Here is a 72089-nt window from a genome sequence, read left to right on the forward strand (position 1 = left end):
GCGTAAATTGGAACTAAGGTTTCAGCGTACAGTTTTTGCGTTTTCTTAGGACGGTAGCGCCACGATTGACTGTATTTGTAAATTTGCAAGAAAAGTTCTGGAAGGTTGAAAGTTTATTTCCTAAAAAAAACTTGCCATTGCATTCATATATCACGATATCCAAATCTGACAATTTAATAAAAAAAACGCAGATATGGTGTCTTTTTTATTGTACTTAACATCAGCCAAATAAGTGGTCTATCAATTTTTAAAGATATTTGTTTCTGTGTTACGAAATATAATAATACGACACAGAAATTAATACTGAAGTCTTTACTCATTTGACTATTGATTCCACATTTACATTGCAATTATAATTTTAGGCGCAATCCCGAATCTCTAATGTCACAATAACAACTCGCTAGACATTCATCTACCACAGATATGCAAAGGAACTATGGCAGTGTTCCGAAACATCTTCTTCTTTTTTTAAACTAGTCCTACTGGTAAAGTAAATAGTCTTGCAATCTTCTGGGCTGTACACGCAGTCGCTGACCTCTGCGCGGAGCTTCATGTACTTGCACTGGTGACTGTAGTACCCGGGGGTTGTGTACTACCTCAAAGCTTGGGACTGGAAAGCCTGAACAATCTGAAAAGGAAGACTCAGGTTGTGGCTCATCTGGCGCCACTCTTCTATTATGCACAGGAGTTGCCTGTGCTATATCACCTGGGAATGGTTTAATGTGTACTCTGTTACGTCTGTACAGCTTACCGTTCACCTTGACTGTAAACGAGCGCTCATTGTGTACATGTACAACTTTTCCAAAACTCCATTTCTTATTTAGTTCTGGTTGCAATTGTACTACTATATTTTCACCTTGTGTAAGTTTAGGCAGACCCTTGCTTCTATTATCATAGCATTTCTTAACTTTCTCCTTCCTTTTCTTGATTAAAGCTGGAACTTCCTGTACAACTCTTGGTTGCAAATGATCTAATACACAAGGCAGACCTGTTCGTGTTCGTCTGGAAAAAAACTTTTGCACTGGGCTGACCTTGTCTGCTTCTATAGGTATATTTCTATGATGCAGTAAGCTATACCAAAGATCTTGTTTGGTCTCCATGCTAGCAACCACAAGCCTCCTTGCCACTTTTACTGCTGCCTCTGCTTTTCCATTAGAGCTGGGAAAATGTGGAGAGGAAGTGACATGTTCAAAGTTCCAATCTTCCGCAAACTTCTTAAATTCTTCATTAATAAAATTAGTCGCGTTGTCTGAGCACACCTTCTGTGGTGCTCCATGGCGCGAAAAATTTTTTTTACATATCTGAATTACTTCTCTAGAAGTCAAGGAACTCAGCGGGTCTAATTCGAAAAATCCGAGTAATGATCAATTGTGACTAAAAATTTTAAATTGCCAACTGAAAATACATCCATAGATACATATTGGAATGGGTAGATAGGTATTTCATGGCTTATTAAAGATTGTCTTTCTTGGGACACTGCATTCTGGGCGCAAAATGTACATTTTCCTACATACTCTTTAATATCTATAGTCATACCAGGCCAAAAGATATTTTCTCTGGCTAGACGGAGTGTAGCAGATATTCCATTGTGACTGACATGAACCTTTTCTGTCATTATTTTTCTTAGTCTTGTTGGAATGAGTACCTGATCATTTCTGAATATCAGACCATCCTTTGTTGACAGCTCTTGGCTGAATTTATACAAAGCTCTAAGCTCAATAGGCCAGTCAGATATGTACCTTGGAAATCCGTTTATAATGTAGTCAATAATACTCTGCATGTTTTGATCTTTTTCAGTCTCTTCTTTAATTTTCATTATAAGTTTGTCTGATATTTTGAGAAATGTAACCACTGAGTGCTCGCTGATTAGCTTAAATATCTGTTTGTGACTTAACTCGTTTTCTAAGTCATATACAGCATCTGACTGCTCTACTATAGGTGCTCGAGAAAGAGTGTCCGCTACATGATTGTCCTTTCCTTGTATGAACTGTAGTTCAACATTATATTTTTGGAGAGTCATTAACATCATCTGCAAGCGTTTTGGGGCATCCGTAAGTGGTTTCTTCATTATATTAACAAGAGGCTTATGATCGGTATTAATAGTCACTTTACCTTTGCCTGCAATATATTGGTTGAACTTTGTGCATGCAAAAACAACTGCCAACATTTCCTTCTCTATCTGAGCGTATCTTTTTTCTGTAGGCGTCAAGCAGCGAGAAGCAAAGCAAATCACTTGACCGTCTTGATACAGAGCTGCCCCTAATCCAAACTCACTTGCATCACATTCTATACTAACATTTTTATTTACATCAAAGAATTTCAATGTGGGCAGTTCTGTTATAATTTTCTTGATATTTTTAAATTCCATTTCTTCTATTTGGGACCAATGAAACTCAGTGTCTTTTCTAGTAAGTTTTCTGAGATTATTAGCTTGGAAACTAAGATTTTTTATAAATTTACCCAGATATCCTACCATACCTAAGAACCTTAGGACGTCCTTAGCTGATTCTGGAGTAGGCATATTTTTTATAGCAACCACTTTGGACTCATCCACCTTTACTCCTTCATTTGTCAAAACATGTCCATAAAATTTAACAGAAGATTGCAAGAGATGTACCTTATCTTTGTTCAGCTTGCAGTTAATCTTTCGCAGCCTTTTAAATAATTCTTCCAATTTTATATTATGATCAACTATGGCTTCTTCTGTAGAATCACCCACTCCATAAATTAGGATATCATCTGCTATAATCTCAACTCCTTTAAGCCCACTGAGCAGACTGGATAACTTCTGCTGGAATATCTCCGGTGATGAGCAGAGTCCGAAGGGCAGCCGAAGCCATCTGAAACGGCCAAAAGGCGTCCAAAAAGTGGTTAATCTGCTACTCTCTTCTGTCAGACCCAGCTGCCAAAATCCCTTTTTAGTGTCTACTGTTGTAAAAACTTTTGCTTTAGCGAGTTCCGGGAGCATCTCGTCTAATGTTGTGAATTGATAGTTGGGTCTTTTTAAAGCTTTATTTAAAGGAATAGGATCCAGGCAAATACGGAATTTGGAATCTTTATTTACAATCAGAATATTATTTACCCAATCAGTGTGCTGCATCTCTTGTACTATTATACCATCCTTTTCTAGCTGCTCTAACTCCTCTTTAAGCTTCTCTCGTACTGCCATAGGAACTCTTCGTGCTGACTGTATGCGTGGTGGCACTGATGCATCTATCTCCAGTGAAACTTCACCTGGAAGCTTGCCATAGCCTTCAAATATATCACTGTATTCTTTAAATAATTCAACAGCCTTAGCCCTGTCCTTAATGTTGCCAGAATTAACAGAGTTGCAGTACTTTATTAGACCCAAGGACAAACAAGCATTTTCAGAAAGAAGAGGCTCATGGCTTGCCTCTACAATATGGAACTCAATTTTGTAAAGTTTATTATTTCTTAAACACTCAAATTGTGCCACTCCAAATTCAACCAGCTCTGACCCATTGTAGCACTTTAACTTATGTGATGGCATAGTGAGATTTGACACGTCTTCTGACCCCGTAAGCTTCTTGTAGTCTTTTATACTCATTACACACACCTGTGCTCCTGTATCCAGAGTACAGAAAAGAGGAACCCACCTTCCTCTTATTTTAAATAATAATTCAGCCTCTGTATGTCCTGACCTTTCATTAGCTCGTATAGCTTTTATGATTGTTTCTTCTTCTGAGGAGCTATACTCTTCTCTCACCTCTTTAATTGTACGAGGATGACGAAATTTCTTGCAGACCAGCTTGAAATGGTTTCGGCCTTTGCATGCCTCACACCTTTTTCCATAAGCAGGACATCTGTCTCGTCCAAAAATATGTTTCTGTCCACAAAATTTACACAACTGAGCTTCTTTATTATACTTTTTAACTTTACTTATCTCATTTACTTCACATTCAGAGCTCTGAAGTGTTGTCAGCTGTTCTGCCGCTGTTTCCGCTGACCGGCAGATACTAATGGTCAACTCTAGCTTCAAATCTGCCTCCCTAAGCAGCTCCTTCTTAACCTCGTTATCCTTTATGCCCACTACTATACGATCTCGTAGTATTTCATCCTCAATGTCACCATAATCACAGGGTTTTATTAACTTTCGAAGTGTTAAGAGATAATCTTCAAACCTTTCTTCTAGTAATTGGTTCCGGGCATTAAAAATATACCTGCAATAAATAATATTGGTCTTTTTCTTAATCGTTTCATCCATTTTGCGTAAAATTGACCCCTCTGATCGCTTTTCCTCGTCTGTTAAACCAAATTCCATATATTTCTTCATGGCCGCACTCCCAATCGCACTAATGAGAAGTCCTGCTTTCAACTCCATTTTATCTTCACCCCATTTATTCATACCCGTAGCTAGGCAATAGTTTGTCCATCCATTTTTAAAAAAACTTAGGTTTTCATTCGGCTCGCCCGAGTTAACCTCCAAAGGTTGCGGCCAGGGAACATTGACACGACTCTTAGTATCGCTTTCATTACTGCCCGGCTTATTTGTCATCTGTTGCTGTAGCATTTTCATTTGGCTTTGCATAGTAGCCATTATTTCAGTTTGTTGCTTAAGAATTAGCTTCAGTTCCTCACTCTCCATCTTGCATCGGCAATGTTATATAGATAATTATTATATTTGCTTTTACTTGACTTGATTCACTCTGACACCATGTTTCTGTGTTACGAAATATAATAATACGACACAGAAATTAATACTGAAGTCTTTACTCATTTGACTATCGATTACACATTTACATTGCAATTATAATTTTAGGCGCAATCCCGAATCTCTAATGTCACAATAACAACTCGCTAGACATTCATCTACCACAGATAGGCAAAGGAACTATGGCAGTGTTCCGAAACAATATTCCTATCAAATGAATACGTCGCTAAAGTCGAACTTTCAAGTTGAAGTGGTTAGAGAACCTGACTACGAAGCTTGAGGTCCCCGGTTCGATTCCCGGCCGGGGCAGATATTTGTATGAATAATAATGTATTTATTCTCGGGTCTTGGATGTTTAATATGTATTTAAGTATGTATTTATCTATATAATTATGTTTAATCGTTGCTGCCTAGTACAAGCTTTAGTTTGGGACTAGGTCAATGGGGGCTATCACGTATGAATTCGCCGCTAGAGGCGCTAGTGTAGCGTGAGGTCTCCGAAATGTCAAATCTCATAGTTTTTGGGTGAGCTACACGGGTTTATTTATAATTAGAATAATTTTGTGAATATTTTGCAATATCTGAAATTAATTATGGCAAATATGCGTTCCGGGGCAATGAATGTCGGTGTTTCGAGACAGTTTTGTATTTCAGAAACCTTTGTCCTCCCTTTTTTCCGAACAAAACGGGGACTATGCAACACTGCGGCATGCTCGATATTTTTATGGTACGGTTTTAAGGTGTATTAAATATGATTTTATTCTAAACTTTGTTTTCGCACCCGTAATAACAGACTTTGAAAGCCATACTTAAAAACCTCACGCAACAGTGCGCCATCTAGTGAGACAAAAAACGATAGCCCTCATTGGTGTCAAATGTCCCATGATATTTATTTATATTTATTGATTTTATGACATGTAAACGATTATCAACTTTAGGGTAGTAGACCACAATATTTGGCTGATATAGGTACAACAATGACGTAATGCAATGTCACCATGATTTCAAACGAGGTGATCATGTCGCAACATTTATGTATGTAATATCGTTTTAAAAGTATGATCAAGCAAAACTGCACTGCAAAAGCACAGAGTACATATATAACAGAGACACCACCTAGTACAAGCAAATGGTATCACCCTAATACTGGCTATTCAACTGGCTATTTTTCTTTCCTTCGATTTTATGTTAATAGTAGTGCCATCTATTGCTGTTTTTTTGTATTAAATATAGCCTGTAGGGATTGGTAGGCCATGGCAAAAGTAAGTTTGTGTGTAATTTTATTTGCCTTAAAACTTGAATTTAACAACAGACTGGATATTACTATTAATGATCTGTAATTTTTAGGGTTCCGTAGTCAACTAGGAACCCTTATAGTTTCGCCATGTCTGTCCGTCTGTCTGTCTGGGGGGTTGCTAAGGCGATTTTTTCTATTTAATGTGTGATGTGAACCCCCCCCCCTCTAAAATCTAACCTGTTGGGTGGAAAAAAAATTAAAAATTCAGAATTGTAATTAAATATATCAAATTTACAAGGAAAATTATAGCGACTAAGATTGCTTGAGATATATTAGTAGTTTAAGAGTAAATAGCAGCCTAAGGTATGAATTATAACTAAACTTGGAAGATTTCTTACACAATTGTAATTTTTTTCATCAACATTTTCTCGCAGTGCTTTTTTACCCGCCTGCTCGACGGAGGGTTATTATGCTGTAACATTTATTGATATAAATTTATTGTTAATTAAATAATTGCATACGTAATCATAACATGTACTTTGTATAAATGTGGACGTTATGAGTCACAACTTCACAAGGCAATCATAATATTATCTGCATATTCTGAACTTTATCTATATACATACATGATAAGTAATATATGTTACATTCTAATCTATACCTATGATTATCATTCAGCTGATATGATATATGATAGGTAATAAGCTCAATCATCATCATCATCATCCCAGCCTATATACGTCCCACTGCTGGGCACAGGCCTCCTCTCAGAACAAGAGGGCTTGGGCCATAGTTCCCACGCGGGCCCAGTGCGGATTGGGAACTTCGCACGCACCATTGAAACGCTTCGCAGGTTTGTGCAGGTTTCCTCACGATGTTTTCCATCACCGCAAAGCTCGTGGTAAATTTCAAATGTAATTCCGCACATGAATTTACGAACTGAAAAACTCACGAGGTGCGAGCCGGGGTTTGAACCCACGACCCTCTGTTTGAGAGGCGATAGGTCAAACCACTAGGCCACCACGGCTCAATGCGAAAGTAACTCTGTCTGTGTGTCTGTCTGTTACGCTTTCACGTCGAAACTCTTGATAAAATTTCGCATAGAGACAGTTTGAACCCCAAGGATTAACATAGGTATGGATACCTTTTATTTGGCCAGGCTTCTACTTAGTAGTACAATAAGTGTCTACAACAATTAATGTACTCGATGATTACCTTATTAATTACAATTGTAATGCCAAATTAATACGCAATAACGGTTCGAAAGCGAGAGTACACGTGGCCACGTGCGGAGGGTATAAATAGACGCTGTAAACATGATGGCTGCTTCGATCAGCGTATGTTCATTTGTAGATGTAAACTAGACTGGCCGCAAAAACGTCCACGAAACGGCGGCAAATTAAAAAAAAAATGAGGCTGACAACACTTGCTGAACTGTACACTGAACTAAAAGTTTCCATGCTCACCTGCGACCTTACGATAGCTAAGCTTATGCAAAATATGCGTGTTCATGCAGTTCCTCCACCTCCACACTGTAAGAACACACACAAATCACACAAACCCATCTATCACCACCACCACACTACACTGACGCGTTTCGAACTCAACCAGAGCTCATCTTCAGAGTGACACAACCGTACACCATGCTACCAGTTGTTAGACTAACGAACCACACCCACCATTTTAACTTGTCACTGTAACTCCCCAAGTACCCACATAAGTTTTATAAAACAAAACAAAACTACCCACAAATTATTAATATTTTTTAACCGTCCTTCAAAACTACCTTGATTTTTATTTATTTACTGTCAAGGCATGTTTTATTAACTACCATTGCTGAAATTAGATCCAAGCCGTAGCAAGGGAGAATTCTTTTAGTTCATTGATATGGACCTCCGCAAAGTAACGCCTGATTCAATAAATTATTTGAACTGTACACTGATTAAACGTTGTTGATACTTGGATATTATTTAAATTTTCCAGATATAATTATACTCGGGACTCTTCAAGCTGCATCAAAATTCATGTAGTAAGTGTGAAAGTTGATGATGCACTTTAGGAGTCCTTTGGTAAATTTTATGACCTTTGTCAGTGCCCATTTACGTACAGTCCAGATGCATAAATTTTTGGACCATTTTGACCAGATTGGCATTGAATATATCTTCTAAAATTTTGGGCAGGAGGATAGTTTTTTAAGCCTGAAAAATTGCATATGTAGTTCCCGCAGGATACCGATAAACGAATACTTTGCATAACAAGTCACGGGAGCTAGTCAAGAAATTCGACAACAGCGTCCAGCAACTCTGCATTTCCAACTGTACATTATCACAAAAAAAAAAATATACGACTGGATGGCAAACGAGCTGGTGGGTCTCCTGATGGTAAGAGATCACCACCGCACATAAACATTTGCAACACCAGGGGTATTGCAGACGCGTTGCCAACCTAGAGGCCTAAGATGGGATACCTCACGTGCCAGTAATTTCACCGGCTGTCTTACTCTCCACGCCGAAACACAACAGTGCATGCACTGCTGCTCCACGGCAGGATTAGCGAGCAAGATGGTGGTAGCAATCCGGGCGGACCTTGCACAAGGTCCTACCACCTGCAAAATTATCTTAGATTTGCATTTTAAGGATGGTATGAGGTTGAATTAAATAAAAAAATAATTTATTTATTTCTTATAGCAGAAGTATCAAAATTATCTAAGCCGGGCTAGAATGAGAAATGTCAATTTTGACAGTTTCAAAAATTATACCAGATTAAAGTTTCGTATAAAATGCGTGGACAGCTTTAGCTGGCCAGTCTGAAAGTTAAGGGGCTCCTAGACGGGCCATATTTTCACCGCAATTTGTGACTCTGACTGATTGTTGCTCTTACTCACATGTTAGACAGGGACACCAATAGTTGCCGGCCACATATTGCAGTGAAATATGGCCCGTCTAGGAGCCCCCTTACATTGTACGCAAATATTTGCCCAACAAAGGGTATTCCTCGTCCTTCGAGTCACGAATCTGCCTGTTTCCACCAGACCAGACGCGAACCGAAGCCTCTTGCATATTGTAATATTATAAATGCAAAAGTATGTTTGTCCGTCTTTCACGTCGAAACGGAGCGACGGCCGCACCGCTCCGCCTCCGCCGTCAGTGTGTTTCTAGCTGTAAGGTTACAGAGGATAGGAGCTCCGCAAAGTGGAGCACGGTCGACTCAGCATCATTCACTGTTTTTAACCATCAACCTGACGCAATAACCAATTTAAAAAGTTGATACACCCCGACTGTAATTTCAAAGTTTAATACATAGCTCAAAAATGGCTGAAACGATTTCAACGAAACTAAAGTAAAACCCACCGCAAGGAAACTAGCTTTCACGTGAAATAACCGCATTGAAATCGGTCCATCCGTTTGGGAGCTATAATATATATGCCATAAACAGACACGCATAAAACCATTTTTAATACAAGGAATGTTTTAATGAAATTATTTGTTGATATTTGCGTTTCAACAATGAAACGTGGCCCTTACTTTTATTTGACTAGTATACACATATTAGAATCTAGACTAAAGACCTGTCATTTGAAAACCGATCGATATTTCATAGACCCGAACAGCGCGGCAATGAGGAAACAAAGAGAGTGCATCGTTCGCGCCGTCTGGCCAAAACGAGCGTTCACCCCCGTAGCTGGAACAACCCCGCGTGTACGTTATACACGAAGTTTAAAATTCGAACTTCGTATTAGGCATTGACATCTATGTACCAACCATCAAAAATAAGTGGTCTAACAATTTTTAAACAAGTTCCTATCAAAATGAATATGTCGCTAAAGTCGAACTTTCAAGTTGACAGACGGGCAAATCAACTTTTTTACCCACACTAATCTGTCCGCGACTTTTCAAACAATTGCAGATTTTTGTAAGTAAGTCATAAGTCATTTATTTGCAGAAAATAGTGTACAATAAGATAGTAAACATGTTTTTTTTTCTGTAATTTAATAGATGGTGTTCATGAATACATGCCATCCTACGTAAGTTCCTTCCTACTATTAAACCGTGAAATATCTTGTTGGAAGTACGATTTTTTGGTAACGCCAGAGACAATTTTGGTAACGCAGGAAACACCCAAAGTGTGGGTAAAATAGTTGATTGGCCCAGACACGTCTATTGTGGCATTATTGTTTTATGACATGCAAACGGTTAAATCAACTTTAGGATGGTCGACGACCACATATTTGGCTGATGGTACCTTACGGCACTAGACTGGCTGTTTGGAACAAAACGCGCGGCGCATCAATCATCAATATTATTTGACTCAACCCCTGTCAAGGACGTCAACAAACTATAGTGAAAGGTTCACAAATCCGCGCTGTGAGTGAACATAATTTTGTGCGCCGTTTTGGTGTGAGAAACATGCAGTTTATACATAGATGTCGATGGTACTAGGGTTGTATTAGCGAATTAGGTCGTTGAAGTGGCAATGGGCAGGCCATATAGCATGGAGAACGGATGGCCGTTGGGGCAGAAGAGTTCTCGAGTGGATACCGTGGATTGGCAAGCGCAGCGTGCATGGGACGTCAACCAAGGAAGTGGATGGATGACCTGGCTAAAGTCGCGGGTTCACGGTGGATGCAAGCCACTTCCAACCGAAGCAACTGGAGGTCCATGGGGAAGGCCTATGTCCAACAGTGGACGTCCTACGGCTGATAAAAAAATAGTAGATTGTACAACAAGAGCATAAAATGAGCCATTTTACCCAAGACGTTCATATAGCCACCCGACCCGGTACGGCGAGGGTGGATAGACTAGACACGTCGAGGGGAAAATGAGTTTAATGCTCAAGTTTTACACTGCTTTTCACTTCGATTGCGAGGAAATGAAATAGCAACAGTGAAAACAATTGTTCACTTACTATGTACCTTTTATTTTTCATGAATTACTGTACAATAATATATTTTTTAGTTTTATTGATTTATTTTGATTGATTTTAACTGATTTTTATTATTTTAAATAAAAAAATATGTAGAAACTTTTCGTTTTTTTGGCTGTTGACACCTGATTACCTTGGTCTTAAATAAAGATTTTACTTTATGCACTAGAGCATAAAAAGTAATTTTATGTCGCCTAGATAATGATTAGGGTTGTAACGGAATTTCGCCTCCGCCTCGAACTTCGGGATCAAGGGGATCCCCCCCTGGACCCTGGGTAGGGTCTAGGACAACAATAGGCATTTTTCTAAGCCCATTAATCATCATCATCATGTCAGCCGTCAAAATCGTCATCAACTACTTTTGACGTAGGAGTGCGTTATGCACCCCCTAAGCTACCCCTACGAAAACGTTCGGAAGGTGGTGGTTTACAATTTTCTATTACTTTAATAAATCGTGAATTTATATTTTTCTAACTTACACAGACTTGCACTTTAACCTCCGCTCCGCCTCCGCTAACCCCTGCCTCCGCTAAACCCTCCGCTACGACCCTAATCTAAACTAAACATGCCAAAACATGTCATCGACTACCAAAAACAAAAAAAAAAAACGAAACCACTTTGGCGAAGCCTCTTCAAGTACGCTCATAAGCCTACTATTAGCGAATTCGTTACGAGGCCGTTCACCCCGGGTTCGACGACATGCGCCGACGCAGCCTCCCAAAAAATATGCGCACTAGCCTCCGCCATTTTTTGAATAAACTAGCATTTGCAAAATTAAGTACAAACGTTTAACGAACTCTCGAACTTGACGCGCTTCATCTATGTAATTTTTCGTTTGTGACAAAAGAAAAAAAAACGTGTCCAATATTTTCTACTAATCTAACCGAAGGACTAAATAAAATATTATTTTCACTTCACGTGCTCGTAAAGTTCGTGTTTACGCTGGATCTAGGCGACTTAAAATTACTTTTTATGCTCCAGTGCATAAAGTAAAATCTTCGTCTAAGACCAGGTTAATCAGGTGTCAACAGCCACAAACGAAAAAGTTTCTACATATTTTTTTAAATAAATATTAACTCAAATTATAAAAATCAATTAGAATCAATCAAAATAAATCAATAGAACTAAAAAATATAGAATTAAATAGTAATTCATGAAAAATAAAAGGTACAAAGTAAGTGAACAATTCTTTTCACCGTTGCTATTTCATTTCCTCGCAATCAAAGTGAAAAGCAGTGTGTAAAACTTGAGCATTAAACCCATTTTCCCTTCGATGTGTCTATCCACCCTCGCCGTACCGGGTCGGGTGGCTATATGAACGTCTTGGGTAAAATGGCTCTTGTTGTACAATCTACTATTTTTTACCAGGGAAACTACTCAATTCACTAAAATCCAATTTCTGTCTTCATTCCATTTGACTTCATTTGACGACCGAATGGTCAAGTGGTTAGATTAGAGAACCTGACTACGGAGCTTAAGGTACCGGGTTCGATCCCCGGCCGGGCAGATATTTGTATGAATACGAATGTTTGTTCTCGGGTATTGGATTTTTCATATGAATTTAAGCATGTATTTACCTATATAACTAAGTATGTTTATCCATTGCCCAGTGTCCATAGTACAAGCTTAGTTTTTGGGACTAGGTCAATTGGTGTCAAGCGTCCCATGATATTTATTATTATTTATTTATTTACTTTTCACAAAGAACACGTGCCAAATCTCATGTTTTTATATTTAGCGGTTAAGATTTGACAAGTATTAAACAAACATAAGTTAATAAAATTGCGGTAGAGTAATGGCAACCCTCAGTTTGACCTAGATGCCACCCACCATAGCCTTGCGTGGCTTGACCTTACGCTACCTATCTACAGACGACCAACATATATATCACCGTCAATAAAATACGCCTTATATTTCTACCTTACGAGTATATATATCCTTTTTTAGTACCAGTCATAAGATCATAAAAGAAATTCCTTTATTTTTGAAAATACAAACTGAAATATAGATGCACAGAAAAACCAGAAAAATAAGACCATCACTGGGAATCGAATCCAGGTCCTCGGTATTCCGTACCGCGTGCTATACCGCTACACCACTGATGGTCAACAGTACAGACACGAATTTCCCCTATGCACCTCATATCTCAGCTTGTTTGTTTCTTATGTTAGCCACTTAAGCAGTGACGCTAGCGACATCTATACCGCCCTCATCGAGAAACTTTTTTCGGCACTCCATTGGAACTAACCGATCACCCGGACAAGAGATGTCGTTACTAAGCAATCAAATTAAGATTGGTTTTTTGGAATCTTTTTGTATTTTATATTTCAATTCCAAATTTTTACTTTACGGGATGACCGTAAAAATAAAAATTTGGAATTGAAATAAAAAATACAAAAAGATTCCAAAAAACCAATCTCCTTTTTTTTTCATAGAAATAGTCTTGCAAATATTTGACCACAACCACGCCTGCTGGGCTACTAAGAAACTCGAAGTTCGTGTCGTGCGATCCCTCTGACACTTTTACTATTTAATACGAGAGCGAGAGGGACGGTGCGATACGAACTTCAAGTTTCGAGTTTCGTAGTAGCCCAGCTGATGGTAAGTGTGGACTGAGACGGAGGCGATGGAGCACGCTTGTCTAAAATTTCGACAAGTCTGTTTGTGGCGTCATAGGGCCTGAATGGCTGGCCCGATTTTAATACCGTTTGCTATGTTTCAAAGCTGATATTTCGAGTGTTGTTTAAAACGCAAATCACGAAAATCAAAGTTTAAAAGTTATCCACGTTTTTGTAAATCGCTAGAGAGCGTATTACAAAACTGTACACACTAAAACCTGAAATTGCTAAAAGTGGCTCCGAAGCGGTAACGTTTCGTGTGCTCTGCCTACCCTATTTGGGAATACAGGCGTGATGTTTGTGTGTGTAAAACTGTAGCTGTCAAAAATCAACTGAACCAAGCACGACGATTCGAGGGTAACCTTTCTGAATATACATTAGTTGTTTCTGATCATACGATACACAAAATCAAAGGCACCTGATCTGATGGCCTTGGTGCACACCCAAGGAAATTTTATTAGATGTACTGAAATGCCGTCTTAGTAAAAACTATTTCATTTGATACTGATTTCTCTCATGCAAATCATGATCTCTTTTTATTTATAGCAAACGGTACCCTAAAAGTGGTTCATACAATGTTAATTATTCAACCACGCACGCATCGCATTCATGTCAGAAGTTAAAAGTTCATATTTTACAATTATAATTCGTCGTCGTCCGATACGACAGCAAACGGGAAAAAATATAGACGCAAACAAAATACACTTTGAAGTTAAACGATACGACCATCCTGTAGAAAATAATTAGGATGAAGTGAGTAGCTGAAGACAATCATACTAACATTCAAGAAATTAAAATAATGTCACTATTGTACCATTTTTGTCAAACTTTAAACCTAAAATTGCTAAAAGTGGTCCCGAAGCGGTAACGTTTCGTGTGCTCTGCCTACCCCATTTGGGAATACAGAATGTTTATGTGTGTGCCACCTAAAGCACCTAGAACATAAGCATTAGTGTAACTTGCATATATTTCTAGAATTGTAAGAATTAAATCTTACCTCTTGCGTCAGTTCGTCGCCGCTGTGATGGCCTTCATCAGGCTCTATCTTCACATCAGGTTCGCCGAAAGAAGCAGCATCCATCTCACTGACTCCACTCGAACTAGTAGATGTAAAGCTAGTGCTAGCTCGCTCCCTCTTAACATCAAGCACCAACTCATCATCATCAAACATTGGCAGTTGAAACACTTCAGATTCCAAAGGTGTATTCTCCATCAGATACTGTTCTAAATTATCCTGCTGTTGTTTCATATCCAGACAATCCAAGTTCCTTATTTCTTTTACATCTTCGAAAATATCACCATAGTCTTGAAGATCGGCCAAGTTTTGATCAAATACAGAATTCGTTTCTCCAAATTGGATTTTTTCCGCTTTTGCTGTGAAATACGGAACGAATTCGTCCATAGCATTATCGCTGTATAGATCGTCCTCCTGTTCTTTCTTCACTCGAACTTCTAGGACCTCTTCTTCTGGCTCTTTCTTGATCTGCATTTCGTCAGTTTGGAAAAAGTCGTTAACATCAAATGTGTGGGTGGCTATTTCATTAAAAATATCTCTTTCGCCTTGACTAGCGTCATCCAAAGCGTTAGCCTCGCGACGCGCAGCGATCTCTTCAAAGATGTCGCTCTCCGTTCGATTTTCAAGGAAGCCTGTTGACAGCGTGACCACGACATCAGGAGTCGGTTCAGGTTCTTCGGGTTCTTCGGGTTCTTCTTTCACCTCTTCTACTTCCTCGACCTTGACTTCCTGTGCGACATTGTCGTCGGCCGACACGCCGTCGTCACCGTCGTCGGCCGCCGGCGGGGCTAGCTCGGGCACGACTGTGTCCGTCGCCACATTATTAACCAAATACGTATGCAAAACAGGGCCACGATTATTCCATATCCGGGCATTGTTATCGGTAAAGGAGCTTCCATATCGCCCCAAGGAGTTCAGTTCCTCGAACAACTCCCTTTCATAATTGATCAGGATGTTGTCCAGGGATTTTGGGTGCACAAACCTCGGTCGTATTAAAGTTCTAGCTTCCTGTTCTGATGACCAATCCGAGCCATTAGAGATATGGAGACCAGCTATGAGCTGCTGCGTCTCCCTTTCCAAGTAGTCGTTCGGATCCACTTTAAGCAGACTCAGCACCAGCGCTAGCCTTAAGAGCTCGTCTCCGTACAACTTCTTCAACGCAATCATGATGATTTATATTTTTTGAAGTTTGAATCGAATAGTTTTGAAAGTATTTATTAATCAGTCTTTGTTAATTATATTGAGCACTAAAAATACTGTGAGATCATGGTAACTTAAATAAACTTTTAAACTAAGGGCAAGTCCTTCTTTTTCTATCTTCTTTCCTCCTCTTGCGTTTGTCTGGAGACATCTTGCGTCCCTGTCACTTGACGTCGCCACTGTTCACTTTTGCCGACATTATTGCGGTTTTGGTGCACATCACTGAATCACTTATAAAAGTTTATGTGTGTTCTGGGACTACGCCAGAAACTGTTTTTCGGGAATTCCTGGATTGGACAAAAAGAACCTTGAGTCTCTTTGCGAGGGAATAAATTATATTTAAATTTACATTTGACGTCATTGGAAGACCTTAGAAGGTTATTTACAAAAGAACAAGTAGGTCATATTCTGTTTTTACAACTCCAGTCGTTTCGGCCGGCATTCCGAAAGCATGAAGAGTCGGTTAGATTTCATTTGGCTTTGCGAAATGCCATTTAAAATTCGAATCTATCTACATCTATCTTCGTTCCAATTTTATTGCTATTTCTTGGAATAAAGATTAAATCAGAAAACGCGTACGCGTCTGTAACTCAAGCGACTAATAATACCTGCTCTCAATGATAATTGTTTTAATTTGTAAATGCGACTCACTCTTAAAAGGGATTTGGACGAAATTCATTAACCTTTCCGCTATTTCAACAGGATCCGGATACAATCCCTAAACCTCATATGCGGATTCATTTCTACGCGTAGATTATAATGCGGTTTCTGTTTTAGTCTATATTCTTAAGGGTTTTCTGTCAACTGGAATGTTGCTAGATGGCGTTAGTATCATAAGGCCTGTTTGACAGTTATAAACCAATCCCAAACGTGTCACAAATGTCAAAGTTCTCAAACGGACCTCATTACACTGGCATCAACCAGTCTCCCACAGAAAATGTCATTTGTAATTTTAACATATTGCTTTAGTCACCTTTTGGATATCTATAAATCTAATGATATACTAAACGATAAATAAACCCACTGTTAGTGAAATTGGAATCAGTCTAAACCTAATGTACACTGTGTAAGTTCTTTAAAGTGTTTAAATTTACACCTACATATCAATAGATGGCGTTAGTGGCATCTGATTTTACAAGTGTTAGAATAAGTGAAATTTTAAGCCAATGCTAAAGTGACAGACTATGTCATGATCAAACACTTGAAATTAACGCCATCTAGCGAATTTAGGTCAAGAATAGGGTACTTTGCTGTCAAAAGAATTAAAAGTAATTTTTGGTTGCAAGATAAAAAATAGGTATTATAGTAAAGTAAGTTTAAATTGAAATTAATAAGTGAAAATTGGGAGTAAATAGGTAGGCAAGTAAACATTGTAGAGATTTTCATGTTAACGAATAATGAATTAATAAACAACATGTATCATATTATGTTGAATTGCTTTATATAATAATACCTAGTTATTTGCAAATATGTCATTTAATTAAAAAAGTTAGTTTTAACTCGAAATTAGTTTTTTTTTAATATTCACTTGAATAAAAATACCTAATAAGCTGTTTTTATCAACCATAAAACGAGTAGTGAAATTAATGAATTCAAAGGACTAACAGCCTTATTCATAAAAATTTAGAGCCTCCGTGAAGGCTTCTTGAAGGCCCAATGCTAAAAAACGTGATTCATAAACGTCTGTTAGCGCTAATCAGTCGATCAAGGCTCTGCTAAAGTTAGAGGACCGTAGACCCTCCTTTATCTCCCTGCTAAGTCACAAAATGGCCGCCACAAGTTTGAACAGCTGACTTTGACAAGAGCAAAAAACCATACCGAAGATATTTTTAGTGAAGGGTGAAGTTACGCAAAGATAAAAAAAAAACAGAAAAAATTATTTTCAGGAATTTGTATTTAAAAATACTCTAAATTAGGTATTTAATACTGCTACTTTACTACTTTACTAACAATAAATATGAAAAAAAAAAATTAGGATGATTAACATAATTACGGCTTTTTGCACTTAAACATAAACATGCGGATCGGAAATGGCGGGAAAACAAACATCTTTTTTTTTCCTGCTAATTTGCTGTCACTGCTGACTTTTTTTTTTAATTATCGATGAGGCCATTTTTTGTCTTTGATTTGTCAAGATTGCCAACATAACGCATCTAATCCGTCTATCAGCAGCTCAACAACTAGCAGACTGCTAGCAAGCGTTTATGAATCATACTTCTTGACAACCGTCTAACAAGCTTCATCAGTCTGCTAAGTAACAGACCGATCAAACCTCAATTAAGGATTTTTTTATGAATAAGGCTGTAAGTATGCACTAAATGAAAATATCATTCATTCTGTACTTAAATATTTTGTTGAACGAAAAAAAAAGAATAAAAATAGGGGGAAAATATTAAATTCACAAAAGATCATAAATTAACGGCAACCTACTCTTTTAATGTTTGATTAAGTCAATGATCTGTAACACAATCGATTGTTGCCATGTGCGTCACAATTAATTTTAACTTATTTGAATTTTAAAATTTCGAAACACGCACCGAACAACAGGGGTATTTATTTCAATGACCTGTACACAACACACTAATATAATAATTAAATAGCTAATTTCAAACTTCAAGTTTTACATGTTATCATTATCACAGATAATTCCATCATCAAAACAAAACAAAAACAATAACATCAGATTAACTAAACAAAGCAAAACGAAGTCGACACAAAAAAAAACCCTCTTTCATCTAACAATCTCTAGAAACACCACCTGTCAGATTTCCCGCGCGTTCGCAATTAGAAAAAAAATTGCGAGTGTTTTTTTTTCACGCGAAACAATACTCTTTGTTTACGTTTAGAAACGCGACGTACGGTCGCACGCACGGCCGGCCAGCAACTGCGCGGTTCGAGTGCCTAGGATAAACGTCAGAGTACGGTACGGAGCGTTCGTTGACCATCACGAATTTATTTTTCAGTGAAGACAGTGCATGCTTTTCAAGGTTAGCTGCAGTTGCCAAAACCGACTTAACGAGCCTAATAAAGTTTTGATCACAGGGTAGCTAGGTCGCTCTGTTGCTAACGTAATTGTAACAAGGTTTAAGGATCCATTTGATCAGTGACATAGTAATATTCATAAGTAGAAAACAGGTAGTTCTTATTGTAAAAGCTAACGGATTCATTAAAACAGCTTCAAGCTATAGCAGAATATTTTAGTTCCTACAAAAGTAAATCATCTTCGTTTCAAGGTCTTTTTACACGAATGCGAGGTATTGTTTTACTTTTTCTCTATATCTATGGTGCATTGCGATTTTTTTTTATTGCCTAAGGCATCTTTTAAGGCGTAGGTATTTATTAGTCTGTACTGTGTTTAAAAATACACGAAAATTTTGGAACTCATTACAAATTACAATCATCTTAAGTTCATAACCCGACTACCTACCTATTTACTCGTACATTCAATGAATACTTAAGTATAGAGTTTGTAACTATATATAAACACATTTAAATATGTTTAAAATGACATCCAGTGAAGTTGAACTTTAGAATCGTTTAAAAACCTTTCAATCTGTCAATTGATAAAAAACATATTTAACTTCTTGATATCGACATATCAAGCACATCCCAATCTATCTGCTAAACAACTATTATTTCAGTACCATACCAACTGCGTAATATCAATTCATTTGACAACATGTTTATCAAAAATCATTTCGTAAAAAGGTTCGTATAAATGACAAGAAGAAACTTTTCCGAAGCTTTCCCTGAAAAACACTTTTAATCTGACGTTATTATGTTTTTAAATTGTCATTGAAGTGACATAAGGCCGTTACCCAGAATGGCGCCGTTCCAAATTCAAATTCAAGTGGAACCAGTCAACTGTTTTGCGTTTTGAAACAATAAAACGCATTGATTGGCTAATTAAATTCAAATAAAGAAGCGTTTAAGAACTACTAACTCTTGAAAATCAGCGGGAAAGTACATAATATACTTAGAGCATTTTGTTTTTTTAGCGGCTGTATATTAAGGTTTGTGATGTGTTTATTTCAGGATCACGTTTTCTTGTAATAAATTATTTCTGTGGACTTACGGAAAGTTTAAAATAACTCAAAAACAGGCACACAAAGAATTGTTTTCAAAGACTTTTTTTCAAGTATCGAGAAATTCCATAGCACCTTCAGAAATAACAAATAGGTCAAACGAGTATAGAAAGTACGGGAACAAAGTAAAGTTGTATGAAGCACGTCCTTTCAGAGTTCTTTGTCTAAATTAAACCCTTATAAATCCAGTTTGACAATAACAAAAAATACTGTTTTATAAAGTTCTTGTTCTGAACGATTCCCAACGCAATTACGCAATGCGTTTCATAATTTAAAAAAACCGGCCAAGAGCGTGTCGGACACACCCAAAAATAAGGTTCCGTAGCCATTACGAAAAAGTCAAGTAATATTTTTCTAAGGATTTCGTATTTTATACGGAATCTTCCAAGTTTAGGTATATTTTATACCTTAGGCTGCTATTTACTCATAAACTACTAATAATTCTCAAGCAAACTTAGCCGTTATAGTTTTCCTTGAAAGTTTGATATACTTACTACCATCCTGATTTTTAAAATTTTTTCCACCTACCGGTTTAAATTTTAGAGGGGGAGGGGGGACGCCCGATTTTAATGAAAATTTGCACTTTAAAGTTGAATATTTCGCATCACTGAATCGAAAAATCGTCTTAGCAAACCCCTAATGGTTTTAAAAGACCTATCCAACGATACCCCACACTATAGGGTTAGATGAGAAAAAAAAATCACCTCCACTACGTCTACGGGAGGAGTCTAAAAAAAATTTTTTTTTTTGTTTTTTATTCTACCATTTGGTCGGCATAGTTTACATATATATTTGTGCAAAATTACAGCTTTCTATCATTGATAGTCCCTGAGCAAAGTCGCGGACGGACGGACAGACAGACAGACAGAGACAGACAGACATGGCGAAACTATAAGGGTTCCGTTTTTGCCATTTTGGCTCCGGAACCCTAAAAAAGAGAATTTGAAAATTACTTCATCGAAGCAGAATCAATAAACTAAAAATAATTTAATTTTAGACTGGCTGAACACATCATGATTCAGATTTCCAGTTTATGAATAAAATGTGACTCCGTTGTCTCTGACACGTGCTGAAAGTAACGGCATCAGGGCATCACTCATTGCTTTGAAATTCGAACGTTTTAAACTTGAAATTAGAATAAGATGAATGATTCAACGGTATTAAATGAGATAAGATAACGCAGTAGACAGTCCTGTGGCAAAGCCACATGTTTTGTTTTATTGATATGGCTATATTGATGTATTACAACCATTATAAAAGTAAGCAGAAAAGACTGAAAACAAGCGTATTTTGATTTGAATGGGGACCCTTTTAATATTGAACTGCATATCATTTTTATTGGCTGTTTTTATGTAGCGGAAATGTTTTTAACCAGGGTGTGTATTACTAAAAAAAACAGTTGCGTGGGACCCTGTTTCCGAAATCCTATTATTTTAAACTAATTTTGGAAAAAATTATGCTGATTCCACATCAAGACTATGTGATATTAAAGAAATTTCTTGTAGCTATTAAATAACGTCTGATATGAAAAAACAAATCGGCAAATCAAATAAAAAACAAAACACAGAGGTAATTCGTGAACTAAAAAAATTAAATCCAAACGACACTTGTCAGAGAAACTACATTGAATCATGTAAGTACAATGAATCTGTACGACTTGTAACGTGGATCGTGGATCGTGGCGTGCGAAAGAAACATTAATTTGCGGACATGCCATCTCGCTCTTACCACGTGCGATTCATTGCGCTGCGCATGCGACGCCAAACTACTTGTTTACTTAGATTCTTAGCTACCTTTGTTCTTGATGAATTGTAATGTGGTAAGAATATCTACAAATTATATTACAACTATTTACAAGTAAGTAGCTTGTTTGTAGCTTTGAATAATTTCCCTGGTAGTGGCAGTTTTATGGGATAAATAAATAAATATCACGGGACAATTCACACCAATTTACCTATTCCCAAAGTAAGCTTAGCAAAGCTTGTGTTGTGGGTACTAAGCAACGGAGAAATATAATTATATAGATAAATACATACTTAAATACATATTAAACACCCAAGACCCGAGAACAAACATTCGTATTTTTATAACAAATATCTGCCCCGACACGGGAATCGAACCCGGGACCTCAAGCTTCGTAGTCAGGTTCTCTAACCACTAGGCCATTTGGTCGTCCAAAAATAATAAATTATATCACGCATGTACGCAAAATTTAAGATCGCTAATGAGGATTTTCGACAGGCGAATAATCGCTAGATGGCGGTAGTATCGTGAGCGTGACGTCCGTTTGTCATTACGGTCACGCTTGTGATTGAATATAATATATCTATGTAAATGAGGCAATCGCAAGCAAGACTGAAACGTTAACCGGACCTCACGATACGATACTACCGCCATCTACCGATATTTACCCTCATTGCTAGTTCTGATTTTTTAAATGTTGGCACCGCTACCAGAAATGTGTATCAAGTTCAATGGGACATGAAACTACCGTGAGACTCACTCATATTAAATGATATTGTAACGGATAAGTCACGTCTTAAACAGAGTTTAGCTCGACATGTTTCGGGCTATTTCGTAGCCCTTCTTCTCAGGAGCAACACGCACACGGTTTAAGACGTGAGTTATCCGTTACAATATAATTTAATATAAGTTCAATGGGCTTCTATTACTCCTCCTGGCTCGTGCTGAGGCACCGACTTCAAACTGGTACCTAGATTAAGGTTAAATAAAAAATGGTTTATTATTTTTTGCTTTTTAGTTTTTCGCGGTTTAATTTTTTGATCAAAAGTTTTTATTTAATATTTTTTCCCACCCTTAGGGTACGATTTATTTTCCAAATTTATATGGGACCATCCTTTCTAATAAAAAAAAAAGAATTATCAAAATCGGACTACTCTGTAAAAAGTTACGCGTGGTCAAACACAAAAAAATATATATACTTACGCGTCGACATGAGAACCTGTTTTTTCGTCGGTTAAAAATATCATTGAAATCTAAAAATTCAAAAACGTGCTGAGCTTGCTCCACCCTAAATAAAGTAAAATTTAGAGGGGGACGTTCGATTTTAATGAAAATTTGCACTTTAAAGTTGAATATTTGCAAACAAATCACTGATCGAAAAATCGTTTTAGCAACCCCCTAATGATTTTAAAAGACCTATCCAACGATACCCCACACTACAAGATTGGATGAGAAAAAAAATCACCCCACTACGTGTATGGGCTACTATAAAAAAAAAATTTTTTATTTTTTTATTATACAATTTTGTCGGCATAGCTTTCTAGGATTGATAGTCCCTGATCAAAGCCGTGGACGGACAGACAGACAGACAATGGCGAAACTAGAAGGGTTTCGTTTTTGCCCTTGTGGCCACGGAACTCTAAAAAGGTTATTATATCCGATAAACGAAGAAAAACAGCGCCCGCGCACTCAGTATTTTCGCCAACTCCAAAACGCGAGCCGCTTTCTAACAATACCTCACTTTCACTGGATTCGCACTTTCTACGTTGAATTATATATTCAAAACTAACCCAGAACTATGCAATAAACATGTAATCTGACGTTTCATAAATTGCTTGGCTTAACTTTTTTTTTAAAGCAAAGGGACTGAAGCCTACACATATGAAAGTTACGTGATCTTAAATCTCTCAGCTCGCGTCGCTGGAGATAGCGGTAACCGTCTTTTAATATATTTATAATTTAGCAGACCTAGTGACAGTCTATTGACAAATTTTTAAACCATAAACTGTAACTATTACATACATAAATCTTGGCCGCACGGACTCAGACAAAGACAACCCTATAAAAATAACATGTTTGAAAAGTAAAATTCATGGAACAGAATAGGATCGATTCGATTTAGTCCTTTTACGTAAATGGCCCGACTTAAAACTGGCCAGTCTTACGTAAACGAATTGAATTTCTGAACGTTTCACTAGGCTGTATGTATCCAACCTTGAACTCGCGGTCGAAAAACATCTCGAACGCGCATTGACGTAAATTATGGCGGGAATCGCCATTTTGTTTCAATTACTACGCGATTGGCAGCTACATTGTTTTTTACATGGGTAAGCAACAGTACGGCAAAACAATCAGAAATATTGTTATAATATCGTCTAAAAAGTTCATTAAAGGTGATGAAAGTAAGGAAATATAAAATTATAACTTGATTAAAACCTCTTCGACACGCAGATGGATTGCTGTTACATTCTTGATTGCCTGTCTATGGTTTTTTTTTATTTAAATTAGAAATATCTGCTATTTCTAATTTAAATAAAAAAACATAGACTGGCAAAAGCGCGCGCAACATGGCAACAATGCTACCAACCTAATAAGCATAATGTCAATTCAATCCAGTACTCTAGATGGTCACAAACCTTGTAACACTGATAAAAGAGGACAACTTGCACTATAAAACATCTGTTACTAGCGAATTTTAATTTGAACCTTACGCACATAATATTTAAGTTAAAAATCGATATTGTGCCTTTGTGCAATTCTAAGCAACTGCAATCGATACCTTTTAGGGAAGATTCAGTGTTTGAGATCGGTAGGTATGACTAAATATAGTAAGGAACCATGGAAATCTTATAAAAAGATTGTTTTCATCATTAAACATACATTACGGACTCCATGTCAGTGATTTTGTTTGGAAATGGTTGTCTGCTCGGTTTTGCTTTGAAAATGAACTCATAAAGGTCGAAGCGCGTTAGTACTCGTAATTCGTTAGCTCTATCGATTTTTTAAATTGGTGGAGGGCGGGTTCTGCATGAAAAAACATGTGTCGCACAGATGTAGCGCTCATACACGTGTGGTAGCGCAAGAGTACGGTAAGAAAGTTGAAATAAAGCTTGAAAGTTTGTGTGTTCGTGTTTGTACCTGTCATAAAAAGCATAAGTGGTCATTTAAAAATGCCTAATTGACCGACAGAAGGACATTCCCTACACGCGCTTCTCTAAGTAACTGAACGTTTCTTAATTCGCTAATTTATGGCAGGTGTCTTTTTTGTTCAGGGCTGCCTACTCAAAAATCTCACCCCTCGCCACAGCTGCACAGCAAACAACGTTTTTATTGAAATAGCAACACTAAAACTGTCGCAGAAGTATAATTTTATTATAATAGACAAAAGGTGAGCCAAGTTTAGGACAGTTTAATTAACACACGAGTTGACATGACATGACACCACGTCCGTGAATAAACCTGAATTAAATGTTATATTAAGTAGGCCATTTTATAAATAACCTTAGGAGCAGCATTAAATATAATTCTAGGAATTGGGGGACCTAGATTGCGTATGTTGTAGTCGACTAAGAAATTAATATACCAGCCTAAGGTCCTATTAAACACAGATTCACAAAAACGCGAAAGCAGACCAACAGATTATTATTAGTATCGTATGTACGTATTTCTGATACACTTTTCTTTTTTAAGTCTTTTGAAGTTTTGAAGTACGTAGACATCGCTTTGTCATATCTCAATTTGTTTTGACTTTCCAAAGCACAACTACTGGTGGTAATTCTACTAAAATTAGACACGAAAAATGTGGCGAAAGATTTATGTATGAGCCACAATTCCTTTGTTCTTTTTCAAAATAAAAACAAAATGCATAATTGTCTCTGTACGTGCTTTCACGCCAATGTTCCTTGACACAAGCCAATTTTGGGCGGGAGATTTAAATTTTAAATATGGAATGCACGTCTTGACAATTTAAACATCGTTGGCTCAGTTTCGGAATCAGAAAATCGGCCAATGACCATGAGTTTAAAACGAGATTTCAGTATTTTCAGTTCCTACGCACCGAATAATTTAATCGTCATCCTTGCACCGGTTTCCTCATTATTAAGGGTCGATATTTTTCCATTAAAAACCGACCAGTTTTTGGTATCTCTCCCACCTCCATCTAATGATAGTAGAAATGAAAAAAATTAAATACCTTACTGGTTCAGTAAAAGATTCACAGGTCTATCTAGCCGTTTGATTGGATAACATTATAGTTAGTATGAAGTGAAGAGGCTTGTTTCCCCTTATACTTAGAGGTGAGACGTACTAGGCAAAACGCGGACCGAGTCTTGCGAGTACGCGTCCACAAAAAGACTAGATCCAAAGACTAGGTCCACGAGTATCTACGAGTACTTAACTCAATTGACCCATTGCGTAAACAAAAAGATTCCCGTAAATGCGCTCCCGTGATTGCGTATACAACGTACTAGTTTTAGTAGTTTTACGAATATTACCGAACAAAATCGAATTGAATTCCACGTCACAGTTCAGTCTCCACACTTCATATTTTTTAAATTTTAACTTATATTAAATACCGACTAAAATCTTCCCTTCATATTTCATACAGGCTTAGGACTGTCAGCAATAAAAGCTTGTTTTCAAGTTGGCGGAACGTTGTCAGCCGCCGTACTCCTAAATACTCGTACGCTAAAAGAATCGCGGGCGGGAACGCGTACTCACGCGTCCAAGCCAAAACCTATTCCAGTAAATACGTCTCACCTCTATATACTTCACTATTTTACATGCTTTGTCGTATGTAGTCACTAGTCTATAATCTATGCAAGGACAAAGACCACAGACAAAGGAGTGTGTCATCCGTCAGTTGTTGCCGAACTCTTTCAAAGATCAATGCTCTCAATGATGTCCTTTGCGCCTACGCAGGCTCAACATCGTTTTAGGATGATGCGAAGCAATAAACAAAAACACCCGGCTTTAAATGATTCACGGTTTATCATCATCTCAGCCTATATACGTCCCACTGCTGGGCACAGGTCTCTTGAAATGGGAGCGCTTGGGCCGTAGTTCCCCCGCAGGCCCATTGCTGATTGGAGGCTTCACGGTTAATGTAGATCGTTACCTTTACAATAAATGGAATATCTGTCTTGCTCCTCTGCCAAGTAGTGAGGCCAAGTCGTGCGAAACAGCTACGTTTGAGTTGGAAATTTTTTTTTTCCATGCATTTTAACCCGCCCGCCCTCCCTCCGCATAAATAACGTAATGTGGTGTTTTCAGTTGCGTTTGCGTTGGTTATTTTTTATAACGCCCCCCCCCCCCCCCCTATCCGTTTCCCGTTTACCGTTTATCCACCAAATATGTCATGGTAACGCTTAATAAATACTTTCAACGTAAATTGGTTTCAACATGATCGGATATACCGTTTTTGAGTTATTGCCGAAAAACTGCGCTTCTCAACAAATGGACGCAAGTGCCGTGAAGGTACGCTCTTTTTCTGGTAAAAGATTTTAAGACTGTAGTAAGTGTTTTAATTGTGTTATAACGCACATAATATTACTTGATTTTTTTCGTAATAGCTACGGAACCCTATCTTGGGCGTGTCCGACATGCTCTTGGCCGGTCTTTTTTTTTTGGTTTGTGTAAATTTTGCTGTACTCCTATATGTGTGTCTTCTGTGTTAGTGAATAAATGTTTTTTTGCAGGAGGATTTATGCAGGAGAGCGTGAAAACTAAAATATCTTCGTATGTAGTATTATACCAGTCGCAAAATCCCATTTTGCTACTTTGTGTAGGTTACATGGTATTAGTATTGTTGGGAACAGGGCATTGCAGTATCATGGACAAAAGCCATACCAATAGACTACTCTGTTGTTTCACAGGCTGAGAAACTAGAAAACCCATCTTTTCATTGCGCGACTAAGCCGATTGCCACATAATGGTCACTCGGCGGACACGCAATGGACAGAAAAATCGCTCGCCGCGTCGCTAATAGCGAGAACTCGTTAGTTTTCGCACCTGAACAACGAATCCAACAATACTTATAAACATTTGATCATAGGGTCAACGATCGAAGATGCGCTTGCGTCATTCTATCTAACAAACAAGTGACAATCGCAAATTAATGACCGAAACTACAGTGCGACAAAGATCTTAACGCATTCATTGCCACCTGCCTGACTTCCACAGGTGCCGCCGACGCACATCATCATCATCCCAGCCTATATACGTCCCACTGCTGGGCACAGGCCTCCTCTCAGAACAAGAGGGCTTGGGCCATAGTACCCACGCGCAGTGCGGATTGGGAACTTCACACGCACCATTGAATTGCTTCGCAGGTTAGTGCAGGTTTCCTCACGATCACCGACGCACATGTGCGTTAAGAATGTATGAATAATTATGACAGCGGCACTGGGCGAACTTCCGAAAACGCATATATGCGTCGGTGGCAGTGAATGCGTTAAAGAACATGGCAAAAAACGGAACTAACAATATCTTGCAAAACTATACTTTTCACAGTTCAAAATCAAAACGTTTATTCTGTAAATACGTTACGAAGGGCGCTTTTACGGGTCACTTTTTTATACTACCAAAGGTTTCGGAAAGCCCATTATTGCCAAGAAAATGGGGCGCAAGAAACTCTGCAGAAAGTCATTTTTAAAAAGAAAATATAATGGTTAATTGCAATAAACTTAACCACGAAAGATAGCAAAGTAAGTTACAAGTATATATGAAAATTTAAAATAAACATTTTATTGACTGAATATTATGAACGTACTTCTAACGCCAAGACCATAGACGATTGAAGAAAAAGCTAAGGAAATAGTACTCGTGCAATTTATTAAATTAGGGTATTAATTTTGTCTACACGCTTGGCTGGTTGTATGTTCTAGGGAAAAATCTGCTCTGCCCTAAAAAATACGGCATCTCATCTTTTTTTACATTTTTACATGCTGAGGTAACGTTTACTTTAGTTACACAAAACAGAAGTAGCAAAACAAACCAAAACGCAATAAAATAGTATCGGCATAACACCTATTTTCCCAGAACTCCCCATACATTGTGAACTCTAAAAAACATGCCAATATTTTTAAAACCAAAGTCTCGGTCAACAGTACGTCGAACTCTCGACAAGGTCGTTCTATTCTGGCTGAATGAGATTTATCTGCGCCTTGATTATTAAAAAGTTACGGCTTGGCGGGAAAATTTGTGGTTTCTTTTGACTTTACCAACCTAAGCATTTAGCCTGCGTTTCCACCAAAGATGTGCGAGGATGTATTGCGTGCGAGGAATGTGTTATTCATGAACCAATAGAACCGCTTCATTTACCTCGCCTCGCTCAGTACATCTCTAGTGGAAACAGCGTTCACAAAACCATAATACGATTGGGAAACAATAATGTACAACTCGGAATGTACGCGCAATAATGTACGACGTGATAATCCGAAGCATTATTGCTTCCGATTATCATGCCGTCTGTACAATATCATGGTCGCGCATTATCAGGGCGTACAAAATATTGCGCGCGCTGTATTGTACGTAGTGACTAGTGATTGAACGACGTGATAATCTGAATCCAATCGATTCGAATGACCATAGATTTGTGTTTGGTTGTGTTAGGTTCAATTGTGACCGCAATGCGCGAGCCGAGCGAGCGTAGCGAGCGTGCCGCGGCAGCGGCCGACGAAGCGCCAGGACCAAATTGTTATTTTCTACTAAATTTATTAATATTCGGTGTACACGAAAAACAAATATCGGATTATCAGGCCGTGCATTATTTGAGCGTACATTAACAAGTCGTACATTAACTACACTCGTGCTAGTACATAAGCACGGATTATCAGGCCGTGCATTAACAAGTCGTAAATTAACTACACCCATACGATTATGTATCTGGTATACACATAAAATACTCACAAAAAAAAATCCTAATCAATAAATGTTTCAAAAGCCTGGATGAGTTCTTTGACGGCGAAAATTAGCCATAAATTATAATGTGGCTCATGAGTGTGCAATGAGGGCTATCGTTTTTTGTCTCACTAGATGGCGCACTGTTGCGTGAGGTTTTTAAGTATGGCTTTCAAAGTCTGTTATTACGGGCGGGAAAACAAAGTTTAGATTAAAATCATATTTAATACACCTTAAAACCGTAACTTAAAAATATCGAGCAACCACAGTGTGACACAGTCCCGTTTTGTTCGGAAAAAAAGGGAGGACAAAAGTTTCAGAAAGACAAAACTGTCTCAAAAAACATACATACATTGCCCCGTAACGCATAATTGCCATAATTAATTTCAGATAATGCAAAATATTCACAAAATTATTCTAATTATAAATAAACCCGCGTAGCTCACCCAAAAACTATGAGATTTGACATTTCGGAGACCTCACGCTACACTAGCGCCTCTAGCGGCGAATTCATACGCGATAGCCCTCATTATACCTACCTGTTTGTTTGTTTTTTCCAAGCATGTTAAATACATTTCAATTAGAATAAGCACCCTCGTTTACTTGTATTGCCGTGCCCCATCAGGGCGTCACATGGCATACCTAGTTTGTAATTTACCATCCCACGCCTGTAATGTGACATGCAATAAACAATTTTGAATTTGAATTTAATGAGAAAATTTCAGGGATGACACAATAACACAGACAAGGCATCATTTCAGAAACAAAAATATTCCAGCAGGGCTACTACGAAACTCGAAGTTCGTATCGTACCGTCCCGCTCGCTCTCGTATTAAATAGTATAAGTGACAGAGGGACCGCACGACACGAACTTCGAGGAGATTCGTAGCAGCCCTGAAGGACTTCCGAAGTGTACCTTTGTTAACGTTATACAATCAGAAGGTATCTGTGTTTTACTTATCTAAAAATACATCCACGGCCGACTAACGACGCCATTTCTATACACGAACCAGCAATCAAGTAATGGACAATGACCGTTACAAAACAATAGACTTGCCGCATTACCAGGGTGTCCACTACAAATCCTAAAAAAAATCCTCCCTGACCACATTTCTAAGTTTCCCTAACCAATCATGTACATTTTAAAGCAGGCTATATGACACTTACTCGTATATGTTTTTGTACTGTCCGAGATACTAAGCTAGACCCGATATAATGAGAATTGGGTTCACCCATTTTAAGAGCTACGGTGCCACAGACAGACACACACAGACACACATAGCGGTCAAACTTCGAACACCCCTTTTTGCGTCGAGGGTTAAAAAAGACAGTAAGTAGTTTCTTTGGGTCAGGCGGCTTACATATTTGCCACGGAAGCGTAAAAGGAAAAAAAACCGGCCAAGAGCGTGTCGGACACACCCAAGATAGGGTTCCGTAGCCATTACGAAAAAAAAACAAGATAATATTTCGTGTGCGTTAGCAATTACAATATGGAAAAGTAACACTTACTAGTCTTAAAATCTATTACCAGAAAAAGAGCGTATCTTCACGGCACTTGCGTCATTTTGTTGACAAGCGGAGTTTTTCGGCAATAACTCAAAAACGGTATATCCGATCATGTTGACACCAATTTTCGTTGAAAATATTTATTAAGCGTTACCTTTCCATATTTTTTGCATATTTTTTTGACAAACGGTTTACAAGATAGAGGGGAGGGGGGGCACAAGTTTTGCTACTTTGGGAGCGATTATTTCCGGAAATCTTCACTAATCAAAAAAGTTTTTGAGAAACCTTACTATCTTTTCAAAAGAGCTGTCGAACTAAGTGCCACACGTTGAAGCGAGTTAAAAAAGTTTTAAATTTTTTTTTCAATTTCTGTTACGTGTATGGAGTGCATAATTTGAATTTGAGTTTGTAATTTAACTACAAAACTAAATAGCGGCTTTGACAAGACATCTGTACTCCAAATTTCATTGATATACATCTTGTAGTTTTCGAGTAAAATGCCTGTGACATATGACGGACGGACAGACAGACAGACTTGACGAAACTATAAGGGTTCCGTTTTTGCCGTTTTGGCTCCGGAACCCTACAAACGGAATTTGAAAACATCAACAGGAAAAAATCAAATGGGTTTATGTAAAATAAGGTAATATGATAATTAAATTAACATACTAAAATTAAAATCAATGTTAAATATTTAACATTGATTTTAGATCCTATAGTGATGCAAAGCCATAAAATCAAAGTTAATAAAAATAAACGTACAACGGATAAAAAGGATGTCACGTGGGTAAGGTAGGTAAGACATTTTATAAAGTACTTTGTCATTTTTATGGGTAAAAAAAGCCCTTGTTCCTCGTTCATAACCCTCTTGGGTAACCAGCTTTGGAAGGGTCCAGATATCAGCGCTGCAGGCGTCTAACGCCTCAGCATTATGCTGAGTCAGCTCAGCAGCCGTTTCACTTTTGCGGAGGCACACAAAATCATGCATTTTTTCATTTTTGTATTTCTTTTTTGTTTTATTTGTGTTCGCTGTTTATTGTTTTGATTTTGTTGTATTTGCGTGTCTTTGTGAATGTAAATAAATGTCTTCTTTCTTTATTTTAAATAGTTCCTACTTCGAAAAGAAGAAATTTCTGTAAAATTGGTCACTTTTACTATCAAGTTCGAAAAAGTTGGTACCTACGTAAAACGAGCGAAGCGAGTGCGCTATGATAGCGGCCGGCGAATTGCAAGGACCTAATCAAGTTAGGAAAAAATTTGGCCCCAACCAGTGCTGGTTATATAATGGTTATGTACAGGGAACAAGGGAAAATAATAGGTATTTTGCAACATCGAAATAAAGAAACATCTAAAGATAAGGTCTAATCAAAAGGTCATGTTGACCATAGTCCAACAGATAAGAAAACTAAGCAATGTTTTCGCGATTTTTAGCACGTAAAAACAATCTTTTCTTAGTTGCTATATTTATCATTGTTTCCATTATAATGATACCCTACCATATATGGTAGCGTTTCTCAAATGGGTCTTTAATTTTTCACCAAAAATATTTTTTCCAAATTATTCATTTTCCCAACTGTCATTAGGTCGAACGTATTTTTTTTTAGCTGTAAGTACATCAGGAATGTTATAAAACTGACCTTGCCTAACCTATAGGGTTCTACAAAATAGTCCTAAAATATATCCTGAATAGTTTAAGTTCAGAAAAAAATCGTTTGTCTACCTACATGAAACAGTTGGGAAATTAATCATTTGAGGAAAACATCTCCGGCGAAAACGATTTCTTCCTAAATAGTGGGTCACAACCCGGTACCAGGCCAAGAAAATGAAAAGAAAAGGATTTCTTCCTAAATAGTGGGTCACGACCCGGTACCAGGCCAAGAAAATGAAAAGAAAAGGATTTCTTCCTAAATAGTGGGTCACGACCCGGTACCAGGCCAAGAAAATGAAAAGAAAAGGATTTCTTCCTAAATAGTGGGTCACGACCCGGTACCAGGCCAAGAAAATGAAAAGAAAAGGATTTCTACGACTCGGTACCAGGCCAAGAAAATGAAAAGAAAAGGATTTCTTCCTAAATAGTGGGTCACGACCCGGTACCAGGCCAAGAAAATGAAAAGAAAAGGATTTCTTCCTAAATAGTGGGTCACGACTCGGTACCAGGCCAAGAAAATGAAAAGAAAAGGATTTCTACGACTCGGTACCAGGCCAAGAAAATGAAAAGAAAGGATTTCTTCCTAAATAGTGTCACGATACCAGGCCAAGAAAATGAAAGAAAAGGATTTCTTCCTAAATAGTGGGTCACGACCCGGTACCAGGCCAAGAAAATGAAATGCCAGATGGCAGCATTCTCATTGTTTGCAATCAATCATACTCATTCATGATCAAAGAGATGTGTAGCTTTTGTGTCAATGTCAAACGCTCGTGTGGTCGGCATGCATATTACGTGGACAGGACATTGGAATGTTTTATGGGCGACATGATTCTATTGATCTTAGGTTGAATATTGCTCTGATACAAAGCTTCTGAACCAAAAACAATTTCTCCATATCCACACAGTTCCCCCATAGAACTATACCATAACGCAATAAGGAATTGATTTAACCGTGATATGCAGGTGAGGCAGCCGGTACAGATACTGTTTGCCTTATTTTTCTAAGGGCATATACAAAACTGTTGACTTTGGAACAGATATGATCTAAATGAGTCTTCCAATTGCAGTTACGGTCAATTATTACTCCTTATAAACTTGTTATAAACGGTTCTGACTGTAGTTATTCTTAAGATAACCAGTGGTAACAGAGAGTTATTATTACAGTCTCCATTTGTTGGCAGGAGCGACTGCTTCTATTCTAGTTACATAGTCGTGATTGTTCTGTTCTGACAATACACATACTGATTAAGTTTTAATTACTTTTGCCAAACAGAGAGTTCAGTAAATTCCTAACATATTATTCTGTCCAGCAGCAAATTAAAGAAGGTTGAAAATACCTGTTGAAGCTTCGAGAAAAATATAGTACTGCAATGTCTCTGTTTTGTCCCCATATAAATTCAGTGCAGTTCTTGTATAAACAGCCAATAAATGGTCTATAAATTTTTAAATAAGTTGCTATTAAATGAATATTTTGCTAAAGTCAAACTCTCAAGTTGACAGAGACGTTTATCAACATTAATGTTTTGTGACATGCAAACGATAATCAACTTTAGGGTAGACCACATATTTGGCTGATGGTACGTACATTCTGTAATGGACAACCCAGAATGTACAACCTCACATTTGCACACTCATGTAATTATTTAGGCATACATTAACAGCACCCTATCCAATTATTAATAAAAAGCAAATTTCAAAGAACTCAACCTAAAGAAAATACCTATACCACTTGTCTTCAAATTTAAATACAATGGGCAATATACTCTCCCAAACAAACACAATTTTCCAAAACAGTTCATAAAAGAGGGAATTCTGAGATAACAAACACCTAACCTAACCTAACCATCGAAAAGTTGGAAAACCCCGACTTTGCCACTTCAAATTTCAATATCTCATTGCTAAAAACCACATCCAAATCGCTCCACCCGTCACAGCATAAGTAATAGTACACGTACGCCCGTTTAAGTACCTTCCCTCTTACTCTCGTATTAAATAATATAAGTGTCAGAGGTACGGAATAACACAAACTTTGATTTTCGAATTTCGAAGTAGCCCCAATGCAAAGAATTCAGTTATTGCTATATATCCCGAGGCTACTATGCAATATTTCACTATAAAAATCATCTTATTTCCCTCGCCGGATTTCAAACCGTATTTATACCAAAATACATCCAAATCAGTTCAGAGTTTTAGGCGTGAAGGGGTTAAAGACACAGTCATACAGAGTTACTTTTGCATTTATAATATCAGTAGAGTACCTTAATAAACATAATAAAATATGATTAAACTGATGTATCCCATTGACTGTATCAATTTCTATTGATTTAAAACTGTTAAAATTTAATATTAGGTATATGTAGGTACTTTAGGAAAAATTGGCTCTTTACTATACTATTCTCAGATATAGCATGCCAGTAACTATAAGTAAGATACTAAATATTAAGAATATATGAAAACAGGCTTAGGTTTATGGGCAGTGGTGATCTCTTACCATCAGGAGACCCACTTGCTTGCTTTCCATCCAGTTGAATAAAAAAAAAAGAAGCAAATAATACCACTTCAGTTCATGAGGAAATGGCACAAGTACATATGAGTTTCCTTAATTTAAATAGTATTGTAAGTATGAATGTTTAAATTAAGTTTATAACTAAAACCTGTTCTAATAATGTATGGTGTTATTTTAAGAGATGCTTAGCAAAAAAAAAAAACAAAAAAAACAAAGTTTGAAGTGGGTGGGTTCTTTATCTTGTAAAACTTCCTTCTGAAGGTGGTTCGGAACCAGATATCACTGTTATTAAAATTGTTTTTAATGTCAGAATCTTCACTTCACCACAAGAAAACACCAATTACGCTCTTATGTCAATACCAGATTCTGATAAGAACCTGATTAGATAAAAAAACATAGCTTTGTTTAAAATGTATTATGGTTATGGAAAGTATGGTAATGAAAAATAACCCATTTTCGTTTTTCTAACCTACATCGCGAAGAAGGAATCATACGTTCTCCTGCTTATTAAAAAAAACAAAGGTGACTAAGGCACTTGCTAATTCGCATATACGTACGGCCACGAATTTAGGTTAAACTAACTAAATTCGTATTACCCTCGCAAAGAGACTACTAAGTATCAAGCACTTGGTAACCGCTCCGTTACCTTCAATATTCGTCCAAACCAACAAAAACAGATACAGTTCGTTGCAAAAAACCAGCTAGAATCACCGTTTTGCTGTGACCCGCAGAAACACTCAAACACAGGGTAAACACTGAAATCCACTCTTCTCTCTTGCCGGTTTACACTTCCAATAGTCTAGAACGCTCTTAAAGTACACGAAGTTTACGTAAAATTATTATTTTCACAATAATTTAACCTTTGGTAAGTTCCCACAATACTAACCACAATACTGTATGATAGCGAAATCGTTTTGCAACTGACTTCCGATCGAAGAACTATGAACACGTCATACTGACAACTAGAGCGAGACAGCGCTATCTACGCAAGCAGGACGAACTAGTATCAAGTACATTATCCGACTAAGTTGAAAAGCTACGTATATAGGAGCATTACGTCATAATTTGACGGGTTTCGGTTATGTACGGCTTATAATGATCTGATAACAAGCAGGTAAGCTATTTTCTAGACGAATTACAGACTTTTCATGTTTAGTCACGCTTCAAAGTAATTTATTGACGATTATTAAAGATAAATATGTATTAATTATATTGAGTATATCATCTTAGTGAAAAAAAGAAAGACCCAGCTAATTTATTTTACAACGCCATCTGTTAATGAATAGCCAAACTAAGTGACAACTTACAAAACTACAATGTTATTGTGTTCTGCCAGTCAACGCTAGATGGCGCTAGTTACTATTGTCGTGATGTAATGAAAAAAAAAAACATTGTGCAACAATATGCTATCATTCGAAACGTAATTGACGGAAATTATTTCTAAATTAAAGGTTAGGTGTCCTTCAAAGCTGAACAAGCTCCCATATTACAATATAACACACATCAGTGGGATAATTACGTGAGGAACACATGAATGAATAAAGCAAAGAATTGTTTGCGGTCATTTTCCTCAATCGTCTACATTGAGCGATGACATAATTTATCATTAACTTGTGGTTTCTGTTTACTGAATATACCTATTTGGAACGTACTGATATCTCGACTGTCATTTTCGATCAAGTTCTCTGCTGCTGTAATTATAAGCGACATACGACCTACTGTACCTAAGTAGGTACAAATTTCACTCGTCACTACATTTACTATTATTACTTATTCTGTGCTATTATTACTTATACTGTTGTAGGTACATTTATCTATTGACCTTTTTTTATTGATTATACTTACCTATATAGATATTAATTGACACCAACAACAAAACAATACTAATAGGTACTTACTAATATAACTAACACAACTGACTTTACGTACCTACGTAAGTACTAGAGCAATCACCCTAAATCACTCATATTAAGTTTGAGCATTATGCATACCTATGCATAATGCTCAAACTTAATATGAGTGATAAGGGTGATTGCTCTAGTAGTTTGAACTAACCACAGACCTCGAAAGAAAGAGTGGGTTCGAACCCGGGCAAACACAAGTTTTTTGCGTTTTAGCTTTGAACTTTTCGGTAAATAGGCAACGCTTGTATTGTTTTATATGGAAGAAGATGAGGGCTGGTTTTGCACGTTAGCGTACGTTCGCACAAACGTAGGTGTGTGACGGTTGTCGAAGTGGACAACGGAGAAGCAAGGTTTGTGTAAAAAAATGGATTTTTCACAATTTATCGCCTGAATTTGTAAACATAATTACTTATATTAAATATAATGACCCGGATAACTCACGTCTTACATCGAGTTTAGCTCGACATGTTTCGGGCTAATCCGTAGCCCTTCCGTAGCCGCTGAGTCGCGTTGCTCCGAAGACGAAGGGCTACGGATTAGCCCGAAACATGTCGAGCTAAACTCGATTTAAGACGTGAGTTATCCGGGTCATTATATTTAATATTAGTGAGTCTCACGGTAGTTTCATGTTCAATAATTACTTATGTTTACAAATTACCTAAGTGCACTCGAAGAAACTGTATCACGTGCCAGGCTGGAACGTTTTCTTTTCGCTATGATTTCTCTGGCAAATGTATGGGATGTCAACGTGACATTAGTAGCACAAAGACATCCTGGTACAGTTATCAGATATTTCGGAGTCAAAAGTCAAGTTACAATTTAATAAATTTCAGTTTTTAAACAGCCACAAAAAATAGTACCTACTTGCATAAATAAAGTTTGGAACTAACCGCACCGCGCCGCAGCTTCACATCCAAAGAGCCTCATGTGGCTCGCGAACCGCAGGTGGCCTACTAAGTATACCTTTGGTTATGCCATTAGCACTATTGACAAGACCACTAAATCACACTAGATCAAAAGTACTTATTTACATCAACTCAAGATAATATCCCATTTTGATTTATATTTCATCATTCAATTTCTGTGTGGTCTAAATTAAAATGGTGGAGCACTTAGCGTCTTTCGAGCGTCGTCGTTAAACGCCCGCGCAGCACCGACGTTAACGTTCACGTTGCGCCGCCGCGACGCCAGTGGCGTCTTTCGGACGCCAGCGTCTCGTTAACGCCCACGCAGCGTCGACGCGGCGTCAATAGGGGAGGGGCGCTGCGCTGGCGCTGGCTAGACGCCGGCATCTGACAGTTCGCCACCTGACGTCGAGGCGACGCTGCGCGGACGCCGCGTCGACGCTGCGCGGGCGTTAACGAGACGCTGGCGTGAACGTTACGTCCTAAGTGGGCCCGAGCCCTAGGAGTGCAACACAAGAAGAAAAATAAAATATTTCATTTAACATCGCAGAAGAATTATATAAAATTTACTAACCTGTATATATTTCCTGTTAACAGCAGCAATGTCTTCAGGATCGGGGCTCAAGCTCCTCATGGTAGGCATCACGTCTTCGAGCATCTTGACAGTTGACAGCTGACTACGGTTTGACAGTCTACAGGACTACTGGTTCACTCTTGACTACCGGTCGGTTACTGTTCAGTTGACAAGGGCACCTGTTGTTCAGTTGACAAGGTCACATGTGGTTATTGTTCAGTTGACAATATGATCTGTTGCTGTTGCTACTGTTTAGTTGACAAAGTCAACTGTGGTTATTAGTTCACAAGTGGTTTGCAATACCACTGCACTGTTAATGATTTGATAAGTTCATACCTGTTTCAGTCATTAAACACTGGGGCTTAACTGAAAAGTTGGTTGACGAATGGTTTTCTTCACAGTTGGCTAGACTGACCACTGTTACAAGTAAATTTGGTGTTTGACTTGACAGTTGGCGGCTTCACAGTTGAAGATCCGAAGTTGAAGGGCTAGAACAAAAAATAAGAATTTTAAAATTTAACTTGCAGATATTCAAACCACCTAAAGGAGATACTAATATTATAAATGCGAAAGTGTGTGTGTTTGTATGTTTGTCCTTCTTTCACGTCGAAAAAGAGCGACGGATCGACGTGATTTTTGGCATAGAGATAGTTTATGGGCCAGAGAGTGACATAGGCTACTTTTAATCCCGGAAAAATGCACAGTTCCCGAGGGTTACAGCGCGCGATAACCGAATTCACGCGGGCGAAGCCGCAGGCAAAAGCTAGTGAACAAAATGTATCTCCGTTTAAAAGTAGTGTGAGTTGAAATACTTATACAGCGTGTATTTTTGATACTACCTCAAACTGTAACCAGACGAAGATTTAAGTGCTGTGAACCGATATCAAAACAAATTGTTAATTTAGAATTAACTACCAGAGCGTAATTAATTTTTGAAATATTTTCGAGCAGCAATGTAATGCGTACAAACCGTTCTGTGACATCTGTCACGTCAACAAGTGCGACGTTTTGAATAAAACAAAGTAGTATCGCGTAGTGATACATTGCGTGCTAAATAATTTTGTACGGAAAAAAATAAGTCTACTTCAATTTTTTACTAAAACATAATAAAATGTGATTATTAGGGCCTCCACTAACTGCCCTTAAAGTTTGAGGTAGTATCAAAAATACACGCTGTATAGTTTTTTTTTTCGATAACTACTTAAGTTCCTGTGTCGCACGTGTCGTTCATTATTTTTTTACACATAAATTTGACAATAATTCTCGCCTTGTATACTTAGTATAGAATTTTTGTATCTACCTATCTATTATTATTTAAGTTCCCAATCCGCACTGGGTCCGCGTGGGAACTACGGCCCAAGCCCTCTCAATGTGAGAGGAGGTCTGTGCCCAGCCCCAGCAGTGGGACGTACAGGCTGAGATGATGATAATAATGAACTTATCTAATCTTGCACAAATAATCCATACTAATATTATAAATGTGAGTGTGTGTACAAACGTATGTTTGTCCTTCTTTCACGCCGCAACGGAGCAACGGATCCACGTGATTTGGCATAGAGATAGTTTATGGGCCAGAGAGTGACATAGGCTACTTTTTGTTCCGGGAAAGTGCACATTTCCCGAGGGAACAACACATAACCGAATTCCACGCGGAAGAAGCCGTTAGCCGTTAGCTGGAGCCGTTAGCCGCTAGTTGAAGTAATGATAATTATAAGAAAACCTTTACGATTATTCTTGTAGATTCTTGGACCGGTGTCCATACAAATCTGCTCATCTTCCTTTCGTACTAAGTATTCCTTAGTAAGTATAGGTAAACGTCGGGGTGCCCGTCACTGTCCCAATGGCTGTCATCTTTAGTCTTATGTCATTAGCAATAGAGATGCCAGCAGGGTGCCGTCTATTGGGTATTAGAGTGTCGAGCACTCGGACGTTCACCTTATTATTAGGGTTCCGTACCTCAAAAGGAAACCTGGTGTTGCAGGTGTCTATGGGCGGTGGTGATCTCTTACCATCTGAGATCCACTTGCTCGTTTGCCCTTCAGTCGAATAAAAAAAAATAAAAAAACGAAACCCATAAAGGATCACTTTGTTGTCCGTCTGTCTGTCTGTCAAGACCCTTTTTCTCAGGAACGCGTGGAGGGATCAAGCTGAAATTCACATCAAATACTCACGTCAACTGTCCCTTGGAGCTGTTAAAAAAATCAAACTTCTAAGCCAACGCAATCAATAGATACAGCCGTTTATGCTGCAAATTTTCGACTCTCGCAAGGGAATCAAAACCTGCAGGGTATACTTATTCCCGTGAACTCAGAGTCTTGAAATTTAGTACGAAGCATTCTTATAGGGCAGATAAAGGAAAAAAAACCGAAAAGCATACATTTTTAGTTAAGTACATCACATAATAAATATATTTGTACGGAACCCTCGGTGCGCGAGTCCGACTCGCACTTCGCAGGTTTTTTTTCAATAGGCTCAATAATTGGCATTTCAAAACGGATTGGTCAACCTCTCTTAGACTTACTCCCAATATTTAGCTAACGTATATGGCCTTGGTTCGGCTTGGCAAAAAGCTGTGATGGCATAACTCGGATTCGTAGAATAATTACGTGACGAGAAAACGCAAGATGTTTTAACTTTTTTATGGCTCATCTTCATATGGCTGTTACACCATGTTTTATCAACTAAGTATAAGAAATATCTCAAAGACTTAAGCATATAGCTATGCAATCAGGAAACGATGCCAACTTTTCGGCACATGCCACGGGGACCATTTCTAGATTTAATTTAGTTTTAAGGAACGAGGGAATGCCGCAACGTGCAGCGAGGGAATGCCGCAAGCATACTAGGCACGATGCCCCGGGTAGGAGAGATACAGGGTTTAGATATTTTTTAATCTATATAATTATTATCGTTTCTTTTTATACTATATTATGTTTGTTGAAATAACTAATTTTTATTTTAGTTATTTCTTTTTATATAATTGTTATATTTTTGTGTAATTTCTTCTTTGTTATCTACCGTAAAATCTCAGTGTACAATCAAGGGCATAAATATCAGACGTCAAAAATACACCTTTATGCTACTAATCATAAGGTCGATGTATACACATATTTGACGCTATGGCTGCATAGATATTTATGCCTTCGACTGTACATTAATAGCTGTACGGAATTTTTGTTCTGATTAGCAGAACATTTTTTGGCCTATAGTAGTGTCCCACAGCTGGGCGAAGGCCTCTCTGCCTCATTTTTGGATTTCCAGCTCGCCCTGTCTGCGCGTAAGTCTAGCCAGTCGCTTGCGAACATGTCTCTGGTCATCCCAGCATCTCCACCTTGGCTTGTCACGACGCCATCTTGGGGCACCACTGAGTGGTTAGCTCAGTGAGTCCTATTCTTTTATTAAATAGATGTAGTACCTAAGACCTAGAGGTGGGTCACCATCATCAGTGTTATTTTGGATATTATATCAACATTGTAGACGACTCATGTACAAAGTTTAAATAAATAGTTTGTATACCAACGCTGTCTAGCAATTGGCCACTAATAAAATTGGAAAGCGCGGAAAGAAAACAAAAGAATAACGAGTCCTGTCATAGCCCTTGTCCGCGCTGTGTTTAACTAATTTATACTCCAAAAATCAGTATAGTCTACAAACATTATTGAAATATTTATTCAATGAACGACTCGTGCTTTATAAAGTACATTTGGTCGTTATTCTTAGTGTAAATTTCTACTATATCAAATAAATAAATATGTTTTACAATTTGGTACCTACCGACCTCCTACAATTCGAAAGAGGGAGCCCGTTTTATTTATTTACTTTTGTGTTTTTTATATAACGAATTATTTGTTCATAAATTTGTAATAGAGATGTAGGTACGTTTATTTCGTAAGTTTACCGAAGCTAATTGAGTAAAAACGAACGAACTTATCCGACAAAATACAATGCAAAAACATTACCTATTCAATATTCAACTTTGTATTTGTAGCTACTATAAGTAGGCTAAATTTGCTACTTTAAAGTTTATCTTTGGTGGTCAAATATTATGGCGTATATCTTCCATGTTTTATGCAACTATTCGCGCAATTTAGTGTCCGTGTCCGAGGAGGCGAGGACGTTTCGGAATTTTATTTTTAATGGTGATAATTGGTAACATACATAGACACAACATTTTCCATATCTACCGACACGACATACCTATAATAATGTATAACTGAAGGCTTACTTCGCAATATATAACGTTTCTTAAGTGTTCTGTCTGTCCGTCTGCCACAGGGCTCTATCTTTTGAGTCGTAATAGTTAGACACTTGAAATTTTCACAGATTATGTATTACTGTGGCCGCTGTGACAACAAATACTAAAAACAGAATAAAATAAATATACGTGATTGTTTTACCGTTTTTTGCTTGATATTATAATAACGGCAACAGAACTTTTAGTTGTAAAATCATTTAAAAAATAAATAATTGAATTAAAATAAAATAAATATTTAAGGGGGGCTCCCATACAACAAACTTAATTTTTGCCGTTTTTTTGCTAATATCTAATGTGTATAGGATAATGCCACCAGCTATAGATGGGCGGATAATATCCGTAAGACAGCAGGACCAACCTGGACATCCATGGAAGAGGTATATGTCCAGCAGTGGACAAATGTATGCTGAGAAGAAGAGAAGATAGATAATGAGAGAGAGAGAGAGAGAGAAACATTTATTTACACATATTCAATACACATAAAAATACATTAGATGGAGAGAAAAAAAAAAATAATAACATCGAATAGTATAAAGTGGACCCCACTCAGCATACTGTTACGGCAAGCTGCAACGCTGTTTTTCAGTGGGACCCATTTAAAAACTAAAACATATAAAAACATACAACACACTATGACGACACGAACGCCAGCGGAAGGAAGTTAGCAACCGGAAATAATGGCAACACTCGATCAGTTTAACCATTTTCGAAACAGTTAAACCTCAACAAGTCAAACCAGGATTGTAGCGTAATATTTACATTAATTTCAATAACAATGATATTGTGATGCATTACAATAACTCTCGATAAACTATAAAAACAGTGCAAAAATAAAAGAAACATTCCTGTTTATAGACTGGGTGGGAACACAGCCCGGCCCATCGCAAACCCGTTCACGATAAGTGAAGGTACCGTCATTCTTTGCAAAAACAATTCAAAGAAAAAAAAACATTAACGAATATTCATAGTTTTTCTCAAATGCGCTCAATGTGCTCAGTGACTAATAGTGTTACCTCAGTCAGATGGATCATTATTATTGGAGCAAGGTAAGTAGAAATATATGCCAAATCTAAATTGTATCCAGTGCCAGAAAGTAATTTTTACATTTTGTTTTAAAATTATGTTTTGACTTCAGCGCACGGATTGGTGGAGGCAAATCGTTCCAGCACTGTGGCGGCGGAACCCTTCGTGCGCGAGTCCTATTCGCACTTGGCCAGTTTTTTAATGTATCTTTAAAATACTCTCACCGTTATTGTGTATGATTAATATGATTATTCAATGTTTTTATTATCAACGTAGGATAATACAAATAACTGTAAGTGGAGGCCTCTTTCATGTTAGCTCGAATATTACAACCGGTAGCTTCCGCGCCGCGCTGCACCGCTCCGCCACCGCTGTCAGTGCGTTTCTATTTCCCCAAAGGCGCCTAGATCTAAAACAATTACTTCATGCAGTTTCTCCATCTCCGCACTGTAAGAATACACACAAATCACACAAACCCATCTATCACCACCACCACACTATACGGACAAGTTTAGAAGTCAACCAGAGCTCATCTTCAAAGCAACACAGCCGCTCACCATGCCACCAGAATATGTTGAACGCGTGATTCAATAAAGTATGGATCCGAGATAGACCATCCGGCCATTTTTATTTAAAACCACCTCGCGCATCTGGCTTTTGATAACGCACCTTTAGAATGCCATCGACACAATTCGAAATATGCACATTACTAAAATAAACTTTGTATAAAACAATTAAGTAAGGTCACAGCTCATTACAGCCAGCCGGCACCCGACCAGCACCGCCTCACCTCGAGCGGTTAGTATTCTTCATATTATGTGTTTGTATGGGCATGCGCTCAAAACATCAACTCCGTAGCGTCACCGGATCGCCTCACTCGCGAGCTTGCACGCGCGGATGCGTTTGCGAGTGGACCACTCGGTAATAACCTAACAGCCCGCTGCTCGCCGCCACAGGGACTACTAGGAAATTCATGGACCGCGCGAGTTCCACTCGTTGTCAACGCGGTGTCCACCCGTGGACCACCTGTCGACAACGAGTGGACGCTGAAAGCCGAGGCGGTGCTGGTCGGGTGCCGGCTGGCTCTAATGAGCTGTGACTTTTAACATGATTGAGTTTTAAAATGAGAACACTTTGAATTGTGTCAGTTTCGTTCTAAATGTGCGAAAGTTAACAGACAGACCGAAAGACAATGCTGATATTCTTGTTCTACTGATTATAATTGAACTTTGACTCCTTTATAAAAACAGATAAGTCATTTGTGTTAAACCTCGCCATTGAAAACAAGTTTTTGCGAATAATAAATTATTTGATCAGGGGGCCTACCATGATCATTTCATAAGCGATCCAAGCGCAGAGCAGTTCAATTTAGGCACCTAAACTGAATCGTCGAAATTGGTACCACGTTTATTTCTCAGAGCTGAGTCTCAATGGTTTACAAGTGAATGAAAGACCGATATTGCCTCTGGTCCGAAACTGAAACGCTAAGTCGCGAAAGGGATGCCGCTATATGCAAACCAAATATTGTATACTAAAACCTCTTTATTTTGGAAAACCATAACTCTATGTCATTCCGTGTTCTTAGCAACCGTTGTGTTGTTTACATATAAAATGTTTGTTTACGCTGTCACTAATCCACGAGTCTCTTTTCTCATCTGAAAAATTAGTTTTATCAATGAGGAGTTAAGAAGCACAATGCCGTGAGTACCTATGAAAAGTTATAAATATGAAATCTTGTCTATTTGTAACCTTTATCATAAAAATATTGCGATTAATGATCGTTTTTTAGATAAATAATGCGATAAGTTAAAAAATATATTTTACTTCATTAATCTGATTAATCATTTAGTAATAAACCTTTAATCGTTTCTCACATCATGTTTTATTCACGCCTTCCTGATAAGCTGTTGATAAAGTAAGTAACTGAATAGATATTTGACTTTTTGCTGTTTGAACTCTAGCTTCTAGCATAGGTCAATGACTTTGTTGACAATTTTATTTGTATACATTTATAATTTAAAGAAATACTTATGCAAGTAAGGTATTTATTTCATATCCATTTATGGAACTTTATCATGGTGTCAAATGACTGTACTGAAACTAGTGAGGGTTTTCATTCACAGAGGTGAAATATCTCTAGATGGCGTTAGTATCGTGAGTTCCGTTTGACGCTTGCTCGTGATTGGTTAAAATAACTAAACGAGCCAATCGCAAGCAAACGTCAAACGGACCTCACAACACTAACGCCATCTAGAGATATTTCGCCTCTGTGAAAACCCTCATTGAGAGAGCACGATATGTATACACGAACTTTTCCAAAAAAACGGCTGAACCGATTAGACTAGTTAGTATAATCGGTTATTCCTAAAGTTTTAGAAATAAGCTCTGTTACTAATCATCTATGGAGTCCTGTGTATTCCGAAATAAAGAATTTATTATTTTTTTTTGTTAAAACATGTCTAAAAACCATCCCTAGAAAACCTGGTTTGAAATGAAAAAAACCGTATTCAAATCGGTCCACCCGTTTAAGAGCTACGGTGCCAGACGGTGCCATTGACAGACACACATAGCGGTCAAACTTATAACACCCCTCTTTTTGCGCCGGGGGTTAATAAAATAGGTACGAAGGAAAACCATGTATATCTTACGTATTTATCTGTATTTGTTGCGCCCGTGACCTTTCTTGGAGGCCGATCGACCAGCAGTTCTGTCCGGTAAAAATCAATAACCCTTGTGGTTATTTGCGTATTGTTCAATGTCTGATCAGTTATCATTAGAATCTTTTTTTTTTTATTTGACTGGATGGCAAACGAGCAAGTGGGTCTCCTGATGGTAAGAGATAGAATAAAATAAGCCTTTAGCACGCTTAAAAGATACATTATTATAAAAACAAAGATATTTAATTTAATTTGAATTGTTTTTGATATTTTTTTAGTTCAGTTGTAATAAAAATATAATAAAAATTGCGTTAAATTCAGTCCGTGCAAAAAATATATTTAACATTGCGTTTTTTATGTTACATTACATTTTATATTTTAGATACCATTTTCCAAATTAAACTTATATATAACCAAAAGAACATTTTTATTAAGTTGATTTTACAATAAAGGTTATTACAATAATATCATATAAACATGTGAACAAGTGTACTTGTTGTTGAAGGTCCTAATAAATAAATAAATAAAAATAAACAAATAAAATAAAGCAAAAAACCGGCCAAGTGCGACTCGGACCCGCGCACGAAAGGTTCCGTACCATTATCTACACCGCATTAGTGACATTAGCAAAAAATGGCAAAGAAAGAAGGGAGGCTCCCTCCCTTAAATATTTATTTTACTTTAATTTCGTTATTTATTTTTAAATTTATTTTATAACTAAATAATCTGTGAATATTTCAAGCGTCCACCTGTTGCCGTTATTAATATCAAGCAAAAAACGGCTAAATAATCTCATTTGTTATATGAGACCCAACTTTCAGTCAGACAGACAGACAGCGGAGTTTCAGTAATAGGGTTCCCTTTGGCTATGGAACCCTAAAAAGCAGAAATAATACTAAATAGCTCATACAATACAGCTCAGCGTGAGCTGTGGACGCACACAAAGAGCGCTGATTTTCAATTCAATCCAAACCTTTTACATTTGCTGAAAATCTTAAGTTAAGTCCCAATGAGGACTATTCGTTTTTTGTCTTTCTAGATGGCGCCACTGTTGCGTGAGGTTTTTAAGTATGGCTTTCAAAGTCTGTTATTACGGGCGCGAAAACAAAGTTTAGATTAAAATCATATTTAATACACCTTAAAACCGTACCATAAAAATATCGAGCAACCACAGTGTTGCGTACTTAGTCCCGTTTTGTTCGGAAAAAAAGGAACACAAAAGTTTCCGAAAGACAAAACTGTCTCAAAACACAGACATTCGTTGCCCCGTAACGCATAATTGCCATGCAAAATATTCACAAAATTATTATAATTATGAATAAACCCGCGTAGCTTACCCAAAAACTATGAGATTTGACATTTCGGAGACCACACGCTACACTAGCGCCTCTAGCGGCGAATTCATACGCGATAGCCCTCATTGACTTCATCCGACATTACCGACACTAAGTAGATATAAATAACGACGTAGGTATGGCAGCAGCGGCAATGCGGCGAAGCCTCTCTTCATTGCACCTGTAACCTGTACTATTACTTACTTATTCTGTGGCACCTGTTCATGAAACGCTCAAATGATACCCGGCGCCAATGCCATACACGTATGTCTATATGTTCGCCATTTTTATCTACCTGTTATCGAGGCGTTGCGGATAAGACTCCATTATCATTTGGTATTCGGCAATTATCAGGAAGTTAATTCACGTGTTAGAGCCGTGGGTGGCGGCAGAAAGTGGGCAAGATATGAACTGTTGGATGTTAGATGGGCGGGGATGGGGTGACCAGATATGAACTGTTGGCAGTTTGCAGTTGCAAAATAATTAATCTGTTCAGTAAAAAGATTAATTTATTAATTGAATAGATCAAAATATTTTTGTCTAATACTTGATTTCATTCCAAAAACTGTTTATTGTTTATTCTATTATAATAGCAGTAACTATTTTTTAATCATATCTGGCCACCCCATCCCCGCCCATCTTTTGTGCAAACGTTAGATGGGCGGGGATGGGGTGGCCAGATATGAACTGTTGGACGTTAGATGGGCGTGGATGGGGTGGCCATATGCAGATATGAACTGTTGGACGTTAGATGGGCGGGGATGGGGTGGTCAGATATGAACTGTTGGACGTTAGATGGGCGCGGATGGGGTGGCCAGATATGAACTGTTGGACGTTAGATGGGCGGGGATGGGGTGGCCAGATATGAACTGTTGGACGTTAGATGGGCGGGGATGGGGTGGCCAGATATGAACTGTTGGACGTTAGATGGGCGGGGATGGGGTGGCCAGATATGAATTGTTGGACGTTAGATGGGCGGGGATGAGGTGGCCAGATATGAACTGTTGGACGTTAGATGGGCGGGGATGAGGTGGCCAGATATGAACTGTTGGACGTTAGATGGGCGGGGATTTGTGTGAGAGTTCATAAACTTGTGAGCAAAAATTTGATCAAAAATATCTGAACACGCTTCTACGCCGTTAACAATAGAGTCGTGTTCAGATATTTATGATCAAATTTTTGCTCACGTTTTTGAAATCGACTGTATTTCCGAGTTTATGTCAGTCAGTCAGTGTGTTGTTTACTTGATTTACCGAGCACGTGTGTGCGCGTGCGTCACAATCATTGGGAAGCATTATCTGTCGAGTTGTACTTGTTGCACGCAAGCCATACAGCTGCCACAATAACCGACAAGTCACGAAGGGTTCCGAGAGAACTCGCAAATCCCACTAATAAGTTTGTAAGTCTGTTTGTTTGTTACTTCATCACGTCTAAACCATTGAACCGATTTAGAGAAAATTCGGTATACACATAGTTTGAGTCCCGGAGAAGGACATAGAATAGTTTAATCCCGGAAAATTGCATATATCCCGCGGGATAGCGATAAACGAATTCTACGCGAACGGAGTCGCAGTTAACGGCTAACGGCGGGCAGTAAACTATTTAGTGAACTATTTAAACTATAATAGCTAGTTCCGTAGATACATTATGGAGCGCGTAGGTACAACTAATTATCACTTAAAGTTAAACATACCTGGGGGCCTACCATGATCTTTTCATAAACGATCCAAACGCAGAGCAGTTCAATTTAGGCACCTAAACTGAATCGTCGAAATTGGTACCACGACGTTTATTTCTCAGAGCTAAGTCTCAATGGTTTACAAGTGAATGAAAGACCGATATTGTCTCTGGTCCGAAACTGAAACGCTAAGTCGCGAAAGGGATGCCGCTATATGCAAACCAAATATTGTATACTAAAACCTCTTTATTTTGGAAAACCATAACTCTATGTCATTCCGTGTTCTTAGCAACCGTTGTCATCATCATCATCATCCCAGCCTATATACGTCCCACTGCTGGGCACAGGCCTCCTCTCAGAACAAGAGGGAGCAACCGTTGTGTTGATTACAAATAAAATGTTTACGCTGTCACTAATCAACGAGTCTCTTTTCTCACTGAAAAATTAGTTTTATCAATGAGGAGTTAAGAAGCAAAATGTCGTGAGTACCTATGAAAAGTTATAAAACTTGAATAAAAGTTTAAAAGTTCTTGAAATTTAAAAATATTCCAAGTAAAACACTTAAAATTCCAAAAGAATTGACAGAATGAGTAACTTATACTGAATCGCAAAAGAAACGTCGTGGTACGAAATAGCGATGCAGTTCAGTTTAGAGCCTAAACTGAATCGTATTAAGAGAGCGTGGTAGGCCCCCTGTACCCCTAGTGTAAGTTTTCGGTTACAAAATACGTCTCGATCGCGTTCGCGTAAAATCTTTATTTGTACGGAAGCACGAACATCGAAAACTTACACTAAGGGTACTAATATGTGTATGTTATGACTTGCGAATTAATATACATATACACTCGACCTATGTAGGTGTAGATTCCACCATGTTTTGCTATCGTTTTTGTACTCTTCACTGTAAATCATCGTAGTAAATAGACTTCTTGTCGATTTTTTGCTGTTTCAACGCATTTATCTATGGCAGGGGTTCCCAAACTGTGCGCCGCGCCCTAGGGCACCAGTGCACATTTTACAGCCATGTCGGTGACTATAGGTAGTCATTCACGATGACGCGTGCCGTGGTTCTTATTACAATGTCATTAATGTCTAGTTTTGACAAAATCACGCGTCTTCGTGGGTGACCTAAGGTATATAGTTTTTTTAAAAGAATTTCCGTATAATCTAAGCATATTTTATTTTACGGCCGGCCAAATAAGTACCTAAACACGTAACAAGTTCCTATCAAATGAATATGTCGCTAAAGTCGAACTTTCAAGTTGACAGACACGTGTATTGGCATTATTGTTTTATGACTTGCAAACGATTAACAGCTTTAGGGTTATAGACAACATATTTGGCTGATGGTACCTTAACTCCTAACCTAAATTACTTTATGGCAAATGAAAATTCTATAAAACGATACATTCGGGCATATGAAATTCGGGCAAACGATAGAGAATAATTTTCACATAAAACTGACCATGATTGACCCCTATATCACCTGATGTAAAGTGCAGATGAGGCCAAAGGTGTATCTGGTTCAGTAACAGCCTATTCACTGTAGCCTTGAAGAGCCCTAGATTGTATTTATCCGAAAAAACAGACGACTGGAGCGAATTCCATTCCTTAGCAGTTCGCATTATGAAAGATGAAGCAAACCGCTTTGGAACACTAAGCCTGGAAGTCCGTTGGCAAAATGGGTGAACATTTTATATTAATGATATGATACTACAACCGGTTAGGATTGCGTTTTCCTGGATTGGTAAGGGATAATACAAACAAACTTACATATAATGACTATAATTACGTGGTTGAGGTTGTGTTAAGATAACTGTACAAAGTTTCATGACTAAGCCCAGCGGTTGTGAATTTCAAGAATTTATCCCTATTCCGTGGGAATATCGGGATAAAAAGTAGCCTATGTGTTATTTCAGACGTCCAGCTACCTACATACCAAATTTCATGACTCTAAGCACAGCGGTTATTAGTTCGAGATTTTATCCCAATCCCGTGGGAACATCGGGATAAAAAGTAGCCTCGATTTTATCTAGCGTGAAGAAGTTACAAACATACTCACTCACTCACAAACTTTCACATTTATAATATTAGTACGATTACGATTTAAAATTTATTACGATTTTTTTAATACTTAAACTAAATTTTGTGTTAATGTCGACATGCCATTTACGTCATGAGATTATGATTTAGAAAATAACACTGTATTCTACATTTATAAAAAAGCAATATTGTTTTTTATTTGAAGTGATTTGATTCAAATTTGGATTTATCGAGTTTATAGAGACTGCCAGGAGCTTTCACTGCAAATGACTGATTGACTGATTGACATGCCATATATAGGTGCTTCCTAGATGTTTAACCTGACGATGAAAAATTCTTTCACTGTCTGTGGCACGCAATTCTTCATCTATATGATCACGTTTTACAGACGTTGTGTTTTATTTACCTACAATGAAGAGTCAAGTAGAGGTACATATATGTTTTGTAAACTCCCTTTAAACCTAAAAGCATATTTTGTTCACATAGTTTTACTAATTTCATTGATGTCTTTCACACACTTTCGTTCCTGTCAATTGCGCCTTTCATTAAAAAAAAGTTGCAGTAAAGTTTATCCAATTTTGAACTTTATTCAGTCCAATTAAATTTGCAAATTGTACACCACGACCTTATCACTTTTACGTCATATTAATACCAATAATACTTATATAACATCAAAGAGTATGTAAGATACTAACCCTTCAAAATAAAAGACAATAAGTTAAGTAATTTTACATTAAAATTTCAACCTTCCGTGTAATTAGCAAGGTCCATATCTAAACGAATACGAATATGACTTTAATTCTTTAACTTCTGCTTAAACTAAATGTCAAATTGTTAAACTCAAGGCCTTTATTGCGAAGTGATAAAACACAATATCGTATACGCGGAACTAACGTAGTTGCGTAGAACATGCGTTGAAAGTATTTTTAGATAATTTTGACAGCCAAGGTTGTATACAACCGATCGTAGCCCAAAATTTCTAAATAATTAAAAAAACACCAAGTTCTTTATCGTGCTATATTCAATAATACTTACGGGTTAGGGTAATCCGATACTAGACAACAAATCAAGACACTTGCACTAAAAAGCACCCAAGTTTTAAAAAGTAAACACAGCGCGCCAATCTGTATTACCCGACCAAGTTGGAAAGGTCACGTTGGTAAGGTATCACGGTTGGTTCGAAAAGATTTTTAAGTTGACAGGATAATAATGGCTGGACACAATCGCACAGGCAGAGGATCGTAGACAGACTGGTGGTATAATATAATAGCTGTTCTGACGCCATAAGTACTTGTTTATAAAACTTCGACGTGATAACACTCTATCTATATTTTAAGAAGTTTTAGATACACTATCGTCCTGATAATACTACGATAATGGTAAATTATTTTGTTAATTTTGTCTACAAAATGTAAAAACAGCACGCAATATAATAATGTAGGTATGATAAAACATAAATTATTTCAGTTTACCTATGTTGTTGGGCTGTTGGCATAACATTGCATAAGGGTTCGAGATATTGATGGTGATTTAGATTAGTGACGGATGTTTATTTGATTTACCTAATTCTTTTTCTTCCTTTTTCGATATGAACGATTTTCATGACCTCTAAGCTATCGCTCTACTAGTCTAGTAGAGTCCCTACATACAAGTGGAATAGAGTGCTTTCATACTAAACTAGAGTTGAAAGAAAGAAAGAAGACATTTATTCACTAACACAGAAGACACAACATATAGGTACAGCAAAATTTACACAAATAAACCAACCAATAAAAAAAAATCAGAAATCACATGAAAATTGTCTAAATAGATAAAATACACGCGAAAGTACAACGAGTTGGATATTCGGCCGTCGGATACAATATGTACAATAAAATACAATACAATACAATGACTGTTTATTTGTTGTAGAGCCGTGGTGGCCTAGTGGTTTGACCTATCGCCTCTCAAACAGAGGGTCGTGTCGTGGGTTCAAACCCCGGCTCGCACCTCTGAGTTTTTCGAAATTCATGTGCGGAATTACATTTGAAATTTACCACGAGCTTTGCGGTAAAGGAAAACATCGTGAGGAAACCTGCTTAAACCTGCGAAGCAATTCAATGGTACGTGTGAAGTTCCCAATTCGCACTGGGCCCGCGTGGGAACTATAGCCAAAGCCCTCTTGTTCTGAGAGGAGGCCTGTGCCCAGCAATGGGACGTATATAGGCTGGGATGATGACTGTTTATTGAACACTAACACATAGTAAGCAAACACAACACAACCGTACACCATGCTACCAGTTGTTAGACAGTTGTTAGAGGGTCTAACAACTGGTAGCATGGTGTACGGTTGTGTCACTCTGAAGATGAGCTCTGGTTGAGTTCGAAACGCGTCGGTGTAGTGTGGTGGTGGTGATGGATGAGTTTGTGTGATTTGTGTGTGTTCTTACAGTGTGGAGGTGGAGGAACTGCATGAACACACATATTTACTACGCAGATGGGCCCCACTGAAAAACAGCGTTATGGCTTGCCGCAACATTATGCTGATTGGGTCCCAATTTATACTATTCGATGTTTTTTTTTAATTATTATTTCATCCTAACGTGTTTTTTCTGTGTACCTATCGAATATGTGTAAATAAATGTTTTTCTCTCTCTCTCTCTCTCATTTTGCATAAGCTTAGCTATCGTAAGGTCGCGGGTGAGCGAGGAAATTCTTTTAGTTCATTGATATGTACCTCCGCAAAGTAACGCCTGATTCAACAAATTATTTAATTTATATTATACCTATTATTAGTTTTGAGCTTTATACAGTACGAATTGTATTCATGTTGTATTTTATTTTGTTAGTCGTAAAACAAATACATATTTCTTTATAATTATGCTTTTGTCAGATCATTAGTTGTAATTAGTGAAAAACTCTTCGATAGACCAGCCGTACTCTTTGCCCCAACCCGCTGTACCCGTACGCCATTTCCAAAATCTGAAAAGCAAAGAAAAGTTTAAGCATCATCAGCTTCCACGTCCACTGTTAAACAAAATCCCCCTTAGAACGCCAAATGAACGAAAACTCGCCGCTTCTCTTCACTTCTTTTAAACATGCTTCTCCAAAACAATGGCTCGGACTAAAGGCATGAAGCTGTCGTGCCCTTGTATCGCCTAATCGTGTGTCGCACAAACGACACTCCGACAGGTTTTATTGTACATTTAAAAGACATTTATAAAACTCTTTATATTTTGGGCCAGTACTGCATTCTGACGGCAGAACATTGCAGTATTCCCTATTACAGAATTAGAGAGAATGGGAACTGATCGCCGATTAAAAATCGTGTAGTTATATGCAAAGTTTCATCCCAATCCATTTAGCCGATTTATTCTGAAGGAGTAAAAATCAATTTATTTCAGTGGATGTGTTCCGGCTGATTATGATGTTGATAAAATTTCACAACTACGGATCTTTAATGACAATTTAAAATCTTGATGCAAAATGGAAAAACTTATAAAAACTTACTGTGGTGGTCGCTTCGTCTTCGTAGTGGTTAGGTTCATGGACGGATTCCTCATTCCATATTTGTAACGCAAACGCGACTCTAATTGCTTCTTCTTCCTCGCTGCAAGCTCTGCTAGGTAGTTCTGGTGAATACTCTTCGCATATTTATATCTATTTCCATTTCTTCTGGATCTGTTGAAAATGATTTACCATACCAATAATATTCAAGTTTCTGGGACAACCGGAAGAATACCATATTAAAGGATTCCATCGCTTCTTTCAGCTACTACATGATGCCACCACATGCTTTCAGCTGCAAAAGGATGCATCGCATGTTTTCAGCTGCTACAGGATGCCACTGCATGCATTCAGCTACTAAGGATGCCATCGCATGCATTCAGCTGCTAAAGCATGCCATCGCATGTATTCAGCTACTAAAATAGGGATGGGGAAACTTTTTCCTTCGCGTGCCAATATAATACTAACGAAATATATGGCGGGCCTAGTTGTTGCATTTTTGTCTATGTTATTTACTGAAATAAAAATATTGATATGTATGTTCTGAAACACTAATTTGGCCATTGCCAATGAGAATTAAATTTTGTAACAATACGAAATCTTCTCTTGATTTTTGTTGGTGGTCGCGGGTCGTATTTCAAGCCTTCGCGGGCCGGAGATGGCCCGCTGGACGCAGTTTCCCCATCCCTGTACTAAAAAGATGCCATCGCATGCTTTCAGCTACTAAAGGATACCATCGCTATGCTAAAGGAATGAAATATTATTATCCCCCTTTCACACGCGTCATCAACCGTTCTCTTTTGCAAGCGGAATCGGCCCATCAAAAAAATCTTTTTCACTTCTCATGCTCCATGACCATCCCAGAAAACTTAAGGTACTCAATTACAATTAGTCTAACATCTACTAGATGCTACTAGATGTTATGCTACCGCATGGTGAACCCAGTGTGGTGGCAGTGATGGTGTGTGATTTGTGCGTGACTGAACACACATTTTTCACATAAACGTAGCTATCGGTCGCGGGTGAGCAAAGTAATTGATTCAGTTCATTGATATGGACCTCCGCAAAGTAACGCCTGATACATTGAACTATAAAGTATTACCAGGAGTTGATAGAGTCTCATAGTCTGGACCATCTTTGCTGGTGCCTGATGCCAGGCCATACTTCGCCATTATCTCATGCATCATATGGCACCATTGGATAATGTGGCGCGTGTAATCTAATATGTTTATGTAGATGAACCACATCCAGGCGGTAGGAGCGTAGTTCTTCACTGCAATAAAAAAATACAAAAAGCACATGATATGAAACAGTTAACAAGAGAAAGTAATGTAAGTACTTAAAGACGAACTCACTTAAAGTAATAAGATCAAGTTAATCTTTGAATGACATAGAAACAAGAAAACAAGAGACGTGTACTCGTAGACAGACACTATAATGAAAATACCTATAAAAGGACCAAAAGGTTTAAATTTACCTAAATAGTACAGTCGAACTATTGGATTTCTGACCCACCGTAGAACGTTCTCACAGTAGGTAAGCGTCTAAATGAATTCCCTTGTCAAGCAATACGATGTCACTATGACTTTTTCTACGAAAAGATTCCACAGTGGGTCACGATTCAGTTGGTTTGATAGTACATCAAAAAATACACATACATAAATAAGTACAGTCACCTAGAAATAGAGTCTTATCAGATATTCATGCATGCTTTGTTGTGTCAGATATTAGTGCTGGACGTTGCGATGGTATCCTTTAGTAGCTGAAAGCGTGCGATGGCATTCTTTAGTAGCTGAAAGCGTGCGATGGCATTCTTTAGTAGCTGAAAGCGTGCGATGGCATTCTTTAGTAGCTGAAAGTGTGCGATGGCATTCTTTAGTAGCTGAAAGCGTGCGATGGCATTCTTTAGTAGCTGAAAGCGTGCGATGGCATTCTTTAGTAGCTGAAAGCGTGCGATGGCATTCTTTAGTAGCTGAAAGCGTGCGATGACATTCTTTAATGGCTGAAAGAGTGCGATGGCATTCTTTAGTAGCTGAACGCGTGCGATGGCATTCTTTAGTAGCTGAAAGAGTGCGATGGCATTCTTTAGTAGCTGAAAGCGTGCGATGGCATTCTTTAGCATCTGAAAGTATGCGATGGCATTCTTTAGCATCTGAAAGTATGCGATGGCATCCTTTAGCAGCTGAAAGTATGTGATAGCATATTCTGACCAGCAATGCGTATATTGTGTTTGAAATCATCTAACTAAATGCGATTCCATGCTGAATCATGTGAATCTACCGTTAAGCGACTCCGCAGACCGCCTGACGGCACTTGATAGCCGATTCCACAGATAAGACACATTTTGCAGGTGGTAGGACCTTGTGCAAGGTCCGCCCGGATTGCTACCACCATCTTGCTCGCTAATCCTGCCGTGAAGCAGCAGCGCTTGCACTGTTGTGTTTCGGCGTGAAGAGTAAGACAGCCGGTGAAATTACTGGCACTTGAGGTATCCCATCTTAGGCCTCTAGAGGTTGGCAACGCATCTGCAATACCCCTGGTGTTCCAGATGTTTATGGGCGGTGGTGATCTCTTACCATCAGGAGACCCATTTGCTCGTTCGTTTGCCATCCAGTCGAATAAAAAAAAAGACTGCTGCGGAGAAAGATTGGGTTTTGGTGACTAGAAGGTAATACGAACTTGGATGCTCGAGGAATCGGTAGGCGACCATATCATACAACTCCAGTGTGTTCATGTATTTTGACACGATGACATGCGTCAAATACCCAATCTGTAAAATAAAGGGTGCCCTTCAATACCTAAGTTCAAACGTTTTACATAGTTTCATAACTAAATTTGCCTAAAAAACGGGCCAAGAGCGTGTCGGACACGCCCAAAATAGGGTTCCGTTGCCATTACGAAAAAATTAAGTAATATTTTTCAGGATTTCGTATTAGAATAGAATAGAATAGAATAGAATAGAAAAACTTTATTGTATAATCTTCTTTATTGTATTCTTCTTTTATACGGAATCTTCCATAGTTTAGGGATACTTTATACCTTAGGCTGCTATTTACTCTTAAACTACTAATAATTCACAAGCAAACTTAACCGTTATAGTTTTCCTTGGTTTGATATACTTAGTACCATCCTGAATTTTTTCAAATTTTTCCACCCACCGGCCTAGATTTTAGAGGGGGGACGCTCGATATTAATGAAAATTTGCACTTTAAGTTGAATATTTCGCAAAATAATCAATGAATCGAAAAATCGTCTTATCAAACCCCTAATGGTTTTTAAAAGACCTATCCAACGATACCCCACACTATAGGGTTGGATGAGAAAAAAAAATCACCCCCACTTTACGTCGTAGCCTAAAAAAAATTTTTTTTAGTTTTTTATTGTACCATTTTGTCGGCATAGTTTACACATATATCCGTGCAAAATTACAGCTTTCTAGAATTGATAGTCCCTGAGCAAAGCCGCGGACGGACGGACAGACAGACAGACAGACATGGCGAAACTATAAGGGTCCCGTTTTTGCCATTTTAGCTCCGGAACCCTAAAAAGCAATCTGATATATGTGTGCATAGGAGAAATTTGTGTCTAGATTCTTGCCCAGCGGTGGTGTAGGGGTTATAGCACGCAGCACGGATTGCTGAGGACCTGGGTTCGATTCCCAGTGCTGGTCTCTTTTTCTGGTTTTTCTGTGCATCCATGTCTGTTTGTATTTTCGATATTTTGTTTGACATTAAAAATATATTACGTAAAGCTACAATTTCATTAACGCATAATGCCCGGTTTACATTTTTCCAGTAAAACCGTTCCAGTAGCATGGCACTGCGGTGCTCGATCGATCGATCGATCGTGTAACTCGTTTGGATTGTGACCCGCCATGTATCGCTACTGGCAAGATTTTACTAGAATAATGTGAATCATATCATATCATACCTCAAAAGTGTGTGTATTTTCATAGTATTCTCGCAAACTGAAATAACGGAGCAGGTCAATACGTCTGAAAAGACACAAAGCTTTTTTAAATAAACCGGCCAAGAGCGTGTCGGACTGGCTCAGGATAGGGTTATCCAACGATTCCTCACACCATAAAGTTAGACGAGTAAAGAAATCATTCCTGCTTTACTTCTACTGGGTGCCCAATTAAAAAAAAACACACACTTGCTCGTAAACATAGTTTGCAGAGATTTTGACCAGGTCCGATTCCCGTTTATGTATGAGTTAAATAAAATAAAAATGCCATTTTTATTAGCTAAATAGAAAATCGAAGCCATGGTTCCTAAGAACAGATTTCGCTATATCTCTCATAGTTTCTGATTTCTCCCTACTGACCCATTTGGATTGATCATCCTGTGTATTCACCATGAAAATTCACTACAAAAATTCACTATGAAAATTTTGGTACTTACGAGGTGTTCACATGCCAGCGACGTTTTGTCGCAGGAAAATAAAAAATAATAACCTTTGAAAAATATCTACTAAGACAACAGTCTAAGAAGTAGGGTCAATGCTATGAAGATCCAGCCCATGGCCCAGAGGGAGATCATGGTCACGACAGATGAAGACCCTCCCCGTAATATCACGTCAGTGTGATGTTCAGGGCCGTATTTAGGGGAGAGCATCCGGGGCTACAGCCCTGAGGCCTCCAGAAAAGAGGGGCCCCCACAATAGAAACTTCGGATTTTCTTTTTTCAAATTCCGACGAGACACTAGTAAAGAACTTTTCTTTTGATATTTTTTTATTCGCTGTTCGCTGTTTTACAATTACCTATAGTAAGTAATACAAACATAATTATACCGTTCATTATGCTTGGAAAGTAGTTTGGATGGGGGGGGGGTTTCCCTCACTCCTCTATTGCACCGCTGCCATACTGTGATGATTTGCGCTTATGCCTGCGTTTCCATCAGGATGGGTTCCGAGGAATATGTGTGTTGTAATGAACCATAGAAACGCTGCATTTATCTACCTATCCTCGCTCAGCGCAACTCTAGTTAAACAGCTCAGCGGATCGAGGATAGGTAAACAACCGTTTCTATTGATTCATTACAAACCATTCCTCGTGACCTCGCAACGCAACACATCACATAGAATATTTGCATGCACATCTCTAGTGGAAACGCAGGCTAAGTGCAGAAGGCTTGCTCCGAAGTTTGAAAATCGAAGTTCGTATCGTACCGTCCCTCTCGCTCTCGTATTAAATAGTATAAGTGCCAGAGGGACCGAAAGACACGAACTTCGATTTTCGAATTTCGTAGTAGCCCTATAGGTACGTACGCCCGTCGCCACGTGCTCTGTATGGTATAACACGCCTTTGGGACTTGTGCAAAGCTCGGATTGATATCTTTCATTTGATCATAGATTTTATAGTTTTCTTGTTGTATGTCCGGCTTCTGCCGGAGGATATCCTTCGGGTCGATATGCCGGTACTCTGCGATAAAATAAATGTCATATAGCTATGATACTCCTCTCTGGACACAGATGTGCAAGTTGCAGAAAGTTTCCAAAAAGTTCTCGGACTGGAAATTTACACAAGATAAGTAAGTATATAAGAAATTTAAATGTAAGAAACGGAAATTTCAATCCCCACACAAAATTGACAAGATTTCATATTTCTAAGACTATAATTTGATTCGTTTCTCTGTATTCTGTGGAAAGAGAAAAACACTGATATTTTTAAAATTACGCTACAATTATTAATTAATATATATAAAAAAATTGAGATGTGCTTATTCTAAAAGGGCATAACTCCAAAACTGCCACACAATAGAGGCATTACTTTTGTCTAGTCTCTATTTAAAAAAAAAGATCATGTAAATCTGACGTAGACGTTGTCAAAGTTATGACAGCTGCTCTCCTTTTTCTGTTGAAAAAGGCAAAGAAAACATATCTATTCTGTGGTAGTGTTGGCAAATTCAGATATATTTTTTCAATTTTTTTATATTTTTTTAAATATGGAGAAATAAATTATAATACATATTTGCCCATGTTCAGGAGGCAAAACTCTTTCTCTCGATTCCGAGGTGTTAAAAAAATGAAATCTTGTCAGTTTCCGAAATTTACCTTCTCAAAAATAATAGGTACGAAATAAATAGTTTTAAATCCGAGAAGTTGCGCTGTTTCCTTCATTAACATTTTTCACATTCTTTTTAACGTCACGCACATAATTGTGTATATAATTAGGACTTAGCACCTAACCTTTAAATTTGTTTCATCCATCGTAGTCGCAACTTGACTTAAAACGATGGATGTAACTCGATTAAACCATTAAACCGCTAACAAAAAAAAAACGAACGAACTGATCATCAGTCATCATTAAAAAACAAAAAATAATACGGGGTACAATATGAGTTTTAACACGATCGATAAGTGTACGACAGCTATCAAGGACAGCACTACACGAACACTAAAGGCGACTGAGGGAGGCGAGGCGTGAGGCTAGCGGGGGGAGAGGCTCCCGCTCTTCACCTCAGGCCCCGACTGCATTCAACTCGCGTGCTATCTGTAGGCACTCCGAACTCCGGACACACCCAAGAAACAAATTTAAGTAAATTTTTGATTAGGAAATCCAATACTCCAAACTGAGTTGACTGTGGGGAACATTTTGAACTGAGCTCATCCACTTAAGACCACAATGCCATTGTGTAGTAACTACACTGTAGTTAACCACAAATTAAGATAACGAGGTCGTAGTAAAAGCAGATTATAACTGCCTTGGAAGGTAAATATAGATTATCGAATCTATTTCTTAAGAGTATAAAGTACACCTATTGATTAATGGCAAGCATAACGTTTTTTGCATTTTACAACCGCCCGACACTCAACAAGAAGTGTTGAATACGCTATTTTCGCCTTAGGACATTTTTAACCTACTCAAAAAGGAATAAGGTTGAACATTCAACATACATGAAAAGTGTACTTCTAACCTTTTTCGTACTTGGTTGGCGGTTTCGGGAACAAAATCAGAATCATTGTGAATACTTACATGAGCTAAGTTCAAAATGTTTTACTGTAGAAGGTTCTGTCACGTGTTGATGTTGATGGAATGTGTGCGGAGTGGCCCTTATTGCTATATATATCTACGATAACAGATGTGCAAGTTGCGGAAAGTTGACAAAACTATCCTAAAATTAAAATATCTACATACCTAAAACATAAACTAGACAAGGTTCCTTAGACAAGGTTCCACCCGAAGATGCTGGCAACGTTCCTAATTATTTGTCGGAAGCTGTCAGCTCTTCGATCCCCTGTGACGTACACTAACCTTTGTAGGGTTTCGTGGCCAAAATGGTAAGGACCCTTATAGTTTCGCCATGTCTGTCCGTCCGCGGCTTTGCTCAGAGACTATCAGTGCTAGAAAGCTTTAATTTTGCACGGATATATGAATGTAACTTATTTCGTAACGGCTATGGAGCCTATCTTCGGTGTTTCCGACAAGAGCGTGTCGGACACGCCCAAAATAGGGTTCCGTAGCCATTACGAAAAATTTCGTACTTTATACGGAATCTTCCAAGTTGAGGTATATTTTATACTTTAGGCTGCTATTTACTCTTAAACTACTAATAATTCTCAAGCAAACTCAGCCGTTATAGTTTTCCTTGTAAGTTTGATATATTTACTACCATTGTGAAAATTTGCACTTTAAAGTTGAATATTTCGCAAACAAATCACTGAATCGAAAAATCGTCTTAGGAAACCCCTAATGGTTTTAAAATTTCTATCCAACGACACCCCACACTATAGGTTTGGATGAGAAAAAAAAAACACCCCCACTTTACGTCTATGGGAGGTACCCTAAAAAAAATTGTTTTCTAATTTTTTATTGTACTATTTTGTCGGCATAGTTTATGTATATATCCGTGCAAAATTACAGCTTCCTAGCATTCAAATTCGCCTCTACCTGGCGTGACAACTGGCATCCTTACAGCCCTAAATCCGACATAGGTAGTGGCAACCTAGTCAACGTGGTCTGTACCATTATCAGCTTCTCCGGGACCACAATGAGTAGATTTAACGTAGCTCTATCCTTATCTAACGTTCTTTCCTTCCTTTTATTATTATAATACGTACTTAAACTTGAGCCTTGGCTTTGTGTCCAATTGTAGCTCGCGTCACTCATGTTCACCAAGTCGGCTAGGTTTTGTGCTGACAGCTCGTTCAGCCACGGAGCAAGGTCCACGGAGTTCGCTGCGATGCATTGTTCGTAAAACACTGGAAGCCAACACCACCGCATCAATCTGTTGCACTGCTCTGTTGCTCTCCCCATATTTATTGACGAGGCATCGGCATTAGCCGATGGGAAAAAACTTACAGCCTTATTCATAAAAAGTTAGAGCCTCCTTGAAGGCTCCTTGAAGGCCCGATGCTAAAAAACATGATTCATAAACGTCTGTTAGCGCTAATCAGTCGATCAAGGCTCTGCTAAAGTTAGAGGACCGTAGACCCTCCTTTATCTTCCTGCTAAGTCACAAAATGGCCGCCACAAGTTTGAACAGCTGACTTTGACTAGAGCAAAACACCATAGGTACCGAAGATATTTATAGTGAAGGCAGGGCTACGCAGATTAAAAAAAAACAGGAAAGTTTATTTTCAGGAATTTGTATTTAAAAATCCTCTAAATTAGCAACAATAAATTAACAATGAATATGAAAAAAAAATAAGGATGATTAACATAATTATGGCTTTTTGCACAACATAAACATGCGGATCGGAAATGGCGGGAAAACAACACATCTCGCTTTTATTTTTTTTCTGGTAATTTTGCTGTCATTTTTTTTTTAATTATCGATTAGGCCATTTTTTGTCTTTGATTTGTCAAGGTGGCCAACATAACGCGTCTAATCCGTCTATCAGCAGCTCAACAACTAGCAGACTGCTAGCAAGCGTTTATGAATCATACTTCTTGACAACTGTCTAACAAGCTTAATCAGTCTGCTAAGTAACAGACCGATCAAACCTCAATTAAGGATTTTTTATATGCAATGAGGTTTATGAAAAAGGTGGTAGGACTGCTGTGTTTCGGCGTGGAGAGTAAGACAGCCGGTGAAATTACTGGCACTTGAGGTATTTTTTTTGCCTCTAGTTGACACGCATTGTTATATTTTGCAATGTTTACACAATATCTTTCTAAATTATAGCCTATATGTTATTCTGATGTATGAGCTATATTATTGTAAAGTTTCATTTAAATCCATGCAGTAGTTTTTGCGTTAAGTAGTAACGAACATACATCAAAACAAACATCCACCCATACAAACTTTCGCGTTTATACATAGGTAATATTAGTGGGATGTCTAAGACCATTCTGAGTTTGAGATTCATGTTTAAACGTTATATATAGAGAAAGAATCAAAATAATACGTTTTTTGCATAACACAAAATGTACAATACAATACAATACAAAGACTCTTCTCTCAAACATGCTATGTAATGTTTATGTTGTTCCTTAAAACAGGCTTTCAAAATATACTGTTGCAATCCTGCAAGACAACAGTCTTTTGTTTCAATGCAAAACGTCAAATATCCACGATAAAGGCCATTACACGAGACTTGAAATTAATAATCTGATTTCTATGGTTCATTTATTAGTTACTAAAAAATTCACAGGACTATGAATATTCTATATGTAATTATAGAAATATTGCCGACGCGTTTTACGTCAAATTACAATTTAATTTACATAATAATGTATTAATGTAGCTGATTAAATGGGCTGCATTTCGTGTATATGGCCTAAAAAGCGAACAGCACACTATAAAAAAAGTTTAGCGGGAATATTGACAAGTGTCATTGTCTTGACTTGGGCTTTAGCCACTTTGCAAGTAAGTGCCATTGTCATTTCAAGTTTCGTTTAGAAACGTGATATGTGATTTTTTATTTTTTGCAGTCCGTTATATCTACTTACATGTTTTAAAGCAATTCGTTTTTTTTGGGCTTATTTTAACGTTTTAAAAAATTCATGTTATAATGAAATAAACACTTATATAGATGGTAGTTATAATTAGAGTCTGGTACAATTTTAGTTGTCTTATGAATAAAACATTGATTTCTAGGAGTTTTTATTTATTTTATGTTTAAGAAAAGCACTATACAAGCCTTGGCGTGAAAGAACATGCCTGCCTCGTATGCCTAGATCCGGCCCCGCTTCGCTCGGCCGTCTATACATACTCGGCCTGCAAGCCTTTCTTCCCGGCCTCTGCAGTAATGTACTATTATTGTACACCAGAAATAGTAAGCGATACATAAAACAGAAAAAAAATACAAGGTAAGCAATAGGCGCCTATGTATTTTTTTGAGAATTTTACGTCTAACTGTATTTTAATAAACCACTATATTACTAGAAAGGAAATCATTAAAATGTAGGATATTTTATTTGACATAGTTTTCCGATCTGTTCTTATGGATAAGTCTAATTAGGTGCTTACATTATCTGCAGTGCATTGAAAAAAAGGAGAAATAACATTTTAAAGATGTTCCGTATATATATTTTGTATTTTTCTCGGCTATTTGCTTAAACATTATTTAGATTTTTATTTGAATTATATTAACTTAAGGGGATCCCATGCTCCAATGAACTTCGATCTAAATTTCGTAGTTTTCTTATATTTTTTGTAGCTTATTATATTAACAACAACGGCTTTAAGCAATATACTTATTATCCCATATTTATTTCAAAGTTCATTGTATTCGAGATATTTCTTGTACTCTGGCCATAACTTTTGTGTTAATTAGTTTCAAATGAAAACCGTCGACACGTTTTTAGAGATGTCAAAGACGAACCCAAATATGTAGATTTCGAATATGTTAGATCTTTCACGTCAATAAAGATACGAAATAAGTGTTTTTTTAGACAATGTTTAAAAATATTATACAAAATTAAGTTTTTTTTTTTGAAAATCCAGTAGACAAAAATGGAGATAAAAGATTGAAGAACCGATAGCCGTTAACTTATAATTCTATCTGTACTTAGTGCAAAAGTAGGAGATACGATTCAAAACTTCTCAAAAATCGATGAAAACGTCGGGTAGCCCCTTAAAAGCCTTGGTCTCGAAAACAACCAACGATTAAATTACAATATAGAGACAAATAGGTACTGTATTTTTTTTATATATACAATTCTTCATTCGTTTACTATGTTAATTTGATAATAATTCAATGAATATTAAGTATTTTGGAACAAAATATTCATTATACAGAAACACTTCTTTATAATGCATATTAAATTATAATGTGAAAAATAATAATATTTTATATTATATTTATAGGTTTATAAGCCTAATGTTGCCAAATTCTTTAATAATAAGTACCCAAGTAGGTAGTTCCCACATCCTTCCTACTAATATCATAAATGTGAAAGTTTGTGAAGTGAGTGAGTATGTTTGTTACTTCTTCACGTTGAAACGGCTAGATGGATTTGGATGAAATTTGACAAAAACTTAGTTTATAACTGGATTAAAATAAAGAATACTTTTTATCCCGATATTCTCAAGGGATAGGGATAAAATCTCTAAATAACAACCGCTAGGCTTAGAGTCGTGAAATTTGGTATGTAGGTACCCAAGCAGCAAAAATAGGAATTATAATTATCCTAGAACCACCATTTATCAGGACTATAACGGATAGTAAGGTCTTATAACAACGGAAAAGGGCCCAATTAATAGGCATACTTTTTTCTTGTAAGACATCCATAATAGACTTGGTGACTAGCACTTAGACCAATAATATCCCTATAGTCGGACTACACAGAACTAACTGCTCTCCGCGAAGTCAACTATAAGCGCCTTACAGAACCACACACGACTCTAACGTACTCCGTGCTTCTGTTACAAGTTCTTTCAAAAACAGTAGGGTGAACGTGGTAATTGGAGCGCATATTGCAAAAACTAATACAAATATTTGATATTTGATGAAAAGGTAAGGTAAGTTACCTTAGTTAATTTTTCTGAATAATGTATCTACAGTTTGGCATAATAATAGACGTCTTACGTGTGGCCGTGTGGCAAACGAATTTTTTCGACGAAGTATATTATGTTTATATCTAAATTTTTGTTCGCCTCTTGAAATTAGTGTATATAATAAGTTGCATTTGAAAATAATATTCATTTTAATAAGACATACAATGAAAAGTTGCAATTTTTTACAATTAGCCTTCCGAGTCCATACAGAACCGTTATAGAAGTTCTTGGTTTTAAAATGGTTTGCACTAGAACCACACTATCGCCATATTGTTAGGATTAGGGTTCCACAATTATTTAAAGATTCATAAATTCATAATGTTAAACTGGAATCGTCTTCAACACCACGTTCATCTTCGTGCGAAGATTCCCACTAATGCTCTCTTCATGGATTAAATCTAAACTAGCGTTGTTTGGTCCAGAACCAAAATATAAATATTACCTATGTAGTGGGGTGGATGCGAGATGCAATAAATAAAACGTTAAATCACTTGGAAGAACTATAATTTACACAAGTAATACACTCGGTAGGTCTTTAGTAACAAAGCACAAAAAATAACGTCTTACGATACGAGTATGTGGTACAATTCCTTACAGCACGCAACGGGAGCGGCAAGCGGACTGGCGGCGTGTTGTAGCGCGCGCGCTGGGAACGAACCAATTGCGTACGAGCGAGAGCGACTGATTGACTTCCCGCGTGAGAGACTGAGACAGATGTCTGCGCGCGGCGCGCGGGAATTATTGGAACTAAACTGGCTAACAGAAATGAACGAGAGCGCGAAAGCGGCGAGTGAATATTTCGACCGTTTAAAAAAAAGAATTTAATGCAGCAGCGGGTTTACTTCCTACATACTCCCCCTTTTGACCAGGAAGGTGCCCTCACCACTGGTCAAAGAGAAAAAAAAAAATCAATTCTTACGAGGCCGGCCTCTTCGTCTTGCCGGTGCAACTGGATGTGGAACCTCGAGTCCTTCACCCTCTCTAGCATGGTAACGCCTCAAGTCGGAAATGTGGTACTTCCCTACTATCTCATGAGGCTTTTCGGGAAATGCGACGCCGTAAGTAGTAGGACTCACTTTCTTACTAACCACGTAAGGCCCATCACGTTTTGGAGCAAACTTTGACGTCACGCCTTTTGAAGCACTGCTAAGGACGTGAGATTTCATAAGCACCAGATCACCAATAACGAGTTCATCGGGTCGACGACGAAGATCTTTGGCAGCCTTTTGAATGTCCTGCTGTTTCTCGATGGAGTCCTTACTTGAACTGAGCGTATCTGCAAGCTTAAGCAGGTAAGGTGTGATTTGTGGCACGTAGTTTTCCGCCATGATCACAGCACGGAGATCAGTTTGTACCTCCAGTGGCGACCTTAGCTCACGAGCATAAGTTAGGTATGCAGGGGTCTGTTCTGTAGATTTGGTCCGCGAGGAGTTCATAGCAAAACGAATCGAAGGCAGAGCCTCTGGCCATTTGTTATGATGATCCTGTACGAGGATTGCCAGCTGCGTTTTCAAATCGCGGTTTTTGCGCTCAACCGGATTGGCCTCTGGGTGATACAACGGCACAAGGTTTTGCTTAACGCTCAGCGTGAACATCGCTTTTTGCATGACTTCTGCAATGAACTGCACACCGTTATCGGAAATAACTCGACGAGGGAAACCAAAACGTAAGAAAACTTCCTCAATCAAGGTTTTGGCACAAACTTCAGCCGTGGCGTCAACGAGAGAAAATAACTCTACCCATTTGCTTGCAGTATCTTCGACGATAAGCACCCATCTTTCTCCGTTGGCACCCTTCGGAAGCGGTCCAAAAAGGTCAACAGCTAACACTTCGAACCGTTGTGCCGGGACGGGAGTTTGCAGCAAACCGGTAGGTTTCTCATTTGACGGTTTAAACCTCTGGCAATCAATGCACGTTTTCAGGTAATCAGCTACGAACCGACGCATGCCCGGAAAGTAGAACCGTTGTGAAATGCGATGCATGGTTCTATCCAAGCCTCCGTGACCCGAGGTAGCAGCGTCGTGGCACTCAATCATAACCTGCTTTCTTCTTTTTTCAGGTATTACCAGTTGCGGCTCTTCGGTGTCAACATCAGTATAGCGGTACAGGACTCCTTTACACATATGGTAACCTCTTTCAGTCCACCTGTTAATTTCTAATTCATCTTTCCCTTCCAGGCCATGGATGATCTTCGCTACTTCAGGGTCGTCGAGCTGGTCGTCACGCAGAGCGACGGCTTCCCATCGCGGAGCTTCGATGATCACCGTGCAGATTCCGCAGGAATCACGAGCCTCATCTACGCACGGAGGGCGACTAAGTGAATCAGCAATAACGTTAGCCTTCCCTGGCGTATAGTCGACTTGAAGATCGAAGGATTGGAGCTTCATCGCCCAACGTACCAGTCTTCCTGTCGGCGACTTCAAGGTGAGTAACCACTTAAGTGGCTGATGATCGCTAGCCACACGCACAGAATGTCCGTCAATGAAGCCACGGAACTTTTCAACCGCCCACACGACTGCAAGAGCTTCCCGTTCGGTAGTAGAATAGTTGCGCTCGGCAGGTGTGAGGAGACGGCTAGCATACGCGATCGGACGTTCTTCGCGAAGACACTCCCCCTGCAGCAAAGCCGCACCCAGAGCATAATTGCTGGCGTCGGTTCTGAGGACGAACGGAAGAGCATAGTCAGGTTGGATAAGTATCGGTGATGACGTGAGTAGTCGTTTCAGTTCGTTGAATGCGTTGACCTGAGCTTCCTTCCACAACCATGGCTGGTCCTTCTTGGTGAGCATCGTTAACGGCTGTGCAACTTGAGAAAACCCTGGAACGAACTTCCTAAACCAGGAACACGTCTGTAAGAAACTTTTCAGGTGTTTCACAGAGGCGGGTTCCTTCATCTCTGATATCGCGTTGATCTTGTCTGGATCCGGTGATATTCCTTGAGGTGTGATGACGTGCCCCAGATATTTGACGCTTTCCCGCGCAAATACGCATTTGGTGCGGTTTGCTCTTAAATTGAAAACACGTAGGCGGTCGAATACAGCACGTAATTCTTCCAAATGTTGCGAGAAGCTGTCAGAAATTAGGATCAGATCGTCGATATACCCTAGAATAGTCAGGCCTTGAAGTGATGCACCAGAACGAAATCTATCTATTAAACGCTGGAACGTAGCCGGTGCGTTCCGTAAGCCAAAAGGCATGCGTTTGAACCTGTGCACTCCAAACGGTGAAACGAACGCTGTTTTGTCTCGATCCTCCTCCCTGACTGAGACTTGCCAGTATCCCGAGCGAAGGTCAATAGTGCTCATATAGCAGCTTTTCCCTGTGTACTGCAACAAGTCATCAATAACGGGCAGTGGATAAGAGTCACTCTTCGTTACGGCGTTGAGTTTTCTGTAGTCCACGCAAAACCGAAAGGTTCCATCTTTTTTCGGCACCAAAAGAGCCGGTGCAGCCCATGGAGACTCGCATTCTTCAATAATGCCGTCTTTCAGCATCTTTTCTATTTCAGCTTCCATGATGGCTTTTTTGGCTGGCGTAAGTCTATATGGCGGCGCAGCGATGGGTTTGTGGTCGTCCGTATCAATGCAATGTTCTGCGAACGGCGTTGGACCTCCCCCTTCTCTAAAGATGTCATCATATTCCTGCAATGTTTCAGCCAGGATCGCCTTTTGGTTTGATGTCAACATGGTACCTTCGTCACAACGAATAAGATCCGCGGTCGCATACCCTACATAAGATCTTGATGTCTCACACTGGAGAGGGTGAATTACCTTAGGTCGATCAGATGAAAACCACATACTATCAGGAATGTTAATAACCAACCGCGCCTTTCGCAAGAAATCGATTCCCAATAAAGTGTCGTTATTAGCCGCGTCAGGGAAAATAACGAACGTGATAGGTATCACTGAGCCCTCGAGGTTAACTTCTACGTCAGCAAGTTTACATCAATGTCGCGCACTACACCGTCTGCGAGCTTTATCGTCATGCAACTATCACGAAAAGGGTGCTGTAATTTACGTAACAACGCGTAAAGACTAGAACCCGCGATACTACGTTTAGCCGCTGTATCCATTAAACCAGTACCGCGATAACCGGAAATTTCGAACCGAAGAATGGGACGTCCACCGGTACCATTATTCGACAACGTAGGTAAATCACGTGCGCGATCCGCTTGCAACTCGTCACCGTGTTGAACATTCTGTGATAAACTATTCTTAGATAATATATCAGTTTTACAAATACATACATTCTGTTCTGTATTAATCTTTGGCACATCACATACATGTTTATTCTGACCTAAACTAATCTTTGACTGTTCAACACTGTGACACGTCTGTTTAGGTTTATTCTTTGACACAATATTAGAACTACCAGAAGATTGCAGAACATTATCAAAACAGTGATGCATCTGCTGTTTACTACTCTGTGATACAATACTTTTACTAACAAAACAATTTGAAACATTATCGACACCATGATGCATCTGTTGTTTATCACTCTGTAACACAATATTTTTACCAACAAAACAGTTTGAAACATTATCGACACCATGATGCATCTGTTCTTTATTACTCTGTGACATAGTACTTTTACTAACAAAACATTTAGAAACATTATCAACATTATGATGCATTTGTTGTTTATCAATCTGTGACACAATATTAGAACTGCCAGAAGATTGCAGAACATTATCAAAATAGTGATGCATCTGCTGTTCATTACTCTGTGACATAATATTGGTCAAATCATTATGCGTTAAGTTATCACTTTTAAAATCACTGTCGAACGAACAGAATGAGTCCTTATGGTTGCAGTTATCGCAATTTGCACGAATTACGCCTTTGGCGTTGCACCCATAACAACGGATATCCGTATGATCGATTTTGTTTTTCGCTTTTAAACAATCACTACGCTCGTGGCCAGTTCTACGACAGTAAACACAATAAAGTTTTTTACCTTGAGTCGTAGTCGGGCTTACCGCCGTATTACGGTCCTTTGCAGGCGACGGGGGCGCCGCGCTCGGCGCGCGGAAGGCCGGGGCACCCGGGCCGGCGCGCGCGCGGTCGGCGCGCTCGCGGGGAGGCGGGGCGGCGGCGCGCGGAGCCCTGCGGCGCTCGCGGCCGGCGCCCGCGATCCGTTGCCGCCGCGATAAGTTTGAACGCACGTAACTTCGTTCTCGTTTGAACACGGAGCGCGCGGCAAACACGTCGGGGCTTCGGCGAGCGATTCCTC

At 38.4% G+C, this 72089-nt stretch overlaps 3 protein-coding genes across 3 annotated transcripts; all 3 read right to left on the minus strand.

The window, feature by feature from the left end:
• Positions 1-2749: 2749 nt before the first annotated feature.
• LOC141444792 (uncharacterized) lies at positions 2750-4869 on the minus strand. Its single transcript, XM_074110439.1, has 2 exons — positions 3083-4869; positions 2750-2840 (listed from the first exon to the last, which is right to left on the minus strand). Exons 1-2 carry the CDS (start codon positions 4604-4606, stop codon positions 2760-2762), a joined length of 1605 nt encoding a protein of 534 aa, XP_073966540.1. The 5' UTR covers positions 4607-4869; the 3' UTR covers positions 2750-2759.
• Positions 4870-14376: 9507 nt separating this feature from the next.
• LOC141444442 (uncharacterized) lies at positions 14377-35971 on the minus strand. Its single transcript, XM_074109990.1, has 3 exons — positions 35764-35971; positions 14448-15952; positions 14377-14385 (listed from the first exon to the last, which is right to left on the minus strand). Exons 2-3 carry the CDS (start codon positions 15630-15632, stop codon positions 14377-14379), a joined length of 1194 nt encoding a protein of 397 aa, XP_073966091.1. The 5' UTR covers positions 15633-15952; positions 35764-35971.
• An 18252-nt stretch (positions 35972-54223) lies between these two features.
• Positions 54224-63184, minus strand: LOC141444794 (uncharacterized). The gene is made up of 7 exons (XM_074110444.1): positions 62974-63184; positions 60181-60334; positions 58842-58905; positions 57591-57681; positions 56014-56184; positions 54915-55085; positions 54224-54386 (listed from the first exon to the last, which is right to left on the minus strand). The coding sequence occupies exons 1-6, from the start codon at positions 63167-63169 to the stop codon at positions 55027-55029; spliced, it is 735 nt and encodes a 244-aa protein (XP_073966545.1). The 5' UTR covers positions 63170-63184; the 3' UTR covers positions 54224-54386; positions 54915-55026.
• Positions 63185-72089: the final 8905 nt, after the last annotated feature.

The sequence above is a fragment of the Choristoneura fumiferana genome, chromosome 30 (genome assembly GCF_025370935.1).
Source record: "Choristoneura fumiferana chromosome 30, NRCan_CFum_1, whole genome shotgun sequence".
Lineage (NCBI taxonomy): Eukaryota > Metazoa > Arthropoda > Insecta > Lepidoptera > Tortricidae > Choristoneura > Choristoneura fumiferana.

Bases quoted from the DNA above. Each gene is read 5' to 3' on its own strand.
- LOC141444794 (XM_074110444.1), bottom strand. From the start codon at position 63,169: ATGGGGAGAGCAACAGAGCAGTGCAACAGATTGATGCGGTGGTGTTGG. The intron at 60,335-62,973 runs GTACGTATTATA...ATTTTATCGCAG, and splicing joins AAGCCAAGGCTCAAGTTTAA to AGTACCGGCATATCGACCCG. The intron at 58,906-60,180 runs GTACGTACCTAT...GTGTCTTTTCAG, and splicing joins CAGAGCACGTGGCGACGGGC to ACGTATTGACCTGCTCCGTT.
- LOC141444792 (XM_074110439.1), bottom strand. From the start codon at position 4,606: ATGGAGAGTGAGGAACTGAAGCTAATTCTTAAGCAACAAACTGAAATA. The intron at 2,841-3,082 runs GTAAATAATATT...TGGCCGTTTCAG, and splicing joins AGATGCAGCACACTGATTGG to ATGGCTTCGGCTGCCCTTCG.
- LOC141444442 (XM_074109990.1), bottom strand. From the start codon at position 15,632: ATGATTGCGTTGAAGAAGTTGTACGGAGACGAGCTCTTAAGGCTAGCG.